The sequence below is a fragment of the Salvelinus namaycush genome, chromosome 8 (assembly GCF_016432855.1).
Source record: "Salvelinus namaycush isolate Seneca chromosome 8, SaNama_1.0, whole genome shotgun sequence".
NCBI classification, from domain to species: Eukaryota; Metazoa; Chordata; class Actinopteri; order Salmoniformes; family Salmonidae; genus Salvelinus; species Salvelinus namaycush.
In genome coordinates, this window is record NC_052314.1 from 31894669 (window position 1) to 31966757 (window position 72089).

Below are 72089 nucleotides of genomic sequence, written 5' to 3' on the forward strand. Positions count from 1 at the left end.
TCAAACTTTCATGTCAAAGTCATTTTGATGAATGTGACTGTGTGTATTTGAATGAATGGGTTTTGAGGAAGGAAGGTGCGAGAGGGAATACATGGAGCTGGTGTGTGTGTGTGTGTGTGTGTGTGTGTGTGTGTGTGTGTGTGTGTGTGTGTGTGTGTGTGTGTGTGTGTGTGTGTGTGTGTGTGTGTGAGAGTGAGAGAGAGTGGTGTCTGTGTGGGAGAATGTGAATGGCTCGTGTGTTTATGAAAGGGTTTGTGTATGTGCGTTTGAGATGTCCTTGTCTTGAATGTGGGTTGTGTTTTGTTTTTTGAAGTGAATTATGTTTATTTGAGTGGGAGTTGTACATGTACTGTGTGTGCGTGTGTTTTTGTGTGGTTGTACAGTACAGTATGTGTGTGCCAGGTGGTGTATTGTGTTAATAGATAGAGATCAGTAAGGAAATGGCACTCCCTTCCAGCCCAGTGTTGACACCAGCACCACCTCAGCTCCATCTGTCAAGCTGTCCTCCCAGTGACCTTTCACCCCCTGATCCCTGTCTCCAGCTCTCTCTACACTAAGGGAAAACAGACCAGGCCAGAACAACACTCCTGGAGCAATATGGAGACTAGTTTACAAATGATACACACATGCTTTAAACACACATACACATACATGCACACACAACCCTCTCAGTCCACTACATTCAGAGCAGCATCTAAGAGTATATTATCCAGGTGGCCAAAGAGAAACTAGAAGTGAAGCAGGGCTTTTCTTGTCTTCAATGTGCTTCCTGTTTTGTCTGGTGATATCCTGTAACAGGGACATGACGTGGATAGTTGGTATACCTGCTCCGTTAAAAAAAACACATGTTACACAACACCACAAAACTGTATTGTATCTGATTTTTTGTTAAAGTAGCCCTTATGTTTCACATAGAATGACATGGTATTATATAACTTTATAACTTTCAAATATGAAGCTAGATAGCTTTTGTCAGCCACACATGTAAACAGAATTTTGGTCTGTTTTCCTGTGTGACTTTCAAAGTATTAATTTGATAATCACGGCAACCATGTGTCCCCATGGATACCAGTGGCCTATCAGCTTTGATTGAATGTTCTGTGAGAAAGTGCTTGTGCAGGAGAAAGGTGTTAATCAGTGGCTCTGCTGATTACTTTTTAGTCTGAGGTTGTGTCCCAAATGGCACTTTATTTCCTATATAGTACACTACTTTTTACAAGGGCCCATAGGGTATGCAGTATGTTGGGAATAGGATGCCATTTGGGAAGCAGGCTGTGTGTCAGATAGTAATCTGTTCGAAACTTTCAGTTGTGTCTTATCCTCTCCTGGTAATCCACCTGCCCAACGTCGCTGTCTCTCTGGCTTCTCATCCAGTTTGTCTTTTGTTGAGAGAGTGAGTGGACAGACAGACATCTGGAGTGGTGAAGGAGAACTCTCTTTCTTTTTAAAGCTCCAATCTGATAGGACAAGACACAAAAGAAGCCAATCAGAGTTGTGCTGAAGTCAGTATATTGGAGACACATACATCACTGACCCAACAGTCACCATTCGGAGAGAGGGAGAGACAGAGAAGAGAGAGCGAGAGAGAAATTGGAAGGAGGGGTATAAATGGAGAAACTGGAATGAGAGAGATTGGATGGAGGGAGAGAAACAGAAAGAGAGAGAACAGAGAGAGATTGATTGGTAACCCTTCCTATATATTTCTCTGCCTCTTCTCCCACTGCAAACTCAAAGTGATGAGTGGTTAGTATTTCATCATCGTGCTCATCCTAACCTATAGCCCTGATGAGCCACTGAACGTGATAAATCATTAGGAATTTGTTATTTTCCCTGTGATGATAACAGGGACACAATATCAATGTTTGTGATATTATGTGTAATTGTGTTGTCAGATTGCAGACAGATGCCTCTAGTAGTGTACCTGGAATACATGAGACGAATACCTGATGACGATGACTGGCAAGAAGCTGGATTTGTCTTTTTAGATAAGCCTTCCACGCTGTGCGATGGATTTTAAAACTCTAAAATGCATCCATTGTGACAGTTGTTCCTACACAGTTGGGCAAAATTTACGCACAGCACAGCCATGCTCATGATCCTTCTAGGAGAAGATATTAAGCAGAACATCCCAGGCGGATGAAGTTATAAGATTATTCCAGGGACCAAACACAAGGGCTGGGAGAGGAGGAGGCAGAGGAAAGGAGAAGAGCTGGATGGTGATGAGGGAGGCAGGGGAGTGGCAGGGAAGAGGAGAGGGCAGGGGAGAGGAGAGTGCAGGGGAGAGGAGGAGGCAGAGGAGAGGAGGAGGCATGGGAGAGGAGGAGGCAAGGGAGAGACGGGGGAGGTGAGGGGAGAGGGCAAGGGAGAGGAGGCGGCAAGTGAAAGGAGGCTGGGAAGAAAAGGCAAGCTGTGGAAAGGGAGAGGAGAGACGGGGGAGAGAAGGAAGTCAGGGGAGAGGAGTTTACTGACAACACGGTTGTAGGCCTGATAACCAACAATGATGAGTCAGTCTATAGGAAGGAGGTAAGTGAACTGGCATTGTGATGTCATGACAACAACCTCTCCCTCAACGTTAGCACAAGAAAGGAGTTGATTGTTGACTTCAGGAAGCAGAGGAGGGAACACATCAACGGGACTGCAGTACAATGTCACGAGTTTTGAGTTCCTTGGTGTCCACATCACTGAGAACTTATCATGGACCCACAATACCACCTCTCTTCTCTACTTTCTCAGACGGCTGAAGAAATTTCGGCGTGATGACGCGGGTCCTCTCCAAATACTACCGCTGCACCATCGAGAGCGTCATGACCGGCTGCATCACAGGCTGGTACGGGAATTTCTCTGTCCACTACTGTGGGTGGTGAAGACAGCCCAGTACATCACTGAGACCTTGCTCCCACCCATCCAGAATATCTACTTGAAACGGTGCCTGAGGAAGGCTCGCAGCATCATCAAGGACCTCACACACCCCAGCTACGAGCGGTTCTCTCCCTTACTGTCGGGCAGACGGTATCGAAGCATGAGATCTGATACCAACAGGCTCAGAGACTGTTTCTATCTACAAGCAATTAGATCAAATCAAATTTGATTGGTCACATACACATATTTGTCAGATGTTAGTGCGGGTGTAACGAAATGCTTGTGTTTCTAGTTATAACAGTGCAGTAATATTTAACAATTCAAAGGCTGAACATTTGAACAGGACTGACCACCTGCTCTGATTCTCTGCACCTTAGCACACACGCACTCACTCATTCACACACCCACACGGACATGCACACAGAGACATATACATTCATGCTACAGACATCACAACTGCTGGTACCAGACTCTTATTTTACTGCTCAGTGTATGCACTGCCCCCATCCCCCCTTCACCAAAACACGTGTAAATAAAAAACTATAAATTGCGCCTTCCTGTATTATACTTTTGCAAAAAAAATATTCTACTGAGCCATATACTTTATGTTTTCATTCTTATCTTTTATTATGTCTTATCGTTGTTGCATTGTCGAAAAGGAACCTGCAAGTAAGCATTTGGGTGAACGGTGTATACCATGTGTATCCTGTACATACGACTTAGAAAACAACTTGAAACTTTAAACGTGTCTAGTCTGTTTGGTCTGCATTCAGCTGTTCTACAACAAAAAAACATTCTAAAAATGGCTAGTTTTGTCCATGGGCCATTTCGTTGGACGATGTATACCATGCTTATCCCATACACGCGACTAACAAAACGCAGGGAAAGGAAGATGCAGGGGAGAAGAGGAGGCAGGGGAAAGGAGAAGGCAGAGGAGAGGGATAGTGCCAGGCTGTGGAGAGGGATCATGTGGCGTGTTAGCAATCAGGAGGTGTTAGGTCCTACCAGTGAGAGGTATCAGTGATGCAGACAGTGCAGGGTATTAGCTGTACATAGGAACAAACTCTGAGCCCATCATCCCAGACACAATAATGGGAAAACAGATAGCTACCCTAGAAAACTGATCTGTCAGCCAGCCTGGAGGCTGAGGCGTATGTAAAAAATTAAGCCAGGGGTATGTGTGATGTGTGGGTTGGGGGTAGTAGTGTACTATCTATTCATCCTATGAGATAAAACATTTTTTTTTTTTTTTTTACCAGAGGAAATGAGCACATGCGTGTTTCCTCTGTGAATTTTGAGCGTGTGGTTCACTGCACAGAGCCTGTTGGCAACCCGGGGGACTTCCACACAGCTTGGCATGGCTTCGTCAAGGCCTCTATCGCTTACTCTCTCTCTCTCTCTCTCTCTCCTTTCCTTATAGTCCTCTCTCTCCAAACCCCTGGCTGTGTATGAGTCACTCACGCACTTCATAAGGATAACTTCCACTTCAGCTGGTTACTGTAGGTGGGCTGCATGGCATTGTCTCTCTCTTTGTCTCTCTGTTTCTCTCTCTGTCTCTCTGTTTCTCTTTCTGTCTCTCTCTCTGTCTCTCTCTGTTTTGCTCTCTGTCTCTCTCCGTCTCTCTCTCTCTCTCTGTGTATGTCTCTGTCTCTCTCCCTCTCCATGTCTGTCTCCCTGCCTGTGTCATGAATGTGCCTGGGGCACCAGTAGTTGTTAGTGTCTCGTAGTGGAGGTGGTGGGTGGTAGTTGGGGGAGGAGAGGAGGGTGAGGCACCATGGTCTCATTACCTCCACACGTCACGCTGCAGCCTCAGGGGGAAGGGGGCTCGAGATGTAGGCTGGGTGGGTATGTGGGTGTTGGATGGGACAGAGCCTGATTCATTTCGATGTTGCGTACATAACGAGGCTCCTAGTGTTAGGCCCACTCCGGATCCCCGTTTGTCCCCAAGAGAGGGTGAGCCCCTGGGTACTCTGACCCACGCTCCTCCAACACTGTGGCTGCGTGACGTGAACCATCACTGGGGTAAAGCAGTGCAGAGCACCCCCGACAGACAAGAGAGACACCGACATGTCAGGGGAGGGAGTAATGCCTGTTGGATTCCTGTGTCCTCGGGGCTTCTCTCATTAACAACCCCCAGTGGGTGGATCTATAGTGTCAATCAAAAGACTGGATTTGAAGAGTTTCTCAACACAAAAAAAAAAATCTGTGGTGATTTTCCATGAGTGGAAAAGATACATTTGGTGTATCTGCAGGCAACAAAAATCCAGCAAAGGTGCTTATTTTTTATTTACCACTGTAAAGTGCTTTGTTTATTGGATTCAATAGATTGAATGTGGAGAATCAGCCTTTGAATCCAATACTGCATGACCTATATGATTTGACATCTCTACATCTACATAGAGGTTTCCGGAGGAGTAAAAACAGCTCTTACGTAAGATCATGATTTACTAAACATACTGTACTGTACTGTTCAGGACATCCTGCATGCGTATTCAAGTGAAATTGTTGGGAAACAGGCCTACCCACCTCTAGGTTACATCATTCATGGAAGTATGAACACTGGAAGAGGGTTGTAAGCATGCACGTACAATAGCATAGTATTACCAATCGCAACGATGGTGTATTCACAGCTAAAAGAGAACAATCCCGGAATATTACTAAGCTCTTGTAGGACTAATATACTGTAACTAGTCAAATGATCCCGTTTTATGAGAATTCATGTGTAGTACAATCAAAAGCATGATTTTATATAGTGATTCATATATTAACCTCTGTAATAACATCATACAACACAGTTTAACAAGAACAACACAACGTCTTTCATTTGGAATATTTTAACTTATTAGTTTAACTTTACTGCTTCAGATCCAGTCAATCATTTGAGATCTGGCAGAATCTGGGCTGCCCACTAATTTCAGCACAAATTAAAGTAGTGAACAGGAGGGTATCTTCACAGCAGCATGTGGTATACAAACTCAAGCTGTTAGCAGTGACACACACACACACACACACACGGCGTTGTTCCTCAGGGGAGTTCAGCAGCATTCTGTCTGTCCTTACCTATTTCCCTCCTTCTCTTCCTCTCTTCTTTTCCCTCCTTCCCCTTCTCTCTTCTGGGATTTCTCTGGTTAGTCTAGCTGTAACTGGCTGTGAGAGGAGTGTCTCGCTGAGTGTCTGACTTTCCATCTGTCCCAGTTTTAGAGGGAAGCTGAACTGCAGTCAATGTCACACAAGAAGTTGGGGAACTATTAAGAGCTCCAGGTTTGCTGTGCCGCGCACATCCCTCCATCTGTTCCAGAGCCAGTCAGAGATGGCCAAGTGTACTTTTGCTGCTGCTGGCAATCTGTCGCGAGTCAAAGTTTGGTGGTTGGTGGAGATACTTATTATCGTGATCAAGAAGTTTGACTTCCTGCTGATTCCGTCTTATCTCACTGAGCTTGTTACTATTCTCTGATAAGTTTTACATTTGACCAGACTGTTCATGTCAAGCAAGGACAACTATTTTTCACTTGACTCCTATATTAATTAACTGATACTTTTTCTGCATTTTCAGTTTGGCCGTGAAGCCGTGCTCTGGCTTCCCTTACCTGAATCCACACTGCTCGACACTTGCATGAAGCTCTGAGGGGGGAGCCAGGAGAGTGAGTTTAAGTGTACCACTTCACCAGTGTGTAAAAATAGCATCCCACTAACAGATCCATAATCGTACCCCATCTCCTCTAGGGGCTATGGCGCCGAGGTTAAGCAGTATAGGTGCTCACCGAGAAATATATTTGGGTCAGTCCCAAATGGCACCCTATTCCCTATACAGTGCACTACTTTTGACCAGAGCCCTGGTCAAAAGTAGTGCACGACATAGGGAATAGGGTGCCATTTGGGATGCTGCCCTAGGTGCTCAGTGAGAATATCCATGTGGAACATTAGCTTATGATACCAGGCCCTTCCATTATAACAGCCATTAGACATGTTCTTGATCCCATTACCCTTTATTAACATTATATCAGTGTTAATCTCAGCAACCAGAACCTAGTCTAGCATGCGCTGGCCAGCTATGTTGCTAAAGCCCTCTTGTTATATCCCCCCAGTCGGTCGTCTTTCGTTGTGCCCCAGGCACCATGGCGGATGTTGGTGCCTCGGCCTGCTCTGCTGTGGCAGACTTTGCTACTGTCTGTCTGTCTGTCTGTCTGTCTGTCTGTCTGTCTGTCTGTCTGTCTGTCTGTCTGTCTGTCTGTCTGTCTGTCTGTCTGTCTGTCTGTCTGTCTCTGTCTGTTGCGCTGTGGTGCCTCTGTCTGTTGTTCTATGGCGCCTCTGTCTGCTGCTTTGTGGTGCCCCAGTCTCCACTCTGCTGTGTTGTGGCAGACTTTGCACTTGACATTTCACATGATTCATGCCTGGTGTGATGACTGGCCTCAAGGCTCTCAGAACCTTTAGTGTGAGGCTGTGGGGCCATGGGACTGTGGGCAGAACACAGTCAACCAGGCCACTTGTGTGTGTGCATGGCCAGAGAGCAACATGAGCTAGACCGTGCGTAGTGTTTCTTTGGTTCACTACACCCTCCACCCCTTCAAGGTATTAATGAGAGCAGCTCTGAGACTGCAACATTTGTTCAAGCGTTTATAATTTGAGCCCCAGACTTTAAGGGCACTTTGAATAAGTGCTGCCCTGTCCATTTAAAATGTTACACTTATTTTGTTGCCCTAAATGTCATCATTTTTATGAGCCTCTTGGATTTAGTTAAATATGGTCCCTTACTCAGATATGTAGAATGTTTGTTTAACTCCGATGCAATAAAAGTCTGCAATACAAGTCGACAATGCAATACAATGCAATACAAGTCTCCTAGCTCGTTTTATTCTGAACTTGTCTTCATAGTTATATCCAATTTACATATCAAGAGACACTTACTGAATGCTCTCCTTTCATGTTAAGGGAAATTCATGAAGTTAACTCTGCATATGTTTTACGTGCATCAGGGAAATGGTAGTGGTTATGAATAACAAATAGATATACTATGTGACTGTGAATTGGTGCAGTTAACAAGGCTTGGCTATGCTGCTGCTGGTATAAAAGCATAAAAGCAGTGGTGGCTGGAAAGAAGGAATGATCCAGAGCTCACTGTTGATCTTCCTCTGAGCAGATATCAAAGCATGGACAGCAAAAGAGTAGTGAATATAGGGGGAGAGAGGGGTTATCCCTGGAGCAAACATAAGCTAAAGATGAAGGGATGCACAGCAGATGAAAGAGTGTGTGTATGTGTGTGCGTGTGTGTGCGTGAGTGTGCTCGCCTGTCTGAGCCTGAGAGAGAGAGTACTTCAAAGGTCCAACAGAGCAGAGGCTGCTTTGGTTTAAAAAAAATAAGAAAAAAATACTAGAGCTCTTCTCCCTTTTTTGATCTTTCTATCTCGCTCTGATTCTCTCTCCCCCGCCCCTCTCTTTCTCTCTCTGATTCTCTCTCACCCCCTCTCTCTCTCTCTGATTCTCTCTCCTCTCTCGCTCTCTTTCTCTGATTCTCTCTCCCCCTCTCTGATTCTCCCTCTCTCTGATTCTCTCTCCCCCTCCCTCTCTCTCTGATTCTGTCTCCCCCTCTCTCTCTCTCTCTCTCTCTCTGATTCTCTCTCCCCCCTCTCTCTCTCGCTCTCTTTCTCTGATTCTCTCTCCCCCCTCTCTGATTCCCCCTCTCTCTGATTCTCTCTCCCCCTCCCTCTCTCTCTGATTCTGTCTCCCCCTCTCTCTCTCTCTCTCTCTCTCTGATTCTCTCTCCCCCTCTCTGATTCACCCCTCTCTCTGATTCTCTCACCCTCTCTCTCTCTGATTCTCTCTCCCCCCTCTCTCTGATCCCCCCTCTCTCTGATTCTCTCTCCCCCTCTCTCTCTCTCCTCATGATTCTCTCTCCCCCCTCTCTCTCTCTCTGATTCTCTCTCCCCCTCTCTCTCTCTCTGATTCTCTCTCCCCACTCTCTCTGATTCCCCCCCCTCTCTGATTCCCCCCCTCTCTCTCTCTCTGATTCTCTCTCCCCTCTCGCTCTCCCTCTCTGATTCTCTCTCCCCCCTCTCTCTCTGATCCCCTCCTCTCTGATTCTCTCTCTCCCCCCCTCTCTCTCTCTGATTCTCTATCTCCCATCTCTCTCTGATTCTCTCTCCCACTCTCTGATTCTCTCTCCCCCCTCTCTCTCTGATCCCCCCCTCTCTGATTCTCTCTCCCCTCTCTCTCTCTGATTCTCTATCTCCCATCTCTCTCTGATTCTCTCTCCCCCTCTCTGATTCTCTCTCCCCCCTCTCTCTCTGATCCCCCCCTCTCTGATTCTCTCTCCCCCTCTCTCTCTCTGATTCTCTATCTCCCCTCTCTCTCTGATTCTCTCCCCCCCCTCTCTGATTCTCTCTCCCTCTCTCTCTCTGATTCTTTCTCCTCCCTTTCTCTCACACTTTGATTCAATTCAATTTAAGGGCCTTATTGGCATGGGAAACATATGTTTACATTACCAAAGCAAGTGAAATAGATAATAAACAAAGTGAAATAAACAATAAAACATTAACAGTAAACATTACACTTACAAAAGATCCAAAAGAATAAAGACATTTCAAATGTAATATTATGTACAGATACAGTGTTGTAATGATGTGCAAATAGTTAAAGTACAAAAGGGAAAATAAACAAACAGAAGTATAGGATGTATTTACAATGGTGTTTGTTCTTCACTGGTTGCCCCTTTCTCGTGGCAACAGGTCACAAATACTGCTGCTGTGATTGCACACTGTGGTATTTCACCCAATAGATATGTGAATTTATGGTGGTTTGTTTTCAAATTCTTTGTGGATCTGTGTAATCTGTGGGAAATATGCGTCTCTAATATGGTCATACATTTGGCAGGAGGTTAGGAAATGATTCTCCCCCCCCCCCTCTCTCTCTTTGATACTCACTCCCCCCTCTCTCACTGACTCTTTATCGGTCTCTCTTAAAAGGCAGGCAAGCAAGCAGGCAGGCCCATTGGTTCTGTAGAGCACTGACATGAATATTTCTGCTGCAGAGACATTTGGCTGCGTGTGTGTGTGCATGTGTGGCAGCAATTTGCCTTTGCATTCTGATGCCCCTTTGCCTCCTTTTCCCCCATTCAAAATGCCAGCTCCCTGCATCCCCTGTGTGCTGTGACAACACTGCTCTGTGTCAGCCAGTACCGTACCTATGGAACTGTGACACAGTGACACGAGCTCTCTTGCTCTCTCTCCCCAGCCCTGGTGAGAGACTTTAAGATGCCAGTTATGCCACAATGCTGAACATGTTGGTTCTACAACAGCTTTTGAAGAAGAAGAGGAAACCTTCCAGTAGTTACAGATGGTACGTAGGTCTGCGTGTCTTCAATCTCCAGATTGTGTTTGGGGGGGGGGGGGAGCATTTACTTTGTGTGAATCTGAGGGAATCAAAGCTGTACTTGTGCTCAGAGGCATAGGTGAGTGGGTACAGTATACGTCAGGTGCCTGCAGGCTGTCAAAGGGATATTCAGGCTGTCAGGGTTTCTGACTACAGCTCGCGGTTGTTGAATTTTGACTATACGAGCTGCTCTTTGTCTCGAAGTTGCTTTTATTTTCTGTATGTCTTAAAAACATTGAAACGATGCAGTCAAAAATGTCCTCATGTACCCCAAAAAGTGATGACGTATTTCCATAGATGGAGCATTGGGCCAATCTCCTATGACATTTAATGGGACTTGTCCAATGGTCCAAAATGTAATAGAATGTAGGTGCTACACTGAAAACATTTTCCCAAACTATAGGCTGCAGTTTTCCTCTTTTTTTTTTTTTACAATTACACAGTAGGTGAACAGAGAAGATTTCAGAAATCCTCTGAGTGTCTCTGTATGGACACGTTCTTGCCTAGCTTGTGTTGGGCAGGACAGACCAGTCCACCCATATGTTATCATGGTCCCTCCAGAACTGTATTGACTTGTGAGGACGAAAGCATCAGCACCATGAATAGGGCTTAGAGGACCTTCCTTGGCCGTCAGAGAAACCGTGTAAATGGTGAGAGTCTCATGTCCCAAATGGCACCCAGTAACAGACAGAGACTCGGTTTGCCAGACTCATCTGGAGGATTAGATTATGACATTGCAAATCCATGGATATGGGCTTTCCACACCACTAAAACACAGCAACAAAGAGACGGGCCATATAGTGTGAGTGTTCAGTTGTTAACATTTAGAGGGGGTGAAGTAGTTATGGGCACATAAAACGTGGTTGCCCCCCCCCCCCTCCCCCCTTTAGAAGTTACTAGCTGGAGTAAAGTTGTTTCACAGCGATGCTGAATCAATGGGCTCCCTGTTTCTATTTCTCTGTCTGTATTTCTCCATATATACCTCCTCGCGTGGCTCGTAGATCTTAGGGCCACAGGGGAGATGTAGCTCATTCTCGTTCCCTTCTCCTCAGAAACGCTGCATGTTGTATGTATTAGACCAGAGACAAAGGGTGTTTAATGGTGGAATACGTTTGGTAAAACCAGTTGTGTGTAAACCCTGGATGACTGACAGGGGGCGCTGTAATGTAACCATCGCGTAGCCATCTTCGTACTCCTCCTCCAGTGTAAAAAAGATTTTGGACGCTTAGAAATGTATTTATTAATGTCTACATTCATTTTTGACACGTGCATTCTATTATAGACACCTTAATGCATACTTTTACATTATATTATGTGAGCTAAACATAAAATATATATATACAGAACCAGTCAAAAGTTTGGACACACCTACTCATTCCAAGGTTTTTCTTAATCTTTTACTATTTTCTATAGTGAAGACTTCAAAACTATGAAATAACACATATGGAATCATGTAGTAACCAAAAAAGTGTTAAACAAATATTTTATATTTGAGATTCTTCAAAGTAGCCTAAATTTGACTTGATGACAGCTTTGCACACTCTTGGCATTCTCTCAACCAGCTTCATGAGGTCGTCACCTGGAATGCTTTTCAATTAACAGGTGTGCCTTGTTAAAAGTTCATTTGTGGAATTTCTTTCCTTAATGCGTTTGAACCAATCAGTTGTGTTGTGACAGGGTAGGGGGGGGGGGGGGGGTATACAGAAGATAGCCCTATTTGGTAAAAGACCAAGTCCATATTATGTCAAGAACAGCTGAAATAAGCAAAGAGAAATGACAGTCTATCATTACTTTAAGACATGAAGGTCAGTCAATGCGGAAAATTTCAAGAACTTTGAAAGTTTCTTGAAGTGCTGTCGCAAAAACCATCAAGCACTATGATGAAACTGTCTCTCATGAGGACCGCCACAGGAAAGGAAGACCCAGAGTTACCTCTACTGCAGAGGATAAGTTCATTAGAGTTAACTGCACCTCAGATTGCAGAGTTCAAGTAACAGACACATCTCAACATCAACTGTTCAGAGGAGACTGCGTTAATCAGGCCGTCATGGCCGAATTGCTGCAAAGAAACCACTACTAAAGGACACCAATAATAAGAAGAGACTTGCTTGGGCCAAGAAACACGAGCAATGGACATTAGACTGGTGGAAATCCAGTCCAGTCCAAATGTGCGATTTTTGGTTAATCTCTGTGAGACACAGAGCAGGTGATCCAACCATGAAGAGCAGGTGATACTTCATTCCCACCATGAAGCATGGAGGAGGTGTGATGGTGCTGGGGTGCTTTGCTGGTGACACTGTCTGTGATTTATTTAGAATTCAAGGCACACTTAACCAGCATTGCTACCACAGCATTCTGAAGTGATATACCATCCTATCTGGTTTATGCTTACTGGGACTATCATTTGTTTTTCAACAGGACAATGACCCAAAACACACCTCCAGGCTGTGTAAGGGCTATTTGACCAATAAGGAGAGTGATGGAGTGCTGCATCAGATGACCTGGCCTCCACAATCACCTGACCTCAACCAAATTGAGATGGTTTGGGATGAGTTGAACCGCAGAGTGAAGGAAAAGCAGCCAAAAAGTGCTCAGCATATGTGGGAACTCCTTCAAGACTTCTGGAAAAGCATTCCTCATGAAGCTGGTTGAGAGAATGCCAAGAGTGTGCAAAGCTGTCATCAAGGCAAAGGGTGTCTACTTTGAAGAATCTAAAATATATTTTGTTTTGTTTAAAACTTTTTTTTCATAGTTTTGATGACTTTACTATTATTCTATAATTAAGAAAATAGTGAAAATACAGAAAAACCCTTGAATGAGTAGGTGTGTCCAAACTTTTGACTGCTACTGTGTGTATATATATATATATATATATATATATATATATATATATATATATATATATATATATATATATATATATAGGTGATCCCACCATATAAACTCAGCAAAAAAAAATCTTCATTGTAAAGGGTTTAAACACTGTTTCCCATGCTTGTTTAATGAACCATGAACAATTAATGAACATGCACCTGTAGAATGGTCGTAAGACACTAACAGCTTACAGACAGTAGGCAATTAAGGTCACAGTTATGAAAACTTAGGACACTAAATAGGCCTTTCTACTGACTCTGAAAAACACCAAAAGAAAGATGCCCAGGGTCCTTACTCATCTGCGTGAACGTGCCTTAGGCATGCTGCAACAGCACTACAGGGAGACAGGACGGACAGCTGATCGTCCTCGCAGTGGCAGACCACGTGTAACAACACCTGCACAGGATCGGTACATCTGAACATCACACCTGCGGGACAGGTACAGGATGGCAACAACAACTGCCCGAGTCACACCAGGAACGCACAATCCCTCCATCAGTGCACAGACTGTCCACAATAGGCTGAGAGAGGCTAGACTGAGGGCTTGTAGGCCTGTTGTAAGGCAGGTCCTCACCAGACATCACCGGCAACAACGTTGCCTATTGGCACAAACCCACCGTCGCTGGACCAGACAGGACTGGCAAAAAGTGCTCTTCACTGACGAGTCGTGGTTTTGTCTCACCAGGGGTGATGGTCGGATTCGTGTTTATTGTCGAAGGAATGAGCGTTACACCGAGACCTGTACTCTGGAGTGGGATCGATTTGGAGGTGGAGGGTTCGTCATGGTCTGGGGAGGTGTGTCACAGCATCATTGGACTGAGCTTGTTGTCATTGCAGACAATCTCAACGCTGTGCTTTACAGGGAAGACATCCTCCTCCCTCGTGTGGTACCCTTCCTGCAAGCTCATCCTGACATGACCCTCCAGCTTGACAATGCCACCAGGCATACTGCTCGTTCTGTGAGTGATTTCCTTCAAGACAGGAATGTCAGTGTTCTGCCATGGCCAGCGAAGAGCCTGGATCTCAATCCCATTGAGCACGTCTGGGATCTGTTGGATCGGAGGGTGAGGGCTAGGGCCATTCCCCCCAGAAATGTCCAGGAACTTGCAGGTGCCTTGGTTGAAGAGTGGGGTAACATTTCAACAGCAAGAACTGGCAAATCTGGTGCAGTCCATGAGAAGGAGATGCACTGCAGTACTTAATGCAGCTGATGGCCTCACCAGATATTGACTGTTACTTTTGATTTTGACCCCCCCCCTTTGTTCAGGGACACATTATTCCATTTCTGTTAGTCACATGCCTTTGGAACTTGTTCAGTTTATGTCTCAGTTGTTATCTTGTTATGTTCATACAAATATTTACACATGTTAGGTTTGCTGAAAATAAACGCAGTTGACAGTGAGAGGACGTTTCTTTTTTTGCTGAGTTATATATATATATATATATATATATATATATATATATATATATACATTTAATATATAGTCACGTGTGCTCCCTCTCCGGATTCTAGGCCACCAGGCTGCTCATTATGGCGCACACCTGTCACCATCGTTACGCACATCAGCGCATTATAACACTCACCTGGACTCCATCACCTCCTTGATTACCTGCCCTATATATGTCACTCCCTTTGGTTCCTTCCCCAGGCGTCATTGTCTCTGTTTCATGGCTGTGTGCTGTTAGTGTTTCATAATTTATATTATGTTCTGCTTATTTTATTAAAACAGTCACTCTCTGAATTTGCTTCCTGACTCTCAACGCACATCGTTACAGAATGACGCCTCAACAAAGGCAAGCATCAGGGAGTGTTTTTTGTTGTTGTTTTGGAGGTGATGTCGGGTCCGGGTGTCAGAACCGGAGCTACCTGGGAGGCCTCAGCCGGTTTTGTCGGGTTCCCCTGCCTCAGCTGGCTTGACCGGCTGCCATGCCTCGGTGGGTTCGATAGGCTCCCATGCCTCAGCTGGGTGAACAGGTTTCCGTGCCTCGACCGAGGCACCCGGGGAGGTCTCAACCGGCTCATCAGGCTCTCACGCCTCAGCCGATTTGTCAGGTTTCTGCACCTCAGCGGAGGCGACCGGTACGCCCCTGATCCCCGGGATCGTCCCTGTGGTTGGCGTCCTGCAGCTGGAGCCGAACACGCCGGGGAGTGGGTACTGTCACCTATGCTCCCTCTCCGGCGCTCTAGGTCGCCATGCTACCACGCCTCAGCTGGATCGACAGGTTCCCGCGCCTTAGCAGATTCCGCTCCTGATCTCCATGATCGTCATCTTGGTCGGCGTCCTGCGGCAAGTGCCGCGCGTCGGGTAGGGGGTACTGTCACGTGTGCTCCCTCTCTGTCACCAGGCTGCTCGTTATGGTGCACACCTGTCACCAGTGTTATGCGCATTATGACACTCACCTGGACTCCATCACCTCCTTGATTACCTTCCCTATTTATGTCACTCCCTTTGGTTCCTTCCCCAGGCGTCATTGTTTCTGTTTCATGTTTTTTATTATGTTCTGTTTTATTTTATTAAAACACTCACTCCCTGAACTTGCTTCCCGACTCTCAGCGCACGTTGTTACATATATATACAAATAATTTAGAGACTGCTAACGGTACTGTCTCTACTACAACAAACAAATACTTAAATACATGTTATTTTGTCCTTGAAACATTTAATTGAAATACTGTGGAATTCCATTCATTCCTATGGAAGACTGCTCCAACTGTGGAGTTTAAATATGGCCGACTGGTTGCTTCAAATCCTTTCAATGGCAAATATAGCGCCAGCAATCCAGGGTTTATATACATCATTGGGTAAAACACATATGTATTGATTTCAGCTCAGGGGCTGGTAAAATTGTAATGTAATATAAGACTGGTGGATTCCCTCTATTTTCTGGATGCCTCCCAAATGGCACCTTATTCACAATATAGTACACTACTTTGACCATAGCAATATGAGTGTTGGTCAAAAGTAGTGCACTAAATATAGAAGAAGATGTCATTTGGGATGCAGCCAGGGCCTGTAAAGTTGTATTTTATTTTAGGTAGGGACGTGGGTACTGTAATTAAGAGGTGACCAGAAACACAAAGGCAGTTTGGAGCGGAGGAGAGGGCATAGCCGCTGGAAGTAGGGGGGCTGAGGGTGCTGCAACACCCCCTGAAAAATTGGATATAAAATGTATATATAAGAAGAATACCGCAGCACCCCCAAACGTCTTCCCACGGCTATGGGAGAGGGGGACGTGTGTGTGTGTGTGTTAATGGGTTGATGTGTGAGAGAGAGAGAGGCTAGCTAATCACCACGTAGCTGTTAACCACCACTGGGCTCGTTCCAGGGGTTAACTAAACACTGAGCTGTGACACATGGTTGCTCTTTATGGAGTGAGAGGGGTTTTTGTGTGTGTGTGTGTGTGTGTGTGTGTGTGTGTGTGTGTGTGTGTGTGTGTGTGTGTGTGTGTGTGTGTGTGTGTGTGTGTGTGTGTGTGTGTGTGTGTGTGTGTGTGATGCTCTTTATGGGGCGAGAGAGGTTTGTGTGTGTATATCTGTTTGTGAGTGTGTGTGTGTGATAACTTGTGTGTGTGTGTATGGGGCCTGATGCAGTCGGGGAGAGAGGGGTGTGTGTGTGAGGGGGCCTGCAGAATGTCGCTAAAGAGCCCATAATAATGATGGCAATTACGGCAATGGGTTTAAACAAACGGGAGCCCTGTGAAATCTCATCATACTCTGATCAGATTGGCCCTAATTAGATAAAGATGCCAATTAATCCTCTGTTAATTGCTGTGGCTCGTTTTCAGAAAACACTCAAATATTTAGCACATGCAAATGAATGACTAGGTCCTGCTGCTGTGCTGTAGATAGAAGTCCAGCCAGGGGCGTATTGGCCATCTGATAATTCTGGCAAATGACAACTTTGTTGGTGTGCTGGTCGAATTTTACACACTCAAAAATAAATTTTTCATATAAAAATCAAACGATGAAAAAGGTGACATGGCTGGCATTTTTTTTCCTTCCCCAAATTCCTCTGTTTCCTTAATCTGCAGCTGATCAGTGGCCAATGGCCAACTGCCAAGATGGGCCAGCCAGTTTTGTGATAGGCTGAGCTGTGGTCACGCAAACTGACATTCAAAGTCAAACACGGCATCAGCAAAAAGACCTGCTCTGACTTTGTCATCAGTTAGATAAATTGTAAAACATGGAAAGTGTGCCTGTAATGAATGTGTCTGCCCTGCCTCTGTTCCTGTGCCCTCCTTGGGGCCTGCTGCTGTGATGAGCAAGCCTCTCTTCTCTTGCCACGTGCCAGAGAGAAAAATGCATTCTGATCATATAACATTTCAAAATGCAATTTCAGGATAAACACAGCTTTGGAAGCTACATCCCCTTGTCCCTGTCGAAGAGAGGAGGGTCTCAGCTTTCTGTAGGTATCATTTGTATTTCTCAACTCTACATTTTTCAGCTCAATAGCATACATACCTACACATATGCGACAGTCACAAGAGGCAGGCCTCCTTATTGTCCCTAGACATTTCTAAGCAAACAGCTGAAGGCAGGGTTTTCTCCTATAGAGCTCCATTTTTATGGAATGGTCTGCCTATCCATGTGAGAAACGAGATCCCGACCTTTAAGTCTTTACTGAAGACTCATCTCCTCTGTAGGTCCTATGGTTCAGTGTAGTCTGGCCCAGGGGTGCGAAGGTGAACGGCAAGGCACTGAAGTGACGAACCGCCCTTGCTGTCTCTGCCTGGCAGGCTCCCCTCTCTCCACTGGATTTCTCTGCCTCTGACCCTATTACAGGTGCTGAGTCACTGGCTTACTAGTACTCTTCCATGCCGCCCCTAGGAGGGGTGCGTCACTTGAATGGGTTGAGTCACTAACGTGATCTTCCTGTCCGATTTTGCGCCCCCTCAGGGTCATGCGGTGGAGGAGATCTTCGTGGGCTATACTCAGCCTTATCTCAGGATAGTAAGTAGTCTGTTGATATCCCTCTAGTGGTGTGGGGGCTATGCTTTGGCAAAGTGGGTGGGGTTATATCCTGCCTGGTTGGCCCTGTCCGGTCGTGTGTGAAGTTAAGTACTCTCTCTCTCTCTTAAGTACTTTCTCTCTCTCCATCTCCATCTCCCTCTCCCTCTCCCCTGAGCCCTAGGACTATACCTAAGGACTACCTGGCCTGATGACTCCTGGCAGTCCCCAGTCAACCTGGTAGTGCTACTGATCCAGTTTCTTCTGTTTTGCCTGTGGTTATGGAACCCTGACCTGTTCACCGAACATACTACCTACCTATTTGAACCAGGTGGTCCCGAGTGGTGCAGCGGTCTAAGGCACTGCATCTCAGTGCTATAGGTGTCACTACAGAAACATTGGTTCGAATCCAGGCTGTATCACATCCGGCTGTGATTGGGAGTCCCATAGGGCGGTGCACAATTGGCCCAGCGTCGTCTGGGTTTGGCTGGTGTAGGCCGTAATTGTAAATAAGAATTTGTTCTTAACTGACTTACCTAGTTAAATAAAAATTAAATAAATACATTTCCCGGACCTGCTGTTTTCGATTCTCTCTCTCGCAGTTCAATACAGTCCAATTCAAGGGCTTTATTGGCATGGGAAACATATGACATTGCCAAAGCAAGTGAAGTAGATAATAAACCAAAGTGAAATAAACATTAAAAATGAACATGAAACATTACACTTCAAAAGAATAAAGACATTTCAAATGTCATATTATTTCTATATACAGTGTTGTAATGATGTGCAAACAGTTAAAGTACAAAAGGGAAAATAAATAAACATAAATATGGGTTGTATATACAATGGTGTTTGTTCTTCACTGGTTGCCCTTTTCTTGTGGCAACAGATCACAAATCTTGCTGCTGTGATGGCACAATGTGGTATTTCACCCAGTAGATACGGAAGTTTATCAAAATTGGGTTTGTTTTCAAATTCTTTGTGGATCTGTGTAATCTGAGGGAAAAATGTGTCTCTAATATGGTCATACATTTGGCAGGAGGTTAGGAAGTGCAGCTCAGTTTCCACCTCATTTTGTGGCCAGTGTGCAATAGCCTGTCTTCTCTTGAGAGCCAGGTCTGCCTACGGCTGCCTTTCTCAATAGCAAGGCTATGCTCACTGAGTCTGTACATAGTCACAGTTTTCCTTAAGTTTGGGTCAGTTACAGTGGCCAGGTATTCTGCCACTGTGTACTCTCTGTTTAGGGCCAAATAGCATTCCAATTTGCTCTGTTTTTTGATTAATTATTTCCAATGTGTCTAGTATTTTTTTTGTTTGTTGCTTTCTCATGATTTGGTTGGGTCTAATTGTGTTGCCACCCTGGGGGTCTGTGGGGTCTGTTTGTGTTTGTGAACAGAGCCCCAGGACCAGCTTGCTTAGGGGACTCTTCTCCATGTTCATCTCTCTGTAGGGGATGGCTTTGTTATAGAAGGTTTGGGAATCGCTTCCTTTTAGGTGGTTGTAGAATTTAACATCTCTTTTCTGGATTTTGATCATTAGCGGGTATCGGCCTAATTCTGCTCTGCATGCATTATTTGGTGTTTTACGTTGTACACTGAGGATATTTTTTGCAGAGTTCTGCATGCAGAATCTCAATTTGGTGTTTGTCCCATTTTGTGAATTTGTGGTTGGTGAACGGACCCTAGACCTCACAACCATAAAGGGAAATGAGTTCTATAACTGATTAAAGTATTTTTAGTCAGATCCTAATTGGTGTGTCAGACTTCCGGAGTCACCTCTTCACTATTGACGTTGAGACTGGTGTTTTGCGGGTACTATTTGATGAAGCTGCCAGTTGAGAACTTGTGAGGCATCAGTTTCTCAAACTAGACACTAATGTACTTGTCCTCTTGCTCAGTTGTGCACCGGGTCTTCCCACTCCTCTTTCTATTCTGGTTAGAGCCAGTTTGAGCTGTTCTGGGAAGGGAGTAGTACACAGCGTTGTACGAGATTTTCAGTTTCTTGGCAATTTCTCGCATGGACGAGCCTTCATTTCTCAGAACAAGAATAGACAGATGAGTTTCAGAAAAAAGTATTTTGTTTCTGGCCATTTTGAGCCTGTTATAGAACCCACAAATGCTGATGCTCCAGATACTCAACTGGTCAAAAAACAAAGGCCAGTTTTATTGCTTCTTTAATCAGAACAAGTTTTCAGCTGTGCTAACATAATTGCAAAAGGGTTTTCTAATTGAATAATAATAATAATTTTAAAATTATATACTTGGATTAGCTAACACAACATGCCAGTGGAACACAGGAGTGATGGTTGCTGATAATGGGCCTCTGTACAGCTAGAAAATAAAGAATCTGCCGTTTCCAGCTACAATTGTCATTTACAACATTAGCAATTTCTACACTGTATTTCTGATCAATTTGATGTTATTTTAAAGGACAAAAAATTAGCTTTTCCTTCAAAAACAAGCACATTTCTAAGTGGCCCCAAACCTTTGAACGGTGGTGTATGTTCTTGCTGTTGGTTCTTTGTTATACGGCCCAAAAAAATGGAGAAGGGGTTTACCCATACATCTCCATTTTGGATAGATAACTCTTCGTGTTGTTGTTTGTTTAGTGTTTTCCAATTTTCACAGACGTGGTTACAGTCTGTGGATTCTTCAATTACATTGAGCTGATTTCTGACCTGCTGTTCCTTCTTGTTCCGTAGTGTATTTCTGTATTGTTTAGTGATTCACCATAGTGAAGAAATAGACTCAGGTCTTCTGGGTCTCAACGTTTTTGGTTGGATAGGTTTCTCAATTTCTTTCTTAGGTTTTTGCATTCTTCATCAAACCATTTGTCATTGTTGTTAATTTTCTTCGGTTTTCTGTTTGACATTTTTAGATTTGAAAGGGAAGCTTAGAGGTCAAATATACTGTTTAGGTTTTCTACTGCCAAGTTTACACCTTCACTATTACAGTGGAATGTTTTGTCCAGGAAGTTGTCTAAAAGGGATTGATTGTTGCCTAATTGTTTTTTGGTAGGTTTCCACACTACATTCCTTCCATCTAGAGCATTTCTTAATATTATTCAGAACATTTGGCTTTGATGCTTCATGATTGAGTTATTCTCCGTTCAAGTAGACTGTGATTTTGCTGTGATCTGATAGGGTTGTCAGTGGGCTGACTGTGAACTCTCTGAGAGACTCTGGGTTGAGGTCAGTAATAAAGTAGTCTACAGTACTATTCCCATGAGATGAGCTATAGGTGTACCTACCGTAGGAGTCCCCTCGAAGCCTACCATTGACTATGTACATACCCAGCATGCGACAGAGCTGCAGGAGTGCAGGAGCTGTTTTTTTTGTTATGTTGTCGTAGTTGTGTCTAGGGGGGCATATGGGGGAGGGAATGCTGTCCCCTCCAGGCAGGTGTTTGTCCCCCTGTGTGCTGACGGTGTCAGGTTCTTGTCCGGTTCTGGCATTTAGGTCGCCACAGACTAGTACATGTCCCTGGGTCTGGAAATTATTGATTTCCCCCTCCAGGATGGAGAAGCTGTCTTCATTAAAGTATGGGGATTTTATTGGGGGGATATAGGTAGCAGGATGAAATTGTTATGCTTCAGTGTCTTTAGATATTTTTGTCAGAAGTTACTATGGAATAATAATTACAAGCATTTCATAAGTGTCAACGGTTTTTATTGACAATTACATGAAGTTGATGCAAAGAGTCAATATTTGCAGTGTTGACCCTTCTTTTTCAAGACCTCTGCAATCCGCCCTGGCATGCTGTCAATTAACTTCTGGGCCACATCCTGACTGATGACAGCCCATTCTTGCATAATCAATGTTTGGAGTTTGTCAGAATTTGTGGGTTTTTGTTTGTCCACCCGCCTCTTGAGGATTGACCACAAGTTCTCAATGGGATTAAGGTCTGGGGAGTTTCCTGGCAATGGACCCAAAATATCTATGTTTTGTTCCCTGAGCCACTTAGTTATAGATTTTGCCTTATGGCAAGGTGCTCCATCATGCTGGAAAAGGCATTGTTCGTCACCAAACTGTTGCTGGATGGTTGGGAGAAGTTGCTCTCGGAGGATGTGTTGGTACCATTCTTTATTCATGGCTGTGTTCTTGGGCAAAATTGTGAGTGAGCCCACTCCCTTGGCTGAGAAGCAACCCCACACATGAATGGTCTCAGGATGCTTTACTGTTGGCATGACACAGGACTGATGGGTGCGCTCACGTTGTCTTCTCCGGACAAGCTTTTTCCGGATGCCCCAAACAAACGGAAAGGGGATTCATCAGAGAAAATGACTTTATCCCAGTCCTCAGCAGTCCAATCGCTGTACCTTTTGCAGAATATCAGTCTGTCCCTGATGTTGTCCCTGGAGAGAAGTGGCTTCTTTGCTGCCCTTCTTGACACCAGGCCATCCTCCAAAAGTCTTCACCTCACTGTCCGTGCAGATGCACTCACACCTGCCTGCTGCCATTCCTGAGTAAGCTCTGTACTGGTGGTGCCCCGATCCTGCAGCTGAAACAACTTTAGGAGACGGTCCTGGCGCTTGCTGGACTTTCTTGGGTGCCCTGAAGCCTTCTTCACAACAATTGAACCGCTCTCCTTGAAGTTCTTTAAGATCCAATCTTACTGGCAACAATATCCTTGCCTGTGAAGCCCTTTTTTGTGCAAAGCAATGATGACGGCACGTGTTTCCTTGCAGGTAACCATGGATGACAGAGGAAGAACAATGATTCCAAGCACCACCCTCCTTTTGAAGCTTCCAGTCTGTTATTCGAACTCAATCAGCATGATAGAGTGATCTCCAGCCTTGTCCTCGTCAACAGTCACACCTGTGTTAACGAGAGAATCACTGACATGATGTCAGCTGGTCCTTTTGTGGCAGGGCTGAAATGCAGTGGAAATGTTTTTGGGGGATTCAGTTCATTTGCATGGCAAAGAGGGACTTTGCAATTAATTGCAATTCATCTGGTCACTCTTCATAACATGCTGGAGTATATGCAAATTGCCATCATACAAACTGAGGCAGCAGACTTTGTGAAAATTAATATTGGTGTCATTCTCAAAACCTTTGGTTTGGAGTTTTGATTTGGAGTGATGGTTATGTTGTGGAGGGTAGCATCCTGTATATGTCCCTGCCAAAAAATCCAAGTTTATCTAACTCTAAATCTATCTTTTTTGTAAAAACATGCTGAAAAATGCAGGAGCTCATCTGCCCATGAACTCTCTCTCTTCAGCAGGCATCTCTCTCTCTCTCTCTCTCTCTCTCTCTCTCTCTCTCTCTCTCTCTCTCTCTCTCTCTCTCTCTCTCTCTCTCTCTCTACCTCTACCCCTCTACCTCTACCTCTACCTCTACCTCTCTACCTCTCTACCTCTCTACCTCTCTACCTCTACCTCTACCTCTCTACCTCTCTACCTCTCTACCTCTCTACCTCTCTACCTCTCTCTACCTCTCTCTACCTCTCTCAATTCAATTTGCTTTATTGGCATGACCTAACAAGGTACATATTACCAAAGCTTACTTTGGAGATTTACAATATTAACATAATTAATAATAATAAGCAATATTGTCAACGGGACAATAGTAACAACAATAATCAAGTATCAAAATAACCATACATTGACCTTGAATAAGGGTTTCAAACTTTGAATAAGGGTTTCAAATTTGGGTAAATTGCAGTTATATTTTTACATTTTGTCAGGAAATGCAGCTCTGTCTCGGGTTCTGCTGTGGTGCAGTGGTTGCACAGCCTTTCCTCTACAGGTAGCCATGTTTTCCTGTGTCTACCCTTCTCAATGGCAAGGCTGTGCTCACCGAGCCTATACTTTGTCAAGGTTTTTCTATGGTTTTGATCAGTAACCATGGTCAAATAGTTTGCCACAGTGTACTGTCAATTTAGGGCCAGATAGCACTGCATTGTGCTTTGTGCTTGTGCTTGTGTTTCCCAATAAGTAATGTAGTTTTGTTTTGACTGTGTTGTAATTTGGTTTGATCTGATTGATTGAATGTTCTGGTCCCGAGGCTTCAGTCTGTTAGTAGAACAGGTTTGTGAACTCAACCCCAGGACCAGCTGGATGAGGGGACTATTTTCTTTGCTTAGCTCTTAGTATTGCAGTGCTTGGTCATGATATGAGAGGGGTCACTGTATTGTAGATGTTTCCAAAACTTAATTGCTCTTTTTTTGTTTTTATTATTAGTGGATATTGCCCTGCATGCATTGTTTGCAGTTTTCCTCTGGACATATTGGAGAATCTTACAGAACTCTGCGGGTAGGGTTACATTGGGGTGTTTTTCCCATTGGGGGAAATCTTGTTTTGCAAGTGGACCCCACACCTCGCTGCCATGAAGTGCAATTGGTTCAATGACACATTCAATTAGTTTTAGCCTAATTTTAATAGGTATGTCAATTAGTTTTTTAATTGCGTAGAATGCCCTGCGTGCTTCTTCTCTCATTTCATTCACTGCATCATATATATATATATATTACCTTTATTTAACTAGGCAAGCCTGTTAAGAACAAATTCTTATTTACAATGACGGCCTACACCGGCAGAACCTGGACGACGCTGGGCAATTGTGCGCCGCCCTATTGGACTCCCAATCACGGCCGGTTGTGATACAGCCTGGATTCAAACCAGGGTGTCTGTAGTGACGCCTCTAGCACTGAGATGCAGTGCCTTAGACTGTTACGCCACTCGGGAGCCCATTACAGTGTCTAGTTGAGCTTATTTTTAGACCTAAGTAATTGTAGTGGGTGCAGTACTCTATATATTTTGTAACAATTGAGAACTAATTCCCTGAGATCTGGATCTTCTCTGGAAAATCATTATTTTAGTATTTTTGGGGTTTATGGCCAGGGCCCAGGTCTGGCAGTACTGCTCTAGCAGGTCCAGACTCTGCTGTAGGCCATGTGCTGTGGCTGACAGCAGGCATAGGTCATCTGCGAAGAGCAGGCATTTAACCTCTGAATTGTGGAGACTAACACCAGGGGCTGAGGATTTTTCTAGAATAGATTTGTAGATTTATATATTGAAGAGTGCAGGGCTCAGATTGCAACCCTGGCAAAGGCCCAACCCCGGTTAAAGAATTATGTTATTTTCTTGCCAATTTTGATGCTGCACGTATTGCCAGTATACATTGATTTAATTATGTCATGTTTTACCCCCTACAGCACTTTCAATTACTTTGTAGAACAGTCCTGTATCCCAAATAGAATCAAATGCTTTTTGGAAGTGAATAAAGCAAGAGTACATTTTGGTATTATTTTGGTGGACATGTTTATCTATCAGGGTGTGTATGGTGTAAATATGATCAGTCATGCAATGTTTTGGTATAAATCCAATTTTGCTTTTACTCAAGACATTGTGTTTATTAAGGAAGTTTAGAACTCTTACATTTATAATACTACAGAAAACCTTCCCCATGTTACTGTTCACACAAATGCCTCTGTAATTGTTAGGGTCAAATTTGTCTCCGTTCTTAAAGATTGGGGTTATGAGTCCTTGATTCCAGATGTCAGGGAAATAACCTACACTCAGGATCAAATTAAACTGTTTTAATATAGCCAGTTGACATTTTGCTCTAGTGAATTTGAGAATCTCATTTAGGATCCCATCAGGTCTGCATGCTTTTATAAATTTAAGGGCCTGAAGTTTCTTATAGAGCTCCTGGTCAGTAATTGAGGAGTCCAATGGATTTTGATGGTCCTTCATAGCTTTTTCTAATCCATTCAACTTCCCATTAATTTGGTATTGTTCTGCGTTTGTATCCATTTGAACGGTGTTGTAGAGTGGGTTGTCCTAATAAAATGGGTTGTCCATATGTCATTTTGTATCACTAATTGCTCGTTTTTATTTTTATTTATTTTTTGCCAGAAGTTGTTTGTGTTTATGGACTCCTCAATTAGTGTCAGCTGCTTGGTGTTGTACTGTGCTTTTTTGATTCTGAGTGTATGTTTATAGAGTTTTAAAGTCGCATTGTAATGATGGCGTAATTCACCATTATTTGGGTCTCTGTGCTTTTGGTTTGATAGTGTTGTTTTTTCCTTATAATTTTTCAATCTGCATCAAACCAGTTGTCAGCTGTGGTCTTTTTTAAAATCAATTTCAGTTGTGCTTCAATTGCTGTTTGCCTGAATATATTGTTGATGTTTTTTACTGCTAGATTGATGCCTTCTTTACTGTAAGTGGATGTGCTAACCAGGAAGTTATCTAAGAGTGTTTAGATATTTTGGTTACTGGTTAATTTCCGGTATTCTTCTCTGCTGTTTTGGGCCAATCTGTATGCATTTCTGATGTTGTACGGCTTACTGGGCTGTGAATGTGTGGTTGTTTCCATGTCTGTTCTTTTGAGGAACAACGTAATATGGCTGTGATCAGACAGAGGTGTTAGTGGCTTGACGGTGAATGAGCTGAGAGAGAAAGGGTCAATGTCTGTAATCATATAGTCCAGTGTTACTATGTTTTGTAAGGGGGCCATTTTGGGTTGAGACAATCATTCAGAGGGACGCACAGATCTTTAATTTGTTGTACTTTTTCTTTCACTATTATCAATTATCAATTGAGAGCAAATTGAGAGCAAAAGAGCACATGCAATTGATTTGATGTACAGCACATCACAAATATATACATACACACAACAAATAGACTACATCACATGTATAAGACCCATATTAAGGGCTACCAGGTGTGCATTGGTCAGTCTTTTTTTTCTGTTTTTGTTACACAATGTTCATTGTTGAAAATGTTGCTTCACATGAATAAGTTCTGACAATGTCACCTTTTGCACATACTGCTTCAGACGTGGATACTCTGTGTGACACAAGGCTCCAGGAATGGGTAACACATGATCTTAGTTCACCTTGCAATGTGTCATTTGCCTGCAGCTCCACTATCTCACTCTCTATTCGGGCACTGTCAGGACAGAGGGCTGTGATGACTGGGGTCAGAGATGACACTGGCACATGGAAGGGCTTCTCAATGAAGTTGAAAAACACCTTGTACTCTATATCCTTGAATCTTAACTCAAACTTCTACTCTTCCAACACACGCACAAATGCATCATAGCTAAAATGTTGCAGTATGTCTGGGTTGGATGTGGTGACTGCTCTGAGTTTTGGGAAATTAACAAACTGTCTGTCAGGTATGAACAGTGTGGTGATTTTATTTTGAAATGCTGTGACCACACGCAGTATTTTGCCCGGAGTTTTAGCTTTCCCTAGGAGCTAGAGATTCACCATGTTCAGGTGGCAGGTGATGCCAGTTAAAAAAGCCATCTTTAATATCCACTGTGGATCATCCAGCTCTGGCTCCTCTCTCCCCTTGCTTGCAACAAATTCATGGATTTGAGGGAGGAGAGAGAGAAATCTTTCCAAAACTCTGCCACGAGACAGCCATCTCACCTCATTGTGAAATATCAAGTCGCAGTATTCTGTCTGGTATTCCTCCAGCAACTCGTGGAATTGTCGGTGATTCAGTGCCCTCGCAATAGTAATGTTCACCACGTGCACAACTTGCTGCATCACATTCTGTAAGTCACAGTCTTTGAGTTTAGCCACAAGTGCTTCCTGGTGAATGATACAATGAAAAGTAACAAATTGAGTCCCTTCTCCTTCCCTCGCATGTTTGGGGTGCCGTCAGTGTGAAACAGATGCCAGATTTGACCAGTCAATATCATTGTCATCAAAAATATAACAAGAGTTTTCAGAATATCCTCTCCTCGTGTTTGTCCCTGAAGGGGCAGTAAACATAAAAGTTCCTCTGAACGAATCGTTTTGAGGGAAACGGCCCCAAACACATAATTGGGCAATGTCACTTACATCAGTGCTTTTGTCAAGCGCAATACTAAAACACGGTGCCACCTTTATGTCAGTAATCAGCTTTTCACGTTGGTATAAGGGATCGAGAGACAGGCACAGTAATGCGTAATAGGGGTTTTTATTTCCCAAATTACAGCGTGCCGTGTAAAGGCACGGGGACGAAGACCAAACAAACACGTATACAAAATACAGGGTAGAAACCCAAACAAAAGAGCAAAGTGTACCTCGAATAAATACACAATCGCACAATGACTATCACACAGGACGAGACCTGTAATCATCTGCACAATATACGTGGCACGAAAGCCAAAACATAGCACAGGTACTCACACGAACCAACTGACATTGGAACAATTATCGACAGGACAATGGTGAACAAAGGGCACACTTAAACAATTACTAAGGAAATGGGAATAGGGACCAGGTGTGCGTAATGACAGTTCCGGAGGGATCCGTGACAGTATTCCCCCCCCCCCGACACGCTGCACAAGCAGCGCAACGACACCAGCCTCGAGGGCAATCAAAGGAATGCAGTGCGGGTCGATCAGGCTGGATGGACCAGTTGCAGTGTCGTCGGACGGACCAGTTGCAGCTGCTGAACTTGTGTCGTCGGACGGACCCGTTGTGGCAACGTCGAACGGCCCAATTGCAGCTGCCGAAGTTGCGACGGCGCCAGACGGACCAGTCGCAGGACGGGCCATTCCCGCTGTCTCCCTTAATGGTCGATTATTCTGTCACGTTGGTATAAGGGATCGGGAGACAGGCACAGGAATGCATGATAGGAGTTTGAATTTCACCCAATTACAGCATGCTGTGTAAAGGCACTGGCACGAAGACCAAACAAACACGTATACAAAATACATGGTAGAAACCCCAAAAAAAGAGCAAGGAGTACCTCAAATAAATACACAATGATTATCACACGTGACAAGACCCGTAATCATCAGCACAATATACGTGGCACGAAAGCCATAACACCATAGCATAGGTACTCACACGAACCAACCGACATTGGAACAATAATCTTCAGGATAATGGTGAACAAAGGGCTCACTTATACAATTACTAATCAAATGGGAATATGAACCAGGTGTGCGTAATGCTGTACTCACCGATGTCTTTTATGCGAGATGCAGTCCCTTAATTTTCTTTAAAATAGCTTCCTTGTTTGTGAAATCAGCATACAGTATTTTGGCTGAGGCCAAAAAACATTATTTGACAATCTCAGCGTCTGTGAAGGCCTTCTTGTTTCTTGTGAGTATCCAAGCAATCTCATATGTTGCCTCTGGAGTTTAGTCTGCAACAGTGCTAGATCTGTCCATCATTTGTTGTTGTCCTTTGAGTTGCGCTATTTTGTTGTTTCTGAGGTTGCTTTTTGGAGGATATGTTTTGTCAAAGTGGGAATGGTGTGACTGGAAATGTAGCTCTAAATTTGCTAGTTTAAACAATTGACTGCCTTCTGGCAAATATGCAATGTGAGCTAGTCCCATCATGCAGTACAAAAGACTTGTCTGTCAATTTCTCTTTGTGTGTTCTTTTTGAATCAACCGTATCCTTCTCTTAGCCACCGGAGCCACGTTAGCAACGCTAGCTACCATAGCTAGCTGCAATTCCCCACCACCATCTTCCTGATTTTCCTGGTTCTCCGGTTGTTGTTCGTTCATAGCTGTCACGTTATTATCCAGCTCTTCCCCCTCATTGTCATTGTCAATAGATGTACTTTTCTTTTTTACAATAAATCGATTCATGTCGACCAGACTGCAAAATTAGCTAGTAGAAAACTGATATGTGTAGCTGAGCAGTTGCGTTCTATTTCGGCACACGTTCTATTTCGGCCTTTCTGTTCAACAGCTGCGCTATACTGCCATCTAACAATAGATATATTCAATGAAGTGATTCAGGCCTGCATTAAACACATTGAATTGAAATTGTATCGTTATGTATTATGAATGGAAAATAGGAAAATCACAGCGAGATACAAATTAAGAGCTTGCGGGCCGCACGATGAGTACCACTGACATAGTCTGCTGTGCTGTGGCCAAGAGGTGAGCAATAGCTGAATCTCCCCCAAAGAGTTCCTTGTAACCTTCCATTGACGAAGTACAGTTTTTGTTGATGGTGCTGTCACTGTTTCTATGGGGAAGCTAAGACAGTTAGAAACAGTATGGCGTGTAATAAAGCTATCCCCTCGTGTGGTTGTTAGATCAGATAGTGTTCCTGTGCGCCCATTTGTGTCCCCACAGACATTTCCCTGGGCCTGGAAATGGCACGTCTCTTCCTCAAGGGTGGGGAATATCTCCTCTGAGTAATATGCTGAGGGGGAATACATATTGCGCAAAGGAACACATATTCTTTTTGTCAGTACAAGTTCTTTTTTCAGGTTTAACCAAATGTGATATTTACCAATTTTGTGGGGATCAATTTGATTTTTTAGTTTGGATTTGTACCAAATGATCAATCCTCCAGACTCTCTATTGACAGAGCTGTGTTTCTGTGATGGCACAATTACCTCTTTGTAGCATGTGGGACAATGTCTGCCTTACACCATGTCTTCTGCAGAATGATGACATCAACATCTTTCCGATATTTTAAAAACTCCAGTGCTAAACTCTTCAGTCCAAAGGTTGATAAGTTTAGGACCTGAATGTTCCACATGCTAACTGATAGTGATTTCATGTTGCAAAAAGAAAGAATAGCACAGTCAGTAATACAGTAATTACTAACTACTAAGTTGTTAAGAGTGAGATAAACAGGATAACATCAAACATTTGTTCTGTTATATTCCTATTCGTTGAACAAGTAAACTTTTAGTACTGTGTGTGTGTGTGTGTGTTTAGTGCATACAGTATGTATTGGAGGAGATGTTTAATCTATCTCTCTCTCTCTCTCTAGCGCACCTGCTGTCTGGACCTCTGAATGCTCGGCTATGAAATGCTAACTGACATGTACTCCTGAGGTGCTGACCTGTTGCACCCTCTAAAAGAGGGGTACGCAAACTTTTTGGCTCGAGGGCCACATCGGGATTTTGAAATTCAACGCAGGGCCTCCCGAGTGGCGCAGTGGTCTAAGGCACTGCATCTAGTGCTTGAGGTGTCATTACAGACCCGCCGGGTTCGATCCCAGGCTGTGTCACAGCTGACCGTGACTGGAAGACCAATGAGGTGGCGCACAATTGGCCCAGCATCGTCCGTGTTAGGAGATTTCCTTAGGATATTTTCCTTAGACAAGATTTCCTTGTCCCATTGTGCTCTAGCGACTCCTGTGCCAGGCTGGGCGCATGCACGCTGACACGGTTGCCAGGTGTATGGTGTTTCCTCCGACACATTGGTGCGGCTGGCTTCCGGGTTAAGTGGGCATTGTGTCAAGAAGCAGTGCGGCTTGGCTGGGTCATGTTTCGGAGGACGCCTCTCGCCTCTCCCGAGGCCGTACGGGAGTTGCAGCGATAGGACAAGCCTGTAACTACCAATTGGATACCATTAAATTGGGGAGAAAAAAGGGTTATGTCTCGCTGGCCGGATTGAAGTTCCCAGTGGGCCGTACTTTGCCCCCCCCTTGCTCTACAACGCGATCTGGCCTTAATGGCCATGTCTTGGCCATGGCTGGATATAAACAGTGTAGTTATTCCCTTTGAGGATAATACAGTGCCACCGTCGCAGGTCGCTAACAAAGACTGCGCCCCCCTCTCCATCTCAGTGGCTGACGTGACTAAAACATTTAAACTTGCTAACCCTCGCAAGGCTGCTGGCCCAGACGGCATCCATAGCCGCGTCCTCAGAGCATGCGCAGACCAGCAGGCTGGTGTGTTTACAGACAAATTTAATCGCTCCCTATCCCAGTCTGTTGTCCCCACATGCTTCAAGATGGCTACCATTGTTCCTGTACCCAAGAAGGCAAAGATAACTGAACTAAATGCCGCCCCGTAGCACTCACTTCTGTCATCATGAAGTGCTTTGAGAGGCTAGTCAAGGATCATATCACCGCCACCTTACCGGCCACCCTAGACCCACTTCAGTTTGCATACCACCCCAACAGGTCCACAGATGACGCAATCACCATCACACTGCACACTGCCCTATCCCATCTGGACAAAAATAATATCTATGTAAGAATGCTGTTCATTGACTACAGCTCAGCATTCAACACCATAGTACTCTCCAAGCTCATCATCAAGCTGGAGGCCCTGGGTCTCAACCCCTCCTTGTGCAACTGGGTCTTGGACTTTCTGACGGGCCGCCCACAGGGGTTGATGGTAGGAAACAACATTTCCACTTTGCTAACCCTCAACATTGGGGCACCACAAGGGTGTGTGCTCAGCTCTCTCCTGTACTCCCTGTTCACGCACGACTGCGTGGTCATGCACACTTCCAACTCAACCATCAAGTTTGCAGACGACACAACAGTAATGGGCTTGATCACCAATGACGAGACAGCCTACAGGGAGGAGGTGAGGGCACAGGGAGGAGGTGAGGGCACTCGGAGTGTGGTGTTAGGAAAACAACCTCTCACTCAACGTCAACAGAACAAAGGAAATGATCGTGGCTTTCAGGAAACAGCAGAGGGAGCACCCCCACTATCCACATCAAAGGGACAGCAGTGGAGAAGGTGGAAAGTTTTAAGTTCCTGGGCGTACACATCATAGACAAACTGAAATGGTCCACCCACACAGACAGTGTGGTGAAGAAGGCGCTACAGCGCCTCTTCAACCTCAGGAGGCTGAAGAAATTTGGCCTGTCACCCAAAACCCTGACAAACTTTTACAGATGCATAATCGAGAGCATCCTGTGCAACTGCACCGCCCTCAACCGCAAGGCTCTCCAGAGGGTAGTGCGGTCTGCACAACGCATCACCGGGGGCAAACTACCTGCTCTCCATGACACCTACAGCACCCGATGTCACAGGAAGGCCAAAAAGATCATCAAGGACAACAACCACCGAAGCCACTGCCTGTTCACACCATCCAATTTGTAAGTCGCTCTGGATAAGAGCGTCTGCTAAATGACTTAATGCCACTATAGGGGGTGCTGTTTCGCATTAGCATAATTTGCTCTACAGATTAAACTGCCTAGTACTCAATTCTTGCTCGTACAATATGCATATTATTGTTATTATTGGATAGAAAACACTCTCTAGTTTCTATAGCCGTTTGAATTATGTCTCTGAGTGAAACAGAACTCATTCTACAGCACTTTTCCTCCCAGTGTGTGAGATTTCAGAAATCTTGGCCTCTGGTTCCAGATCAGTTTTAAAGTCCCTGTAAATCCTATGAGGATACAAACACTGCCCACGCCTTCCTCTAGATGTCAGTAAGTGGTGACAATTTGAATGGAGTCGATTGCGCAATCAGTGCCTCTATAAATCACCAAATACCGGAAGTAGCGTTCTTTTGGACCCTGCGCTCAACGCAAGAAGGACGTCGGACTGGCATTTTTCCAAGCCTTGGTTTAGTCAGTAATATAGCGCCGGTCATGTTTTTACTCGTTATAGGTGTTAAAAACATCATAAGGTAGTTAATTTAAACCGTTTTATAGCAATTTATATCCGTTTAGTGCGATTTTGAGGCATTTCTATGTGATGCTCTTTGAAGCTTTGGGCACGTTTCGGGGTCCCGGTCGAACGTTAGTGGGCATTTCGACGGACAGAGGACATCTTTCGACCAAAAGAAGATTAGACCCAAGAAAGGATACATTGCCCAAGATTCTGATGGAAGATCACCTCATAGTAAGAAATATTTAAGATGATAAATCGTTGTTCTGTCAAATTTTTAAACGCATATTCCGCCATTTTGTTTGGTATAGCTTCGCTTGGCGAACCCTGTATTGCACAGTAAGGATAATTTTAGAAATGTAATTCAGCGATTGCATTAAGAACTAATTTGTCTTTCGATAGCTGTCCAACTTATATTTTTTTTGTCAAGTTTATGAATAGTTATCCATGAGACAAGATCACTGTGAAAGATGGCGTCCGACATTTTCAGGCTAGTTTTGCTAGTATTGTCATTGTATAACCACGGTTGTTTGTGGCTAAATATGCACATTTTCGAACAAACTCTATATGTATGTTGTAATATGATGTTACAGGAGTGTCATCGGAAGAATTCTGAGAAGGTTAGTGAAAAAATTAATATATTTTGGCGATGATAACGATATCGCTCTCTTTGGCTTGAATCAATGGTCGGGTAACGTTTGCATATGTGGTATGCTAATATAACGATTTATTGTGTTTTCGCTGTAAAACACTTAGAACATCTGAAATATTGTCTGAATTCACAAGATCTGTGTCTGTCCATTGCTGTGAGCTGTGTATTTTTAAGAAATGTTTTATGATTAGTAATTAGGTAATACACGTTGCTCTGTGTATTTATTCTAGTCGAGTTGTGATGGTGGGTGCAATTGTAAACTATGATTTATACCTGAAATATGCACATTTTTCTAACAAAACCTATCCTATACAATAAATATGTTATCAGACTGTCATCTGATGAGGTTTTTTCTTGGTTAGTGGCTATCAATATCTTTATTTGGCCGAATTGGTGATAGCACCTGATGGAGTAAGAAACTGATGGAGTTAGGAAAGTGGTGTCTTTTGCTAACGTGGTTAGCTAATAGATTTACATATTTTGTCTTCCCTGTAAAACATTTTAAAAATCTGAAATGGTGGCTTTATTCACAAGATCTGTATCTTTCATTTGGTGTATTGGACTTGTGATTTAATGATATTTAGATGCTACTATTTAATTGTGACGCTATGCTAGCGATGCTAATCAGTGTGGGGGGGGTGGGGGGTGATCCCGGATACGGGGTTGAGGTTCGGTAAAGGTTAAATGTAAATGTAAAAATTCTCATCCAGAAGGTGAGGTCAGTACAGGTGCATCAAAGCTGGGACCGATAGATTGAAAAACATCTTCTATCTCAAGGCCATCAGACTGTTAAATATCCATCACTAACTCAGAGAGGCTGCTGCCTACACTGAGACCCAATCACTGGACACTTTAATAAATGGATCACCAGTCACTTTAAACAATGCCACTTTAAATAATACCACTTGAATAATGTTTACGTATCTTACAATACTCATATCACATGTATATACTGTATTGAGACCCAATCATTGGACACTTTAATAAATGGATCACCAGTCACTTTAAACAATGCCACTTTAAATAAAACCACTTGAATAATGTTTACGTATCTTACAATACTCATATCACATGTATATACTGTATTGAGACCCAATCATTGGACACTTTAATAAATGGATCACTAGTCACTTTAAACAATGCCACTTTAAAAAATGCCACTTGAATAATGTTTATGTATCTTACATTACTCATATTACATGTATATACTGTATTTTAAACCATCTACTTCACCTTGACTATGCCGCTCGGCCATCGCTCATCCATATACTTATATGTACATATTCTCATTCACCCCTTTAGACTTGTGTGTATTAGGTAGTTGTTGGGGAATTGTTAGATTACTTGTTAGATATTACTGCACTGTTGGAACTAGAAGCACAAGAATTTCGCTACACTCGCATTAACATCTGCTAACCATGTGTATGTGACCAATAAAATTTGATTTGATTATAATCTCCACCCGGCACAGCCAGAAGAGGAATGGCCACCCCTCAGAGCCTGGTTCCTCTCTAGGTTTCATCCCAGGTTCCTGCCTTTCTAGGGGGTTTTTCCTAGCCACCGTGCTCCTACATCTGCATTGTTTGGGGTTTTAGACTGGCTTTCTGTATAGGCACTTTGTGACGTCTGCGGATGTAAAAGTCTTGAAATACATTTCATGATTTATAACCAAGATATCCGGGGGAGTATCCGGGGGTGTCCAGGGGACTCGTCGGATGGGCCCACAGTGCCGGGGGGCTAGGGTCAGTCTATTATATCTGGTGTAATTCTCCATCTTATCTGGTGTCCTGTGTGAATTTAAGTATGCTCACTCTAATTCTATATCTCTCCCTCTCTCCCTCCGCTCCCAGAGGATCTGAGCCCTAGGACCATGCCTCAGGACTACCTGGCCTGATGACTCCTAGCTGTCCCCAGTCCACCTGGTTGTGCTGCTGCTCCAGTTTAAATTGTTATGGCTACTATGGAACCCTGACCTGTTCACCAGACGTGCTACTTTTTCCCGGACCTGCTGTTTTCGACTCTCTCTCTCTCTATCGCACCTGCTGTCTTGACCTCTATGAAAAGCCAACTGACATTTACTCTTATACTCTCCACCCGGCACAGCCAGAAGAGGACTGGCAACCCCTAAGAGCCTGGTTCCTCTCTAGGTTTTTTCCTAGGTTACTGCCTTTCCTAGGGAGTTTTTCCTAGCCACTGTGCTTCTACATCTGCATTGCTTGCTGTTCGGGGTTTTAGGCTGGGTTTCTGAAAAGCATTTTGGGACATATGCTGATGTAAAAAGAGCTTTATAAAATACATTTGAATGATTGATTGAAAAGAAGGAAGCCTGAACAGAAAAAATATATTCCAAAACATGCATCCTGTTTGCAATAAGGCACTAAAGTAAACCTGCAAAATAATGTAGCAAAGAAATTAACTTAATGTCCTGAATACAAAGCGTTATGTTTGGGCACATACAACACATCACTGAGTACCACTCTTCATATTTTCAAGCATGGTGGTGGCTGCATCATGTTATGGGTATGCTTGTCGGGCCAGGACAAGCATAGAAATCTACTAAATAGAGCTTAATCACAGGCAAAATCCGAGAGGAAAACCTGGTTGAGTCTGCTTTCAACAGACACTGGGAGACAAATTCACCTTTCAGCAAGACAATAACCTAAAACACAAGGCCAAATATACACTGGAGTTGCTTACCAAGACAACATTGAATATTCCTGAGTGGCCTAGTAACAGTTTTGACTTAAATGGACTTGAAAATGGTTGTCTAGCAATGATCAACGAACAATTTGACAGAGCTTTAATAATTTTTGTTATAATAATGGGGAAATATTGTACAATGTAGGTGTGCAAAGCTCTTAGAGACTTACCCAGAAAGACTCACAGCTGTAATCGCTGCCAAAGGTGATTCTAACATGTATTGACTCAGGGGTGTGAATACTTATGTAAATTAGATATTTCAGTATTTCCGTTTCAATACATTTGCAAATATTTCTAAAAACATGTTTTCACTTTGTCATTACGGGGTATTGTGTGTATATGGGTGAGAACTAAATATATTTAATACATTTTGATGTGGAATAAGTCAAGGGGTATGAATACTTTCTGAAGGCACTGTAGTCCTATCTCTCTGACCATTCTTAGCCTGTAATTTCGGTAATTTGTGTGGTATTAAAAAATATTGTGCCAATATGTAAAACGATGTAGAATTGCATGAAATACCTGCAAATATGATGATAGATTCATGCGATGCTTTTACTATAAGGTAGATATTTCCTACTCTTGTCCACGGTGGTCTGTGAACCAAATAAAAGGATGTCGATAGAAAGATGTGTGTGTGTGTGTGTGTCATGTACAGTGGTGGAAAAAGTACCCAAATGTCATACTTGAGTAAAAGTAAATATACCTTATATGAAAATGACTCAAGTAAAAGTGAATGTCACCCAGTAAAATACTACTTGAGTAAAAGTCTAAAAGTATTTGGTTATAAATATACTTAAGTATCAAAAGTAAATTTAATTGCTAAAATATACTACTTAAGTATCAAAAGTACAAGTAAAAGTATAAATCATGTCTTATTCCTTCTATTAAGCCAACCAGATGGTGTTTAGTGTTCAGTGAGTCCGCCAGATCAGAGGCAGTAGGGATGACAAGGGATGTTCTCTTGATAAGTGTATGAATTTGACAATTTTCCTGTGCTGCTAAGCATACTTTTGGGTGGAATAAAAAGTCTACACATGTAGCATACCTTGCAATACAATCTTCTCTAAAAACAGTTGTACAATGTGCTCTGCAATTAGATAACAGAGTTGGATTTCTAAAGCAGACGAGTTCTCAAATAGCAGCTGCCCAATACCATGGTGGGCATACCTAATGTTGGATGCTTTGGAATATAAGGTATGGAGAATGATAACGACCCTGTAGGATTATATCAAAATAACAACCCTGTAGGATGATATAAAAAGCAGTTGGGAAGTTAATGTTTGAGTTTCAAATACTAAATGTTAAGTATATTTAGGTGGTTTAAATGATTAACTTCCTACTAACCTTCTAAAAGTTAATAGTGCCAAAATCTTGCCAATCCATTCATTATTCTACTAACTCTGACTGAGTGTGAGACATGTTTTCCATAATGTATGTTGCATGCATATACAGACAGTACGAACTAAGAACACCATCACAAATAGGGTTTCACTATTTATTGAGTACGGAGACAAATAGCAAAGGTGTCTCAGGCAGTATTTGAAGTATCAATCAATGTATATGAAGTGCTGTGGAATCGTACAGTCCAGAAATGAGAACTTTACCATCTATGCCAAAAGCCTGGGCCTCTGAAGAACTGTCATCAACACACGCTTCTCTCTAGGAGCATTTGTGTGTCCAGGCCCCATAGGTATATTGAAAGTATCCCACCCTGGACAACAATGTAGCTGACCGTTATAGAAAGAGACATTTACATCATCTTATCCAGAGCGACTTACAGGAGGAACTAGGGTTATGTGCCTTGCTCAAGGGTACATGAACAGATTTTTCACCTAGTCAGCTCAGGGATTCGAACTAGCAACCTTTCAGTTTCTGTCACAGTTACTGGCCCACTTAACAGCGAGACTATCTGCCACCCTGACACAACTGTGCAAGACAAAACCATCAAAGACAACAGGCACATGCATACGTGTTCTCAACTTCTAAATAGTGATGGCTGGGCTAGTTCAAACTGCAGGACATGGTGAATAGATCATGGGAGACAAAAGTGAGACAATAATGAATAAAGATGCTCAAACAAACATGTATCTGTAGTGGGTGTTCTTCAACTCTAAAATGCACTAGACTGTGTAAGACAAAATCCAGATAAGAAAATAAAACTGTAGAAGGCATTTGAGGTACCAATGTTTTAATAGTGACATCAGTGCTAGTTCACACTGCAGTAGGATGGTTCTCCTCACAGGTGAGTGAATCAGCCCATGCTTGGTGAATAACGGTTGATCTCTGGGAGCAGGACACAAGAGAGCTGAATAGGTCATGTGAGAGATAAGAATGAATCAAATAAATCATCACAACAAAGGAATGTAGTTTGTGTGCTAGAAAATGTACGTATTTACAGTCTGAGGCAGGTGCTCTGCAATCATCCTACTCCAACTATTGACAGGGATAACAACGTTACAGTATGAAGATAAAACTGCTTCTTTATAGAAATCCCTGATCACATTTGTAGCCAATGTCATGGCGATGTTGGCTAGCTAAGCCAATGTGTAGAAACACGTCATCGGGTCTATAGGTCGACTCATGCCGAACTGCGCATGTGCAGGCCGTCAAATCAAAGGCACTCCTTAGAAATCAAGTTGTTTTTGACGAAAATGACAACGTGTCAGTTTGTCACTTTCACAAGGTTGGAGTAATGTCATGTTCAACTACTTAAGACATTGGCTCGAATCTAGGTTGTGCCTTTAGATTTTGAGAAAATTAAGAACTAAGGGAGAATTTTTCAATTCTCTCAAATATATTTTTTTAAGGTATCGTTATATGAACTGTAACTCAGTAAAATCTAAAAAAAATTATATACCTGATAGCAGTTGTTCACCAGCTGTCTACTTAGATACGTGATTGGCAGACGTGATTAGCAGAGATAGTACCATGGATAGTACACACGTTTTGATTGGTTTACAGTTTAGTACTAGGCCTGTCCAGCTAGAGAACATAAAAGTAAGTATTTTGAAAAAAATCCTAAGAATTGACATTGCTAACAAAAGGAAATGTGTTCAGAAGAAATAAATATAAACAATATGTAAAAACCAGCTCCTCCCTCGACAGAGAATGATCATCTTGAAAACTAAAGCTGATAGCTTGCTACAGACCACCAACTAAGTCTCTTTGGCACATGACATGGACTGTGTTAGCTAAGGAGACTGGTACCCAGACTAAAATGTCCCTGTTTCACACATCCCCATGTGCTACACTTATAAAGACGATGATTTGAATCAATATTAGTTGTACTGTATCATCATCTCTGTCAAATCAAATTGTATTGGTCACATACACATGGTTAGCAGATGTTAATGCGAGTGTAGAGAAATGCGTGTGCTTCTAGTTCCGACAATGCAGTAATATCTAACAAGTAATCTAACAATTCCAGTAATCTAACAATTCCAGTATCTCAAGCATTGACGCACCATTTCACCCCTATAGATTCGGCTCCATAGGATAAGGCATCAGATCCGAGTGAGTGGTTCCTAACTTGCTGTAGTGTTAATTCTATCGCTTTTGGGTTGTGTATATGTATCCACTCTCAACAGAGTGAATTTTACACGTTTCAAAAGTCTTAGAAGGTTAACATTTAGATAGTATTTCTGTACCCCTAACACTACAATTAACACTGGCTGTATGAAATATTAAGGATTTCACTATACTTTGGAGTAAACTAATTAATATGTCACTCTAGTCTGGAGTGAAATATAAAATGCCTCACTCTACTATAGGGTGAAATATCACACAATATCACTCAACAGTGGAGTTAAATATAATAACATGGTGTATGATAAAGCCTAATTTGCATATTTCCCAGGGTACCTTTTCTTTTTGAGTGAATTGTAGAGTTACAACCCATGACTGTATTTGTTAGTGATGGACATCGTTATTGCATTGGTTCATTTTAAATACCTGTGTCCTTTCAGCAAGTGAGTTTCTACATGAATGTTACCTTTAAAATCAAACTGTATGACAATATACATTACATACAGTACTACTTATCATTCCAGGGTAACGCTGTATTTTTACTATTTTCTACATTACAGGTAGAATAATAATGAATAGATAAAAATTAAACATTTCTTCAAGTGCAGTTGCAAACACCATCAAGCGCTATGATGAAACTGGCTCTCATGAGGACAGCCCTAGGAAAGGAAGACCCAGAGTTACCTCTGCTGCAGAGGATAAATTCATTAGAGTTAACTGCACCTCAGATTGCAGCCCAAATAAATGGTTCACAGAGTTCAAGTAGCAGACACATCTCAACATCAACTGTTCAGAGGAAACTTCGTGAATCAGGCCTTCGTGGTCGAATTGCTGCAAAGAAACCACTACTAAAGGACACCAATAATAAGAAGAGACTTGCTTGGGCCAAGAAACATGAGCAATGGACATTAGACCGGTGGAAATCTGTCCTTTGGTCTGATGAGTCCAAATTAGAGATTTTTGGATCCAACAGCCGTGTCTTTGCGAGTAGGTGAACGGATGATCTCCGCATGTGTGGTTCCCACAATGAAGCATGGAGGGGGAGGTGTGGGGGTGATTTGCTGGTTACACTGTCTGTGATTTATTTAGAATTCAAGGCACACTTAACCAGCTTGGCTACCACAGATTTCTACAGTGATACGCCATCCCATCTGGTTTGTGTTTAGTGGGACTATCATTTGTTTTTCAACAGGACAATGACCCAAAACACACCTCCAGGCTGTGTAAGGGCTATTTGACCAAGAAGGAGAGTGATGGAGTGCTGCATCAGATGACCTGGCATCCACAATCACCCTACCTCAACCCAATTGAGATGGTTTGGGATGAGTTGGACCGCAGAGTGAAGGAAAAGCAGCCAACAAGTGCTCAGCATATGTGGGAACTCCTTCAAAACTGTTGGAAAAGCATTCCTCATGAAGCTGGTTGAGAGAATGCCGAGAGTGTGCAAAGCTGTCATCAAGGTAAAGGTTGGCTACTTTGAAGAACCTTGTGAAAGTGACAAGAATAAAATATATTTTGAATAGTTTAACACTCTTTTGGTTACTACATGATTCCATATGTGTTATTTCATAGTTTTGATGTCTTCACTATTATAGTTAAAATAAAGAAAAACCCTTGTATGAGTAGGTGTGTCCAAGCTTTTGACTGGTACTGTATATCATAAGACCTTACTTTGTTGTCCGAGTCTTATCTTAACTCAGTGGTGTTTGGGAACTCCAGGTTTACAGGGCACATCAGGTCAGCAAGTCACATTATACTCATAGATATCACAGATATCATCCTGACCAACCTGCCCTCTAAATACACCTCTGCTGTCTTCAACCAGGATCTCAGCGACCACTGCCTCATTGCCTGCGTCCGTAATGGGTCCGCTGTCAAACGACCACCCCTCATCACTGTCAAACGCTCCCTAAAACACTTCAGCAAGCAAGCCTTTCTAATCGACCTGGCCCAGGTATCCTGGAAGGATATTGACCTCATTCTGTCAGTAGAGGATGCCTGGTTATTCTTTAAAAGTGCTTTCCTCACCATCTTGAATAAGCATGCCCCATTCAAAAAATGTAGAACTAAGAAAAGATATAGCCCTTGGTTCACTTCAGACTTGACTGCCCTTGACCAGCACAAAAACATCCTGTGGCGTACTGCATTAGCATCGAATAGCCCCCACTATATGCAACTTTTCAGGGAAGTTAGGAATCAATATACACAGGCAGTTAGGAAAGCAAAGGCTAGCTTTTTCAAACAGAAATTTGCATCCTGTAGCACACACTCCAAAAAGTTCTGGGACACTGTAAAGTCCATGGAGAATAAGAACACCTCCTCCCAGCTTCCCACTGCACTGAGGATAGGAAACACTGTCACCACTGATAAATCTACGATAATCGAGAATTTCAACAAGCATTTTTCTACGGCTGGCCATGCTTCCACCTGGCTACCCCTACCCCGGTCAACAGCTCTGCACCCACCACAGTAACTTGCCCAAGCATTTCTCCTTCACCCAAATCCAGATAGCTAATGTTCTGAAAAAGCTGCAAAATCTGGACCCGTACAAATCAGCTAGGCTACACAATCTGGACCCTCTCTTTCTAAAATGATCCACAGTCTTCCCCCTCTTCAAAGGGGAAGACACTCTAGACCCAAACTGTTACAGACCTATATCTATCCTACCCAGCTTTCTAAAGTCTTCGAAAGCCAAGTTAACAAACAGATCACCGACCATTTCGAATCCCACCGTACCTTCTCCGCTATGCAATCTGGTTTCCGAGCTGGTCATGGGTGCACCTCAGCCACGCTCAAGGTCCTAAACTATATCATAACCGCCATCGACAAAAGAGAATACTGTTCAGCCATCTTCATCGACCTGGCCAAGGCTTTCGACTCTGTCAATCACCACATTCTTATCGGCAGACTCAACAGCCTTGGTTTCTCAAATGACTGCCTCGCATGGTTCACCAACTATTTCTCAGATAGAGTTCAGTGTGTCAAATCAGAGGGCCTGTTGTCCGGACCTCTGTCAGTCTTCTCGGGCCGACTCATTTCTCTGTATACATCAATGATGTCGCTCTTGCTGCTGGTGATTCTCTGATCATGACACCATGCTGTATACCTCTGGCCGTTCTTTGGACACTGTGTTAACAAACCCCCAGACGAGCTTCAATGCCATACAACACTCCTTCCGTGGCCTCCAACTGCTCTTAAATGCAAGTAAAACTAAATGCATGCTCTTCAACCGATCGCTGCCCGCACCCGCCCACCCGTCTAGCATCACTACTCTGGACGGTTCTGACTTAGAGTATGTGGACAACTACAAATACCTAGGTGTAGACTGTAAACTCTCCTTCCAGACTCAGATTAAGCATCTCCAATCCAAACTTAAATCTAGAATCAGCTTCCTATTTCGCAACAAAGCATCCTTTATACTACCCACCACTGCGACATGTATGCTCTCGATGGCTGGCCCTCGCTTCATATTCATCGCCAAACCCACTGGGTCCAGGTCATCTATAAGTCTTTGCTAATTAAAGCCCCGCCTTATCTCAGCTCACTGGTCACCATAGCAGCACCCACCCATAGCACGCACTCCAGCAGGTATATTTCACTGGTCATCCCCAAAGCCAACTTCTTCTTTGGCCGCCTTTCCTTCCAGCTCTCTGCTGCCAATGACTGGAACGAATTGCAAAAATCACTGAAGCTGGAGTCTTATATCTCCCTCACTAACCTTAAGCATCAGCTGTCAAAGCAGCTTACCGATCATTGCACCTGTACACAGCTCATCTGTAAATAGCCCACCCTACTACCTCATCCCCATATTGTTATTTCTTTTTTGCTCCTTTGCACCCCAGAATCTCTGCTTGCACATTCATCTGCACATCTATCACTCCAGTGTTTAATTGCTCAATTGTAATTATTTCGCCACTATGGCCTATTTATTGCTTTACCTCCCTAATCTTACTACATTTGCACACACTGTATACAGATTTATCTATTGTGTTATTTACTGTACGTTTGTTTATCCCATGTGTAACTCTGTGTTGTTTGTGTCGCACTGCTTTGCTTAATCTTGGCCAGGTCACAGTTGTAAATGAAAACTTGTTCTCAACTGGCCTACCTGGTTAAATAAAGGTGAAATAAATCAAATTAAAATAAAATACTGGCTTGCAATGTTATGTGTAATTCCTATTGGAATCCAGACAGAGTTACAATATCCAATTGTTGGAATTTGAATTCGCCCACAGTCAGGATAATGGAAATTGGTAAAGGAGATTACCTAAACCATTTTAACTCGAACAACCATTTCAGTAAAAGGTGCAATAAATCTAACTAGCTGATTGGATTAGTTAGAAAACGGTATGTTATTTATATTTGTGTACATAACATGAATCAATCAATCAATGCAAAAACACAGATATTAAAAACAATCAAAATAATCTACCAGCAGTAGAGCATGCTGGGAAATATGATAATGATGGGCATGGTTTTGATTTGACTGTTTTACTCTCCACAGTGTAAAAAAAAAACTGGTTATTAACACAAACACTGGGGGTTATTTTACACCACTGGGTGTTCATTCTGGTCTGCCTCCTGAATCAACACTAGAAATGTAACACTGAAAAATCAACATTTGGCAATATGCTTTAGCAATATGGCAATATGCATGTTTTATTATTCCATGCCTCACCATTAAGTGAAGTATTGCCAATACATATTAACAAAGGGGTTACATTTGGTTTTGATATTTACAATTCATGTAACATTTAGTAATCATAATTATTTATGCAACCAGCTGACCATTTTTGGGTACAATTATATTGACGTTGTTGCCCTGCTTTTAGACTTAGAGAGCCTGCCATTTACAATAAGGTAATGTTATGTGACTGATGCTGCCTTTGTCAATTGATTCAGGATCCTACCACTACCCTGCTAACAAACCACTCTCCCTCTCCCGCCACACACTGCACTAAGGCTAAGCATGAACTGAGAAATGCTGATATGACTCTGGTTGTGACCCCATTAAAGTTATTACTACAGTGTGTTTACAGATTTATCCCACATAGGTCTATGATCACCAAAACTCATAAATTCACGACATTAGCTCCTGATAGAGAAGTCCTCTGCTGTAACACTCTCCTCAGGACGTAATACTACGATGCCACCCCTCCACCACTCTATCCCCCTCCATCACCCCCATCCATTTTCTATCATGTTCTCTAATTGCCATGCTCATAGTTTTCCTCTATTTCTTTGCCATGTTGACATACCTTAATAGTCGGCCTGCGTTCCAAATGGCAGCCTAATCCCTGCATAGTCACCTACTTTTAACAAGGGCAATATGGGCACGCATGGGCCCTGGTCAAAAGTAGTACACTATATAGGGAATAGGGTGCCATTTGGGACGGACCCTCAGTCAATCCTGAATGGTCACTCTAGTTGCCTCTGTCATTACGGGACCATTTTCATTCCCTCAATAGAGGTCTGAGTTCCCCTGCATTCTGACAGGGTCCCTTTAAATCATCCTCAAGTGTAATTGCACCCTACTTATCCAAATGGTTCTGGTCTGCCTCTATTTGCCTAAGTGCATTAAGTTCTGGTAGTGTCTCGTGCTTTCAGTAGGTCAGTGAGAGGAAGCGTTGATTTCAGAATTCATGTTTCTAGATAAACCTCCATGACATGATAAAATCACATGCTGTGCCTTTTTATTGCACGTTCTACATGGGACTGCATGGGAGTCTTCATACTAAATGTATTATTCAGAGATGATTACCAAGTAATCACCAAAACCACATAAAATCACAAAAGAGGATCATTTGTTGGTAAGACGTAGATCAGAGTCCATAACAAAAGGGTTGGACACACACACACACACACACACACACACACACACACACACACACACACACACACACACACACACACACACACACACACACACACACACACACACACACACACACACACACACACACACACACACACACACACACACACACACACAGAGAGAGAGAGAGACAGACAGAATCATTGCATCAGCTGGTTGATTGCCAGGCTCAAATCACAGTAACGACAGGGGTATGTCCATTGTGTTGGTTTGACCTTGACTTTCATTTTGGGAAGTTTTGGAAGGTTATTATGTTGTACAGATGCTGTGCTGTGTTTTATGGACAGTCGAATGCCCAAGAGAATACACACGCACTCAAGCAGGCACACATGCACGAATACACGCACATGCTCATGCACAAGCACACACACAGCCCACTTCCTCTTCCTCCCTAGGCAATTTCCCCAGCCATTAGGCTAGAGAGCTAGGGGGCTGCTTGGTGTGTGTGTGTGTGTGTGTGTGTGTGTGTGTGTGTGTGTGTGTGTGTGTGTGTGTGTGTGTGTGTGTGTGTGTGTGTGTGTGTGTGTGTGTGTGTGTGTGTGTGTGTGTGTGTGTGTGTGTGTGTGTGTGTGTGTGTGTTTGTGCATGCACATGTGTGTGAGAGAGTGTGTGTGGTGCATCCCAGGCCCACTCAGTGTCAGAAACACATCACTTAACCTCAACACTCTTCACTCGCCTCTGCTCCCTCCCTGCTCCCTCCAAATGACAAACCAAAAGCCTCTTCCAGTTAGTCCCTGCCCGCCTGTCTTCCCTCTATCGATTTTGTGACAATGGGAAGGTCCGGTGTCAAATCAAGCGGCAAAACACTGCGAGAAAGTTTCAATTACGCTTTTGTGTCTGAAATTAAAGGCCAAAATGGATTCACCCCTCTATCTCTCTATTCTCTGTGAATGTGTCCCAAATGGTACCCTATTTCCTATATAGTGCACCACTATGGGCCATGGCCACATTCTACGGAAGTGCTGTAAATTGGTGGTCTGGGAAAAAATGCACATTTGTATCCTATTTCTCCCAAACTTTCCACACACATCTTCCAACATATGTCAGGTAGACATAGGTAAGATGGCGCCGGAGAAGAAGGCAGACGTTTTACGTGCCCCCAACCGATTGTGTTTTTTTGTTTGTTTATTTGCATTGATTGTAACTTATTTCTTTACTAATTTTGTACATAATGTACATAATGTTGCCGCTACCGTCTCTTATGACCAAAAATAACTTTTGGACATCAGGACTGCGATTACTCACCACAGACTGACAGAATCCTTTTTTCCCTTCATTGAGTCTGACGAGGCCTACGCGAACGAGTCTGACGAGGCCTATTTTCTTTGGAATAGGCCCAGATCCCTGTGATTTGCGTGAAGAGGAGGCGGAGAAGAAGGGGCCAGAGGGCAGGCTGCCTTTTGAGGATTTGGAGGCGATCGAATAAACCCCCACTTCCTTCCATTCGGCTGGCAAACGTGCAATCTTTGGATAATAAAATAGATGACCTACGCGGAAGATTAAACTACCAACGGGACATTCAAAATTTGCAATATCTTATGCTTCACGGAGTCGTGGCTGAACGACAACACAATCAACATACAGCTGGCTGGTTATATACTGCATCGGCAGGATAGAATAGTGGCGTCTGGAAAGACAAGGGGCGGCGGGCTATGTATTTTTGTAAACAACAGCTGGTGCACGATATCTAAGGAAGTCTCGAGCTATTGCTCGCCTGAGGTAGAGTATCTCATGATAAACTGTAGACCACACTATCTACGTAGAGAGTTTTCATCTGTATTTTTCGTAGCTGTTTACATACCACCACAGTCAGAGGCTGGCTCTAAGACAGCATTGAATAAGCTGTTTTCTGCCATAAGCAAACAAGAACACAATCACCCAGAGGCGGTGCTCCTAGTAGCCGGGGACTTTAATGCAGGGAAACTTAAATCAGTTTTACCAAATTTCTATCAGCATGTTAAATGTGCAAAAAAAGAGAAAAAAACTCTGGACCACCTTTACTCCACACACAGAGAAGCATACAAAGCTCTCCCTCACCCTCCATTTGGCAAATCTGACCATAATTCTATCCTCCTGATTCCTGCTTACAAGTAAAAATGAAAGCAGGAAGCACCAGTGACTAGATCAATAAAAAAGTGGTCAGATGAAGCAGTTGCTAAGCTGCAGGACTGTTTTGCTAGCACAGACTGGAATATGTTCCGGGATTCCTCCGATGGCATTGAGGAGTACACCACATCAGTCATTGGCTTCATCAATAAGTGCATGGATGACGTCGTCCCCACGGTGACCGTACGTACATACCCCAACCAGAAGCCATGGATTACAGGCAACATCTGCACTGAGCTAAAGGCTAGAGCTGCCGCTTTCAAGGAGATCTAACCCAGAAGCTTATAAGAAATCCCGCTATGCCCTCCGACAAACCATCAAACAGGCAAAGTGTCAATACAGGACTAAGATCGAATCCTACTATACCGGTTCTGATGCTTGTCGGATGTGGCAGGGCTTGCAAAAAATTACAGACCACAAAGGGAAGCACAGCAGAGAGCTGCCCAGTGACACGAGCCTACCAGACGAGCTAAACTACTTTTATGCTCACTTCGAGACAAATAAAACTGAAACATGCATGAGAGCACCAGCTGTTCTGGAAGACTGTGATCACGCTCTCCACAACCGATGTGAGTAAGACCTTTAAACGGGTCAACATTCACAAGGCCGCAGGGCCAGACGGATTACCAGGACGTGTATTGCGAGCATGCACTGACCAACTGGCAAGTGACTTCACTAACATTTTCAATCTCTCCCTGTCCGAGTCTGTAATACCAACATGTTTTAAGCAGACCACCATAGTGCCTGTGCCCAAAAACACTTAGGTAACATGCCTAAACGACTACCGACCCGTAGCACTCACTCTGTAGCCATGAACTGTTTTGAAAGGCTGGTCATGGCTCACATCAACACCATTATCCCAGAAACCCTTGACCCAATCCAATTTGCATAGCGCCCCAACAGATCCACAGATGATGCAATCTCTATTGCACTCCACACAGCCCTTTCCCACCTGGACAAAAGGAACACCTATGTGAGATTGCTATTCATTGACTACAGCTCAGCGTTCAACACCATAGTGCCCTCAAAGCTCATCAATAAGCTGAAGACCCTGGGACTGAACACCTCCCTCTGCAACTGGATCCTGGACTTCCTGACGGGCCGACCCCAGGTAGTAAGGGTAGGTAACAACACATCCGCCACTCTAATCCTCAAAACAGGGGCCTGCCCCTCAGGGGTGCGTGCTCAGTCCCCTCCTGCACTCGCTGTTCACTCATGACTGCACGGCCAGGCACGACTCCAACACCATCATTAAGTTTTCCGATGACACAACAGTGGTAGGCCTGATCACCGACAAAGATGAGACAGCCTATAGGGAGGAGGTCAGAGACCTGGCCCTGTGGTGCCAGGACAACAACCTCTCCCTCAATGTGATCAAGACAAAGGAGATGATTGTGGACCACAGGAAAAAGAGGACCGAGCACTCCCCTGTTCTCATCGAAGGGGCTGCAGTGGAGCAGGTTGACAGCTTCAAGTCCCTTGGTGTCCACATTACCAACAAACTAACATGGTCCAAGCACACCAAGACAGTCATGAAGAGGGCACGACAAAACCTATTCCCCCTCAGGAGACTGAAAAGATTTGGCGTGGGTCCTCAGATCCTCAAAAGGTTCTAGAGCTGCATCATCGAGAGCATCCTGATTGGTTGCATCACTGTCTGGTATGGCAACTGCTCAGCCTCCGACCGCAAGGCACTACAGAGTGTAGTGCGTATGGCCCGGTACATCCCTGGGGCCAAGCTTCCTGCCAACCAGGACCTCTATACCAGGCGGTGTCAGAGGAAGGCCCTAAAAATGGTCAAGGACTCCAGCCAGTACCGGAGCGCCATGTCTAGGTCCAAGAGGCTTCTAAACAGCTTCTACCCCAAAGCCATGAGACTCCCCCCCCCCCCCCCCCCCCTCCCTTTACAACGCTGCTGCTCTCTGTTGTTATCATCTATGCATAGTCACTTTAATAACTCTACCTACATGTACATATTACCTCAACTAACCAGTGCCCCCGCACATTGACTCTGTACCGGTACCCCCCTGTATATAGTCTCGCTACTGTTATTTTTCTGCTGCTCTTTAATTATTTGTTACTTTTATTTCTTATTCTTATCTGTATTTTTAAAACTGCATTGTTGGTTAGGGGCTCGTATGTAAGCATTTCACTGTAAGGATCACTACACCTGTCGTATTCGGCGCATGTGACTAATAACATTTGATTTGATTTATATTGTATACTACTCACACACTTTGTTTGTATTGCATATTTGAAATATTTAACTGAATTCTTTACCACCCCACTAAATGTATCACTACTGAAACATAGTGGTAAAAGTTGCAGTAAAGGGAGAACCATGCACAGTAGTGATCATTTTGATTAACCTTCTATTACATTTTAGCTAAGTATATTTGCATACCAAAATAATAATAGATTTGACCCGATTTTCAAAACCTTTCAATTGAATTTAGAGAACTATCATCTTTATTGTTCTCTGCAAAATGTTCAATGTTGATTGTATGAATTTGAAACGTATTGATTGATTTAATTACAGTACTTGTGCATCTATTTAATTATGTTGTTAGATGTTAAAATTGTTACTTTACCCGTCTTTATTTTGGCAAAATATCAGGCGTTTTGATGTCATTTGAGGGCTTCCACAATTTACTAATAGTCAACTGGGTGGGGATTCCTATGGGTAATGAGTGATCAGCCAATGATCAGAGTGCATTGTCTTCTTCAAATTGGGTGGCCTATGGTTTGTAAACCAAAGACTAAGGTAATATCCAGGAGAAAAGACCAAGATTTATACCAGGACATTGGTCCCAAGATCCAGATCCAGACCCAGTGAGTTGAGACCATGACAAGTTTAAGACCAAATGTATGTGGTCTTGAGTAGTCACAAGACCAAGACCACTAGATCAAGTGTCTACGGGCCCTTTCTACAATTATTTAAAAAATGTAAGCAGAGTAAACTTGAGTACAGTAGAGCACAGTACAGTATAGTACAGCACAGTACAGTACAGTAGAGTACAGTACAGTAGTAGAGTACAGTACAGTAGAGTACTGTAGAGTAGGTTACAGTACAGTATAGTCGAGCACAGTACAGTAGAGAACAGTAGAGTAACGCACAGTGAAGTACAGTAGAGCACAGTACTAAGTTTTGGCCAAATAGATGTCAATGTTTGGGCTCTTGGAGGGTTGGAGCCCCCCTGCTGGCTATACATCTTAATACTCTACACTTTTTCCTGAAGTGTGCACTTGGCCACTACCCACATTGTAGTCCTCTGTAGCTCAGTTGGTGTATGGCGCATGCAACTTTAATGGCACTGCCCGTGCTGTCACAGACTCCATAATGGCACAGATACAAAGATGAGAACTCTATATATCTCTATGGTGTCAATAGTTTCGGTTGGACAATTTTTACGTATTTTGGACATTAAAGAATCCCCACAGCTAACATATGGTTGGTTATCTTTCATTTGGGCAGAAGTACACCCCAGCAAACATTTTAGTCCCAAAACAGTACTTTACATATTTCTTGATATATTAGATGTTCGGTAGTGACACTTATTAAAAATACATTATTACTGCACTAGCTACGAACGACGGAAACTTACTACAACACTCAGCTCACCAGCAACAGCACTTGGTCTGGAATGTAATTACATGCTAGCATGGCCAGTAGCTAATGATAGCCAGCTGGAACTAGCTAGGTAGCAGCAGTTCTCCATATGAAGTTGAGAAATAGTACATTGTGGGTGGTTCCGAAAATATCTGGAAATAAGTTAATAAATATGGAAAAACGCTCAAATATAACTATGTATGTTGTTATAGGTAACTAGATAGTGACTACAACTAAGTTATTAAGTCTTTGACCACACCGTGTTCTTACATTGGTGAGTAAAAACTCATGCTTCCTACCCTTTAATGTGTGTATTTCGGTAGTGACATCAAAAGCATTTTTTAAATGCATTTTTTAAAATTTAACTTGGCAAGTCAGTTAAGAACAAATTCTTATTTACAATGACAGCCTACCCAGGCCAAACCCGGATGACACTGGGCCAATTGTGTGCTGCCCTATGGGACTCCCAATCACGGTTGGATGTGATGCAGCCTGGATTTGAACGCAGTGACGCGTCTTGCACTGAGATGCGGTGTCTTAGACCACTGCGTAAGTTGTTTAAAAACAAAACAAATGAATAATTAGATCAGTATCTTAAAATGTGATAATATAACAACTCAAAATATTATTTTGAAATAATAGTGTTAAGATATTTATAAAAATGAATAGCTTTATTTTCAGACATGAAGTTTAGGGGTCAGGGTTTAGGACAGCCACCTTTTCAATAGAAATACACTACATGAATAAAAGTATGTGGACACTGCTCGTCGAACATCTCATTCAAAAATCATGCAGGCATTAATATGGAGATGGTCCCCCCTTGCTGCTATAATTCTATAACAGCCTCCACTCTTCTGGGAAGGCTTTCCACCAGATGTTGGAACATTGTTGTGGGGACTTGCTTCCTTTCAGCCACAATAGCATTAATGAGTTCTTCCACGCCAATCTCAACAAACCATTTCTGTATGGACCTCGCTTACACGCTAAGTGCTTCAGCACTCGGCGCTCCCATTCTGTGAGCTTGTGTGGCCTACCACTTCACGGCTGAGCCGTTGTTGCTCCTAGAACTTTCCACTTCACAATAACAGCACTTACAGTTGACCGGGGTAGCACCAGCAGGGCAGAAATTTGACGAACTTACTTGTTGGAAAGGTGGCATCCTATGACGGTGCCACGTTGAAAGTCACTAAGCTCTTCAGTACGGGCCACTCTACTGACAATGTTTGTCTTTGGAGATTGCAATGCTGTGTGCTCAATTTTATACAACTTCTCAGAAACGGGTGTGGCTGAAATAGCCAAATTCACTAATTTGAAGTGTAGGTGTGTAGTGTAGGTGTATAAACAATAACTTTGTACTATATTAATTTAATAACATGTTTGTTATAGCCTCGGATTGAATAAGAACATATCATAATGTAAATAAATCTCCTACATTTTGGAAACAACTGTTTTTTTATATACATTTTTTGGGGGGTGGGACAGCAATTTACACCACTTCTGTAGAATCACCCATATAAGGAATAGGGTGGCATTTGGTAGGGCAGCCTGTTTGTTCTGGCAAAGGCAGAGGTAATGGTCTGGTGGCAGGAGGCTGGAGGAGAGAAGGGTGCTGCTGCATGTTACAGCAGCTGTAAAATATAAACCCTGAAGCTGTTTGTACAGAAAACCAACCTGCTGTTGTTTTGAATGGCAGCATGCTGGATATTTTTCACCTCATTATATTACCGTTCATATTTAAAAGTACACAAAGAATGTAGTGATATAATGTGGACATGATACAGTATAATGTAGATCAAAGTCATTGCGTTAACTGCTCTTACAGCATGCAACTCTGGTTCTTGCTTCATTTTTTTTTTCTCCAGTCACCTACACAGTGATTTGATTACTTTAGGTCCTTCACCTTTTTCTAATGAAGCTAGCGTTGTGCCCTGGCTCTGTCCTAACCTTGACGTTGTTATTGAGCAATGTCACAAGTGCAGGATATTTCTGGAGTCTGACTGTAATGAAAGAAAGTGCTGCTAAAATGATTACTGTTGCACTTAATCATTCTCAGCTAAATTGATCTTATAATCATCATCATCATCTCAGGTATTTCTCTGCCTGAGACAGATGTTGTGGAGTAGTTACAATTGAGTTATTTCACTCAAACAAACAAAAGCCTGTTCTGTTAAATTACACTCTCTATCAGGGAATCAACAATTCAGTAATAAGGAACTGGATGCTTTTAATACACCGTATAATTGATAGATTAATCATTTTTAGAATTACTTTCAAATGTGAAACTCTCCTCTGATCCCCGTGATGCTACTGTTCATTAGAGAACATTAGTCCCATAGACTGCCAGTAAATACTGTCATAACTCTGTCACAACAAACTGTTAGAGAATAACTACGCTCTCTCTCTCTGTGTGTTTCTGTTTGATCCTCACAGAGCAATCAGCCAGTCAGGGGATATTTATAGCTAGCTACCTCAATCTTCACAGCAATTAATATTCCACTTGCAAATGAAGGAGCTCTGTTTTATAATTCCATCAATACATCTGGAGAGGCTGTGTGTTGACTTTGTGATTGTTTTGCTGTTGGTTGGTAAACTTATTTGAGCATGTTACCCAATTCCCCACTGATCTATTGCTTTATCGCTCCACATAAGGGATGCATCCCAAATGGCACCCTATTCCCTAAAAGTAGTGCACTTTAAAGGGAATAGGTTCCATTTGGGAATGCTCACAAGGCCTTTAAAGGGAAGCCCTGTCCATTTATTTGGATTGGAGGGAGGTAGTGATATTTTCCTGGCAGCTTTTAGCCCCAGCAACTTCATTGGCACACACAAATGCACACACAAATGCACACACACACACACACACACACACACACACACACACACACACACACACACACACACACACACACACACACACACACACACACACACAAATGCACACACACACACACACACACACACACACACACACACACACACACACACACACACACACACACACACACACACACACACACACACACACACACACACACACACAGCTCCCATCAGGTCTGCCAATGATCGCTGGACCACATTGGCTAATTACTCACTCAGCCTGGTATTGGCATGTGACCGCACACATATCGATCTCGGTGCTTAGGCTCTGAATCTCAAGCACAAATGAATCAGGCATTCTTTTTGGCGGCCAAAGAAACATATTAAATCTTATTACTCTAGCCCAGCCCCACACCTGACGGTTGTTTTGACAAGCAATTGAAATGTTAGAGTGAGATCAGGTTCAAAATGACATGGCGTGTTGAAAAAGAAAGAAGTGAACAGGAAATATTCAGTGGTTTAGCCTGGAGTTGAGGTGTTTTAGCCTGGATCCCTGATCTGTTTGGACAGTACTGTCTTGTCAACTCTTATGGTCATTGCCATACCCAAACATCAGTAACTGATCTGGAATCAGGCTAGAATCCAGTGTTGCCTACAGAGGAGCTATCATAGATGATAATCTCAGTCTCTGCCTTGGCTGACAGGTTGGTTATCGACAGAGAAGGGTTTTTATGAGATGCTATCTCCACATGGCACTGCTCCTAAACATGACAGTGACCGACCCTCTCCAAGAAATAACGTTAGACTGAGCGGAATTATTCTATCCTTAAAATAGGAGTATTGGCCCCTTATTCACAAAGTGTCTCAGACTAATGTTGATCTAGGATCAGGTCCCCCCTTTTATTAATTATGATATATAAGGAAAAACTGATCCTAGATCAGCATTCCTATTCTGAGATGATTTGTGAATGCAGACCCTGATGATTCTAGATGGTTCTCAGTCAGTCTGAGGGTTTTCAAACTGCATTGGTCTCAGTTGTCCACACTTTTCCCTGAGGATATAAAATCCTAGGATTGGTGTAAGAGTCCATGCTTACACCAATCATATAGGCTGTGGAGTAGTGCGGAAGTGAACACTTCAAAGAAAAGTCTGGAAAATTGGGAAACAGGGTAGGTCTCTGAGGAGAGAGGGAGAGAAGGCTGATGAAGTTTGACTTATATTTGAGTAACATAGGGAGGGCTAGTGGGCTATCTGCTCAATCCGCCCCAGCTTCACCCTGCTTTAACCCTTGGATCTAGAATGAGATTTATGCAAAGGATAGTGGTCCATTGTATACCGCAGTAATGTGGTGATTTGCTTTTCTTCTAAGAGTCTGTCACTAGCCCGATGCCTGTCTGAATTTCAGAATTCTCTTCTGGGACTTCAGGGACATTTTTATTTAGAAAGACATATTTAGCATAAGGAATTTTGTGTGGATGAGACCTGTTCGATGTGTACTCTGAGTGAACTCCTTAAACAGTTTTTTACTACAATACCAGACATCTTACAGAATGGTGTTGTCTGCGTAGAGGTGGATCAAAGAATCACCAGCAGCGAGAGCGACATCATTGATGTATACATAGAAGAGATTCGGCCCGAGAATTGAACCCTGTGGTACCCCCATAGAGACTGCCAGAGGTCCGGATAACAGGCCCTCCGATTTGACACACTGAACTCTATCGAAGGAGTAGTTGGTGAACCAGGCGATGCAATCATTTGAGAAACCAAGGCTGTTGAGTCTGCCAATAAGAATGTGGTGATTGACAGAGTCGAAAGCCTTAGCCAGGTCGATGAATACGGCTGCACAGTAATGTCTCCTATCGATGGCGGTTATGATATAGTTTAGGACCTTGAGCGTGGCTGAGGTGCACCCATGACCAGCTCTGAAACCAGATTACATAGCGAAGAAGGTACGGTGAGATTCAAAATGGTCGGTAATCTGTTTGTTAACTTGGCTTTCAAAGACCTTAGAAAGGCAGGGTAGAATAGATATAGGTCTGTAGCAGTTTGGGTCTAGAGTGTCTAGGGCCAGGTCGATTAGAAAGGCCTGCTCGCTGAAGTGTTTTAGGGAGCGTTTGACAGTGATGAGGGGTGGTCGTTTGACCGCAGACCCTTTACGGATGCAGGCAATGAGGCAGTGATCGCTGAGATCTTGGTTGAAAACAGCAGAGGTGTATTTGGAGGCCGAGTTAGTTAGGATGATATCTATGAGGGTGCTCGTGTTTATGGATTTGGGGTTGTACCTGGTAGGTTCATTGATAATTTGTGTGAGATTGAGGGCATCAAGCTTAGATTGTAGGATGGCCGGGGTGTTAAGCATGTCCCAGTTTAGGTCACCTAGCAGCACGAGCTCAGCAGATAGATGGAGGGCAATCAATTCACATATGGTGTCCAGGGCACAGCTGGGGTCGGGGGTGGGCTATAGCAAGCGGAAACAGTGAGATACTTGTTTCTGGAAAGGTGAATTTTTAGGAGTGGAAGCTCGAATTGTTTTGTTACAGACCTGGATAGTAAGATAGAATTCTGCAGGCTATCTCTGCAGTAGATTGCAACACCGCCCCCTTTGGCAGTTCTATCTTGGCGGAAAATGTTATCGTTAGGGATGGAAGTTTTGGGGTTTTTGGTGGTTTTCCTAAACCATGATTCAGACACGGCTAAGACATCCGGGTTGGCAGAATGTGCTACAGCAATGAATAAAGCAAACTTAGGGAGTAGGCTTCTAATGTTAACATGCATGAAACCAAGGCTTTTACAGTTACAGAAGTCAACAAATGAGGGCACCTGGGGAGTAGGAGTGGAGCAAGGCACTGCAGGTCCTGGATTAATCTCTACATCACCAGAGGAACAGAGGAGAAGTAGGATAAGGGTTCGGCTAAATGCTATAAGAACTGGCCATCTAGCAAGTTCGGAACAGAGAGTAAAGGGAGCAGGTTTCTGGGCACGATAGCATAGATTCAAGGAATAATGTACAGACAAAGGTATGGTAGGAAGAGAGTACATTGGAGGTAAACCTAGACATTGAGTAATGATGAGAGAGATATAGTCTCTAGAGACGTTTAAACCAGGTGATGTCATCGCATATGTGGGAGGTGGAACAACATGGTTGGTTAAGGCATATTGAGCAGGGCTAGAGGCTCTACAGTGAAATAAGACAGTAATCACTAACTAGGACAGTAATGGACAAGGCATACTGATTTTAGGGAGAGGCATGTGTAGCCAAGTGATCGTATGGGTCCAGTGAGTGGTTGGGCTGGCTGAGGACACGGCGATTCAGACAGTTAGCAGGCCGTGGCTAGCAAGCTAGCAGTTAGCAGGCCGGGGCTAGCAAGCTAGCATAAGGGCCTTAGAGGGACGTCGCGATGAGGGAAAGTCTGTTTTTGCCTCCTCGTGTGGTGACGTCGATAGACCAGTCGTGGAATTAGTAGGTTTCCAAGTACTAGAGGGGTCCAAGTCCAATTGGCAAAATGGGTATAGTGGTCCAAGAAACTGGCCGATGGAATGGCTAACAGTCCAATATGCTCTAGATAGCTAACAGGCCTTCAGGGGTCGTCGCGCCTGAGGGGCCTGTTGGGATTCTCGGGCAGATTATGTCGGTATTCCAGTCATGAAGGATAGTGGGGTTCCGTGCCCCGTACCGGCAGTAGAAGGGGTCCGGATATTGTAGCCGAGGAGTGGGCTTCAGGAGTATCCCAGGAGCCCTAGCCGGGAGATGGGTCTAGCATGGGCTAGCTCCAGGCTAGTTGGTGCTTGCTCCGGGACGGAAACGTTAGCCAGGAGTAGTCAACCCGGGTTGTGGTTAGCTAGCTGCGATGAATCAGATGAAAAGGTTCAGAGTTTGCGGTAGGAATCCGGCTATATATGGAGAGATAAATAGGCCCGGTATGCTCTGGTTTGAAACGCGTTGTACGAACTGGCGAGAGCTTTCCGAGCTAAAGGTTAGCTGATGACCGCTAGCAGTGGTTAGCTGACTGATAGCTGGTAGCTAGTTAGCTAGCTAGCTTCAGTTGAGGTATTCCAGTTCAGAGGTAAATAGAAATACTTTAGAAAAAAAACAGATCCACACCTCATTGGGTGAGGCGGGTTGCAGGAGAGTATTTTGAAGTTGAGGTTTAGGAAAAATATTAAAAAGAATGTGATGAAAAATATATAAAAATATATATACATGGGACGAGACAAGACAAAGACGTCTGACTGCTACGCCATCTTGGATTGGATCTTCTAATGATAGCATAGTACTATTAAGAGCTTATTTAGAGTGTTTCTCACTAATATGTTTGCTCATAATAAACTGAATGACGTATTATGTGTTATTAAGTTAGTTTATGCAGCGGTTACATTTTTTAAATTCACTTTTAGAGTCTCCATCAAAAAGTTAAGGCATATGGTAAGCTACGTAGCCTAAGGTTTGTGTCATTTTGTGTGAGTTAGCAAAAAATAAAAAAATAAAACTAGATGCCTTGGTTCCTTCCCAGTAGATTTATGTGAGGTCATTTATGTAGATTGGTTGACCGCCAGTGGGAAGCAGGATTTAAATGTAAGTCAGCAGCGTGATTAACGGATAATGACAGACCTGGGTGTCGATATGTTCTCCACTCAGATTTGTAGTGTGGGCAGGATCGCCGAATATATCACTCACTATAAAGGGAGGGAGTCAGCCTAGGGAAGGGAGAGAGAGAGAGAGAGAGAGAGAGAGAGAGAGAGAGAGAGAGAGAGAGAGAGAGAGAGCATAAGAGAGAGCGGGAGAGTGTGGGGGAGAGAAACCAACCAAGAGGCCACAACTGTTGTTTTTTGTAAAACAAGAAAAATAGACTCCTCTGATGCCTTTCGTGCGGAGCCAGACGGAAGTTATTTCTCATTTTAGTGGCTCTCTCAGTAAATACCATGCCTGGGCGTCTGTGGTCCTGGCTTGAACCCTAGCGTGACCTCCCTCTCCCCTCGCTTCTCTCTGATGATCCTCCCATGGTTCTGTGCTCAAGGCTGTCCAGGAAGTCGGGACGCCGTTGTGAGGTAGGCTTCATCCCAAATGGCACTTTATTCCCTATATAGTGCAGTTATTTTGACCAGAGCCCTATGGGTATATAGTGTATAGTGCACTATATAGGGAATAGGGTGCAATTTTTGATTTAGCCGCCGCAGAGTCCAGGGCCTGTAATTCACAGCCTGCTAGATCGTCTGACACACAGTATTGATTTTTGTTCCCCCAATCTCCAGGAGAGAAGCAAAGAAAAGATTAAAAACACTGTCAGTTTGGAGTTGAATAAGAATGCTGCACAGGGGAGATACCTTGGAGAGCAGGGGGTCAGGGCTGAGGTATGTCTCCTTATGGGTTTCTTGGCCCCAGCTCCAGCCCCATGTCTTTAAATGTTGACTTTATTTAACTAGGCAAGTCAGTTAAGAACAAATTATTATTTACAATGACAGCCCAGTTTAGGAGCAGAACAACATATTTTTACCTTGTCAGCTTGGGGATTCAATCCAGCAACCTTGCAGTTATTGGCCCAACACTCTACCCACTAAGCTACCTGCCACCCCACCTCTCTTCAGAGAGTTTGGCCCATAGAATTATGAATTAGGATAATAGAATGGACATTAACCTTCTGATAGGATAAAAGTATCTATTTTGGTCAACCATGGTATTATCTAGTTGGTCAACCATGGTTTGCAGTGCTGTGATATGATATTGTGTAAACTAATGAATTTGAAGAGTTTATCTGCACTATATGTTTGTTAGCTAGCTAGCCAGACTGTTTTTATTTAATATTTTAAATGCCAACATTCCATTCAAACAATGCAGTCGATCCAAAGCCATAAACTGGCTGAAATCAGTTGATGATAAGACTTAGACAAATGTAAATGCAACAAGTACTGACATTGTATAATGTAATAACACTCACAATTTCTGATATATCGTATGGTTTACTTCTATTTTCCTGCATAAGTACAATCAGGACTATGCCTCTACTGCCTTTATTTCCAATTAGACTAGTTTGGATTTCTCCCTGACCAATATGGCTGCCATTTCTATTTCATTCTGGAACTTTGAGTGTTTATTACATGCCCCTTCTAGTAATTTAATAGGATCTAAACGTCCCTTCTACAGGACCCTGTCATTCAAAGATCGAATAACTTCACATATCTTCATTGTAAAGGATTTTAACACTGTTTCCCATGCTTGTTCAATGAACCATAAACAATTAATGAACATGCACCTGTGGAACAGTCGTTAAGACACTAACAGCTTACAGACGGTAGGCAATTAAGGTCACAGTTATGAATACTTAGGACACTAAAGAGGCTTTTCTACTAACTCTGAAAAACACCAAAAGAAAGATGCCCAGTGTACCTGCTCATCTGTGTGACCGTGCCTTAGGCATGCTGCAAGGAGGCATGAGGACTGCAGATGTGGCTAGGGCAATACATTGCAATGTCCGTACTGTGAGACGCGTAAGACAGCACTACAGGGAGACAGGACGGATAGCTGATCGTCCTCGCAGTGGCAGACCACGTGTAACAACACCTGCACAGGATCGGTACATCCGAACATCATACCTGCGTGACAGGCACACGATAGCAACAACAACTGCCCGAGTTACACCAGGAACGCACAATCCCTCCATCAGTGCTCAGACTGTCCGCAATAGGCGCAGAGAAGCTGGACTAAGGGCTTGTAGGCCTATTGTTAGGCAGGTCCTCAGCAGACATCACTGGCAACAACGTCGCCTCAAACCCACCGTTGCTGGACACTCCAGCATGACAATGCAACCAGCCACACTGCTCGTTCTGTGCATGATTTCCTGCAAGACAGGAATGTCAGTGTTCTGCCATGGCCAGCGAAGATCCCATTGAGCACGTCTGGGACCTGTTGTATCAGAGGGTGAGGGTCTAGGGCCATTCCCCCCAGAAATGTCCAGGAACTTGCAGGTGCCTTGGTGGAAGAGTTGGGTAACATCTCACAGCAAGAACTGGCAAATCTGGTACAATCCATGAGGAGGAGATGCACTGCAGTACTTAATGCTGCTGGTGGCCACACCAGATACTAACTGTTACTTTTGATTTTGAACCCCCCTTTGTTCAGGGACACATTATTCCATTTCTGTTAGTCACATGTCTGTGGAACTTGTTCAGTTTATGTCTCAGTTGTTGATTCTTGTTATGTTCATACAAATATTTACACATGTTAAGTTTGCTGAAAATAAACGCAGTTGACAGTGAGAGGACGTTTCTTTTTTTGCTGAGTTTTATATGGTTGGGCCATTGAGGTTTCTGCATTATGATGCATTTACATGACACTACAACATTCTATGCCAGCAGAGGCAGCGCCACATGAACAATACATGGGGAATCTTATGTCTAGAATGAGCATTATGATAGAAGCAGCTAAAAATAAAATGATATGGCAGCCATGTTCGCGCACTATTAACGTCACATGGGAAATATTTAAATAATGCTATGTAACAATGTCTAGAATCAGAAGAAAATTAACATTTCTAAAAGTTGGCCTAACTCTCTTTCTTAATGGCTCTGTGCCCAGGTGCATAAAACATCGTAAGTGTTTCCCTTAAGGGTTTACCTTCAGGAATAATTTTCCCTTACTTATGGGAATTGTTTAGGGTCATTGCATAGAGCCCCTCAAATAGTTCCTTAGTTAAGGGCATACTTAAGGGGTTTTACGGTAGTTTGATGGCCATTTGGGCTCCTGAGTGGCGCGGTGGTCTAAGGCACTGCAGCTCAGTGCAAGAGGTGTCACTGTAGTCACTGGTTCAATCCAAGCTGCATCACATTTGGCCGTGATTGGGAGTCCCATAGGGCGGCGCACAATACGTCCAGGTTGGGCTGGGGTAGGCCTTCATTGTATATAAGAATTTAACTGACTTGCCTAGTTCAATAAAGGTAGAAAATAAATGTAATAATAATGTATAGCAGAAAGACTATCTGGTTACCTTGGTGACAACCTGATTCACTGCCAAAAAGTTTCCACAAAGAGATCTCTTTAATTTTGTGAGATAGCAACATAGAACTTCTACAATCAAGACAGGATAACCAAGTTGCTTCAGAAGATAATAAACCATGTTGCTTGTAGTTACTTTTTTCTCAACTTATTTGTATTACTTTCTAGTATGTCAAGCTAGCTTACAGACTAACTATAGCTAACTAGCCAGTTAGCTTTGTAGCCATGGATTGTGCACCTTCCATTGTTTAGCTAGCTATTTAGCTGGTTAATGTTTTCCTTTTGTAACCAGAGCAAATGAAAGCAACATTCACCGCCACAAGTGCTGTTTACATTGATACCCATACTGAATGAAGCAGTTAAGGAACCTCATGAATTTAAGGGGGAAATTCACATTAAAATGTTTTGTGCAACTGAAACTTTAAAGGAAGAGATGAGGGGAAAATGTACTTAAGGTGTTTTATGCAATTGGGCCCTGGCCCCATCCACCCTCCATTCTATCTAGATCATGGGTGTCAAACTCATTTTGCCCTGGGGGTCACATTCGGTTTTCAGTTAGGTCCGGAGGGCCGCACTGAAAATGTATTATATTTCTGTTTTCCCATAATTCTTTTAAACTGTGTATAGTTTTTTAAATTGTTGATGGTCCCTGACTGTAAAGCTTTCATTTCGGTGACTTTTAGAGAGCTGGACACCATCAGGAAACCGTTTGAATGTAAAACAAATTGCAACCTGCACATCGTTTTTTCAGTGTGTGTGTTTGTGTGTGTGTGTATATTGAAAAACAGCAAGGACCACTAAACTAATATGTCTCGTATCTATCAGGGACATGTTTAGTATCTTTTTATTTTTGTTTGTTTCACATGTTTATCTATCTGACAATTTTACAGTTGTCCATTGCTAACTGTGCAATAGTTATTTTGTAGTGCTAGGGGCTATGGTTGGCATTTTAGCTACACTGTTAAATGGACCGTATAGCCAATCTTTTATCACCCTCTAACCCTTCATTTACAGCTGACAATATAAAACAAGCATCTGTTTTGTCAGACTTATTCTTGTCAATCGCTCAACACACTATAGTGAACACACACACACACATACGCACGCACGCACGCACGCACGCACGCACGCACACACACACACACACACACACACACACACACACACACACACACACACACACACACACACACACACACACACACACACACACACACACACACACACACACACACACAGAGATGTCCCTATTAATGATCTCACACTGCTATCACCTCTCAATCAGTTTTAAAACCTTTTTTTTTTCTTCCAGGCTACATAACAGTTAGCATTATTATGAGTGAGTGAGATTGTCAGTGGTCCTGCCCACCCATGTTAGAATCACAGCTGCATCCCAAATTGCACCCTATTCCCTTTATGGGACAGGGCCCATGTGGCTCTGGTCCAAAAGTAGTGCACTATATAGGGAATAGGGTGCCATTTGGGTAACAACCGCAGCACTGGTTGTTTGCTGTCTGCATCTTGATCACATAGGACAGTCAAGCTCTATTCATCTCTATGGTGTTGAAAAGGGCTCTTATTGGCCCTGACCCCACATGAAATATTGTCTTATCAGCTGAACATGATTTGCCATGAGGCATTAGGGATGGCACATTTCTCCTGTTCTCCTTTCCTTCTCAGTTATCCTCCCTCCCTCCCTCCCACCCGCCCACCCTCCCTCTGTAGAGATCACAAACAGCGTACTGTCACTCTCTGTCTCCTAAATGTCTCCTCATGGACCAGCCATGTCTAATCACTTCTCACAAGATATCTACAGTATCTATCTATGTACAGTGCCTTCAGAAAGTATTCATCCCCCTTGACAAATTTCACATTTTGTTGTTATAGGCAGAATTCCAAATGGATTAAAACATTTTTTTTATCTGCCATTTACACACGATACTCCATAATGAAAAAGTGAAAACGTGTTTTTTGACATTTTTGCAAATGTATTGAAAATGAAATACAGAAATATCTAATTTACATAAGTATTCACAACACTGAGTCAATACATGTCAGATTCACATTTGGCAGTCTTTGCACACCTGGATTGTACATTATTTGCAAATTATAATTTTTTAATTCTTCAAGATCTGTCAAGTTGGTTGTTGATCTTTGCTAGAGACATTTTTAAATCTTGCCATAGATTATCAAGCCGATTTAAGCCAAGACTGTAACTAAGGCACCTCAAGAACATTCAATGTCGTCTTGGTAAGCAACTCCAGTGTATATTTGGCCTTGTCTTTAAGGTTATCGTCCTGCTGAAAGTTGAATTTGTTCCCCTGTTTCTGTTGGAAAGCAGACTGAACCAGGTTTTCCCGGAGGATTTTGCCTGTGCTTAGCTCTATTCCGTTTCTTTATATATATATATACAATTTTAAAAACTCCCTAACCCTTGCTGATGACAAGCATACCCATACATGATGCAGCCAACACCATGCTTGAAAATATAAAGAGTGGTACACATTGATGTGTTGTGTTAGATTTGCCCTAAAGACAACACTTTTTATTTAGGACATAAAGTTAATTTCTTAGCCACATTTTGGTCAGTTTTACTTTAGTGCCCTATTGCAAACAGGATGCATGTTTTGGAATATTTTTCTTATGTACAGGCTTTCTTCTTTTCACTCTGTCATTTATGTTAGTTTTGTGGAGTTAATACAATATTGTTGGTCCATCCTCAGTTTTCCACTATCACAGCCATTAAACTCTGTAAACATTTTAAAGTCAATATTGGCCTCATGGTGAAATTCCTGAGCAGTTTCTCCGACAACTGAGTTTGGAAGGACTCCTGTATCTTTGTAGTGACTGGGTGTATTGATACACGATCCAAAGTGTAATTAATAACTTCACCATGCTCAAAGGGATATTCAATGATTAAGGTTATTGACTCCTGAACTTATTTAGGCTTGCCATAACAAAGGGGTTGAATACGTATTGACTCAAGACATTTCAGCTTTTAATTATTAATGAATTTGTAAACATTTCTGAAAACGCAATTCCACTTTGATATTTTTGGTATTGTGTGTAAGCCAGTCACACAAAATCTAAATTTTAACTATTTTAAATTCAGGCTGTAACACATAAAATACAGTGCGTTCGGAAAGTATTCAGACCCCCTGACTTTTTCCACATTTTGCTATGTTACAGCCTTATTCTAAAATGCATTAAATTCATTTTTTTCCTCATCAATCTACACACAATACCCCCTAATGACAAAGTGAAAACAGGTTTTCAGAATTTTTGCAAATGTATAAAAAAATAAAAAAACAGAAATACTTTATTTACATATATATTCAAACCCTTTGCTATGAGACTTGAAATTGAGCTCAGGTGCATCCTGTTTCCATTGTTCATCCTTGAGATGTTTCTACAACTTGATTAGAGTCCACCTGTGGTAAATTCAATTGATTGGACATGATGCGGAAAGACACACACCTGTCTATATAAGGTCCCACTGTTGACAGTGCATGTCAGAGCAAAAACCAAGCCATGAGGTTGAATAGATTGTCCGTAGAGCTCCGAGACAGGATTGTGTCGAGGCACAAATCTGGGGACCGGTACCAAAAAATGTCTGCACCACTGAAGGTCCCCAAGAACAAAATGACCTCCCTCATTCTTAAATGGAAGAAGTTTGGAAGCACCAAGACTCTTCCTAGAGCTTTACGCATGGCCAAAGTGGGCAATCGGGGGAGAAGGGGCTTGGTCAAGGAGGTGACCAAGAACCGGATGATCACTCTGACAGAGCTTCAGAGTTCCTCTGTGGAGATGGGAGAACCTTCCAGAAGGACAACCATCTCTGCAGCATTCCACCAATCAGGCCTTATGGTAGAGTGGCCAGACGGAAGCCACTCCTCAGTAAAAGGCATATGACAGCCCGCTTGGAGTTTGCCAATAGGCACCTAAAGGACTCTCAGACTATGAGAAACAAGATTCTCTGGTCTGATGAAACCAAGATTGAACTCTTTGGCCTGAATGCCAAGCACCACATCTGAAGAAAAGCTTGCACCATCCCTACGGTGAAGCATGGTGGTGGCAGCAACATGCTGTGGGGATGTTTTTCAGCGGCAGGGACTGGGAGACTAGCAGGATCGAGGGAAAGATGAACAAAGCAAAGTAAAAATAGATCCTTGATGAAAACCTGCTCCAGAGCGCTCTGGACCTCAGACTGGGGCGACGGTTCACCTTCCAACAGGACAACGACCCTAAGCACACAGCCAAGACAACACGGGAGTGGCTTTTGGACAAGACTCTGAATGTCCTTGAGCCAGAGCCCGGACTTGAACCCAATCGAACATCTCTAGAGAGACCTGAAAATAGCTGTGCAGCGACACTCCCCATCCAACCTGACAGAGCTTGAGAGGATCTGCAGAGAAGAATGGGAGAAGCTTCCCAAATACAGGTGTGCCAAGCTTGTAGTGTCATACCCAAGAAGACTCGAGTCTGTAATCACTGCCAAATTTACCTCAAGAAAGTACTGAGTAAAGAGTCTGAATACTTATGTAAATGTGATATTTCCGTTTTTTATTTTTTTATTTGCTAAAATGTCTAAAACCTGTTTTTGCTTTGTAATTATGGGGTATTGTGAGTAGTTTGATGAGATAGTTAAAAAAAAAAAAAAATTAAAATAAGGCTGTAACGTAACAAAATTTGGAAAAAGTGGAAGGGTCTGAATACTTTCCGAATGCACTGTATATCTACTGTTATATCATTCAATCTATCTATCAGTCTATTGTTATATTACTCTATCGTTCTATAGCGTATATCGCCCCATCTTCTATGGGATGTTGGCTATCAACAACAAGGCAACTCCTATGACTAATTGGGAATGGGACGCAAGCGTAGGATTGATCACCCTGTCGCTGGCCGCCTTTGGGGAGGGTGTATAGTGTGAAAGGCCGAAACACCCTAGGAACCAAAGGTACACTACTGACGATGCACTCCCCAAATTTCACCAGGCTCACTGTTCATGAACTCTTGGAAGTGCTTGCACAAAGGATAGTAACATCTCATCCTGTGTTCTTGGAATCTGAATATCTGGACTAGTCCAGTGACTGCTGAGAAAGATCAGCTGACAACAGGGGAAAGTCCTTGTGGCGGCACGGAGAGACGGCTGACAGGAGGGAATAGACCCCACTGGGACAGTCATGGGGTCTATTCCCATTTCTGTAGTTTCCCATGCTTCGCAGTATGTTGGAAACACCCGCTTTAGCTACAGAAAGTGAACATACGAGAATACCACTAGAGTCTGCGAGAGCGGGGGCGGAAGATGACTCATCGGCTGACAACATGGTAACGACTGGACCGGAAACAACTACGAGTAATGAGAGCACAGCACAAGAGAACACCACAGCAACTGTCACAAGTTCCGCTGCAACAGCGGGCCACAAACAGATGCAGGTATGTGTCTGTGGTTGGAGGAAAGTTACATCACACCATGGGTTGAGGATCCACAGGGGAAGAAGGGGTGTTTGGGTAAAGAGAGACAGAGGCCTCGCATTGATCACTTTCTGCGAAAGCGATCAAATCAGTCCAATGAAGCACAGCAACTGGACGCAAACCATAGTTTGCAGTGCATCAGTACCACTGTCATGGAGGACGTAAACTCAAGCACCGAAGTAACAACTGAGGTGGAACCAACAACAGGAGTGGAACTCACCCAGCCTCCCAGACCTGCAGTCGAGAGGAGACTACCAGGGCACAGACCGTATGTGAAGTGGCCTGGCGCCAGTGACAAGAAGTTGTGGGAAGCAGTGAATACTGACCTTACCTTGACCCTCGAGAAACTTCGAGGCACAGTGGAGAAGAAGTTGGAGAGGATGGGGGACATCATCTATGAGTATGGGGCAGAAAGCTTTGGAGTGCAAGAGGCAAAAGGCGGGAGAAAGGTTCCAACCCCACCAGTTTCCAGGAGGCAACAAGAAATCAAGCGCCTCGTTCAAGAAAGGAGACAGCTTAAGAAACAGTGGAAGAAGGCCTCGGAAGTGGAAAAGGAGGGCATAGAGGCACTTCAGGCTAACATTAAAACCCGGTTGGCATCCCTCCGTAGAGCAGAGAACCTACGGAAATGCAGAAGGAAGAAAGAACAAACTAGAACTCGATTCTATAAAGATCCCTTCAAGTTCCTTAAAAGTCTCTTCACGAAGGAAAAAAGTGGAGCTCTAAAAACAACAAAGAAAGACCTAGAGGAGCACCTGATAACAACAAACTTTGACTCAAAGCGACATGAACATCTGGCCATCCCATCAGATATCCCACCCATTGAACCCCCGGAACATCATATTGAGACCAGCCCTCCGACATGGAAAGAGGTGGAAAACACAGTTAGACGGGCAAGAACAGCATCAGCATCCACAGAATTATCATACTTTCCTGTGAAGAGCTCGGGGGCCATGTGGATGGGGGTTCCTACGATGCTGCCGGACATCATGGCCTCTGGCTTACAGAAGCCCAGGTCTGTGATCTTGGCCCGGTTCTGTTTGTCCAACAGCACATTCTTTAGTTTGATGTCTCTGTGCACCACATCACATGTATTCCAATTAAGTTCCACCTACTTTTAATTTTTATTACTTTCCTGACCTCATGCTAAATGTATAACCACATTACAGATACATATTTCACACAGAACCACAAAGAATTTGAATTAAAAAAAATAAAAAATAAAACTTTGACTATTTGAAATGTTGATATTTTTGTAAAAACCTTTTTGAGTGCCATGTTTACTGTTAAATTCGAATTGTTTTTTGTTGATGTTTTGCCTTCTCACTTATGTTTATTATTTCTCACTTGTAAACATGTTTCCCGTGCCAATAAAGCCCCGTACAAAGTGTATAAGAACGCACCAGACGTCCTGAGGTTCCTCTGGAGTCTTATGAGAACAGCTTGGCAAAAGAAGATAATACCCAAAGTGTGGCGTAGGGCAGGCGGGGTCCTGATCCCTAAGGAGAAGGATGCAGTGAACATCAGCCAATTCCGCCCAATCTCCTTACTGAATGTCGAGGGTAAAATCTTCTTTAGGGTCATTGCCCAGAGGATGGCCGAGTACCTGCAAAGGAATGCGTACGTCGATACATCTGTACAGAAGGCAGGAATATCAGGGTTCTCTGGCTGCTTGGAACATTCCAGCATGATCTGGCACCAGATCCAAATGGCCAAGGTGGAGAAAAAGGACCTCCATGTAGTCTTCCTTGACCTCGCCAATGCATTTGGCTCTGTGCCCCATGAACTCCTGTGGTCTGCCTTCAGATTTTTCCACATACCGGACACCATCACAACCCTGGTGAAGTCGTACTTCCAGGATCTGCAGTTCTGCTTCACCACCTCAGAGTTCACCACCTCATGGCAGTGCCTGAATGTAGGTATAATGGCGGGATGTACCATTTCTCCGTTGGCATTCATAATGGCAATGGAGGTTATCATCAGATCCTCAAAATGGGTTGCTGGTGGACAGCGAGTCAACTCTGGTTTCCGCCTCCCTCCACTCAGAGCCTACATGGACGACATTACAACATTGACCACCACTGTCCCATGCACCAGGAGACTGCTCAGAAAACTCGAGGAGAACATCAGCTGGGCCCGTATGAAGATTAAACCATCCAAGTCACGCAGCATCTCGATTGTGAAGGGAGTACTCTCTGACCTGAAATTCTTCATCGGAGATGACCAAATCCCAACAGTGTCTGAGCAGCCGGTAAAAAGCCTTGGAAGGTGGTATGATGCAAGTCTGAAGGACAAAGACCAGGTGCAACAGCTGCGCAAAGACATCAGTAGTAGCCTACAGTCCATCGACAACACCCAGCTACCTGGAAAGTTAAAGGCCTGGTGTTTGCAGTTTGGTCTCCTACCCCGGGTGTTGTGGCCCCTAGCAGTGTATGAGGTTCCAATCTCAACAGTGGAGAAGATGGAAAGAGGAGTCACAGGCTACTTAAAGAAGTGGCTCGGAGTTCCACGATGCCTTACCACCATAGGCCTCTATGGAGATGGTGTCCTCAAGCTGCCCCTCACCAGTCTAACAGAGGAACTCAAGTGTGCAAAAACCAGGCTCCAGATGACACTGAATGAATCTCGAGACCCAGTGGTGAGCAACAACGCGCCGACCTTGGCAACTGGGCGCAAATGGAGGCCAGGAAAAGCAGTCCAGGAGGCAACAGCAGCCCTCAGACATGCTGACATTGTGGGTCATGTTCAGCAAGGGAGAGGAGGCCTTGGGCTAACTAGCCGTGCTGCTTGGAGTAAGGCCACTGCACCAGAGCGGCGGAAGATGGTAGTGCAGGAAGTACGCCATCAGGAGGAGGCTGCAAGGTGGGCCAAGGCAGTCTCTCTTGCCAAACAGGGACAGTGGACTCGATGGGACAGTGTGGAGAAGAGGAAGATCTGTGGGCCATGGAAGCGAGGCGGTTGAGCTTTTCCATCAGAGCAACATATGACGTCCTTCCAACACCAGTTAATCTTCACCAATGGTATGGTGAAGATCCGGACTGTGCCCTCTGTTCCATGCCAGCCAACCTCAGGCACATTCTCACAGGGTGTAAAACAAGCCTCACCCAAGGACGCTACACTTGGCCTCACAACCAAGTCCTTAAAAACCTTGCGTCCGCCCTGGAGGACAAGCGAGCTGCCACCAACTCCCTACCACCCCCAGCAGCATCACACCCCTTACGGACGACCTTTGTCCGCGAAGGGGCTAAACCACCGAAGAGCGGCTCTACACCATTAGAGCGAGACCAGCTGCGCTTGGCCCGCGACTGGAAAATGCTAGCTGACATTGGCCGGCAACTTGTGTTTCCTCCGGAGATTGCAACCACCACCGTAAGACCTGACATGGTGCTCTGGTCCCGTTCGCTCAAGAAGGTCTTCATCATTGAGCTCACAGTACCCTGGGAGGACTCAGTAGATGAGGCTTATGAGCGAAAACATCTGCGCTATGCCGATCTAGCTGCCGAAGCACGGCATCATGGCTGGAACACAGAAGTCCGACCAGTGGAGGTGGGCTGCAGAGGTTTTGTGGCAACATCTACAACCAGACTGCTTAGAGACCTGGGAATTAAGGGAGCCAGAGCCAGCGTTCGGCAATCAAAGCTGTATCAGAGGCGGCAGAAGGCAGCAGTCAATGGCTCTGGATGAAGAGGAAAGACCCCAGCTGGGCCCCGAAGTGAGAGGGCCAGGAGTTATGCGGTCAACAATGCTTGACTCAGGGAGGAGGACGCCCCTGCCATGCATAGTCCCATGGGATGTTGGCTATCAACAACAAGGCAACTCCTATGACTAATTGGGAATGGGACGCAAGCGTAGGATTGATCACCCTGTCGCTGGCCGCCTTTGGGGAGGGTGTATAGTGTGAAAGGCCGAAACACCCTAGGAACCAAAGGTACACTACTGACGATGCGCTCCCCAAATTTCACCAGGCTCACTGTTCATGAACTCTTGGAAGTGCTTGCACAAA